The 70,015-nt window shown below is 52.1% G+C and overlaps 1 protein-coding gene and 1 long non-coding RNA gene across 3 annotated transcripts; one reads left to right on the top strand and one right to left on the bottom strand.

The window, feature by feature from the left end:
* Positions 1-26,244: 26,244 nt before the first annotated feature.
* On the bottom strand, positions 26,245-46,556 carry MEOX1 (mesenchyme homeobox 1). 2 transcript variants are annotated; one of them, XM_045888827.3, is made up of 3 exons: positions 45,609-46,549; positions 29,391-29,563; positions 26,245-27,896 (listed from the first exon to the last, which is right to left on the bottom strand). In XM_045888827.3, exons 1-3 carry the CDS (start codon positions 46,075-46,077, stop codon positions 27,774-27,776), a joined length of 765 nt encoding a protein of 254 aa, XP_045744783.1. In that variant the 5' UTR covers positions 46,078-46,549; the 3' UTR covers positions 26,245-27,773. The 2 variants fall into 2 exon arrangements, with proteins under 2 accessions (XP_045744783.1, XP_045744784.1); XM_045888828.3 differs by lacking the exon at positions 29,391-29,563 and having other exon boundaries at positions 45,609-46,556.
* A 2,566-nt stretch (positions 46,557-49,122) lies between these two features.
* LOC135362939 (uncharacterized) lies at positions 49,123-57,080 on the top strand. Its single transcript, XR_010408414.1, has 3 exons — positions 49,123-51,418; positions 54,635-55,182; positions 56,680-57,080. It is a non-coding gene; the product is annotated as an uncharacterized LOC135362939 (long non-coding RNA).
* Positions 57,081-70,015: the final 12,935 nt, after the last annotated feature.

The following is a 70,015-nucleotide window of genomic DNA, read 5'->3' on the forward strand; positions in this document are numbered from 1 at the left end:
TAGAGGCCGAAAGCAAAAGGAAGCAAGGGGAGCTCATCTGGTTCTCCTGGTCTGCATTGCCCTGTGCTGAGCTGCCCCTCACGCAGCCGCTGGCATAGACCGAATCCTGCAGTGCTTACCATTACAATAGATTGCCACACCTCTAAACAGCTCAAGTCTCCGTGGGCACTGACCAGGTGTCCCACAGATCTACCTCAGTTCTGACACTGTCCATCTGGAGATAGCATCAGGTCCCAAAGGTTAAGGGCTCTGTCCCGAAAGACTGCGGCTTCTACCCCCACCCCCACTTCAGAACCCAACTGCAAGTCCACCTGCGCTTCTGACTTACCGGCTATAGATCAGAGGTTCCCGTGACCCCCTCCTTGGTTTCAATTAATATGCTAGAGCGGCTCCCGGAACCCAGGGAAACATTTTACTTACTAGATTACTGGTTTATTATAAAAGGATATATAACAGTAGGGACAGCCAGCTGGGAGAGGTGCATAGGTCTCCGTATGGGGGAAGGATTGTGGAGCTTCCCCGCCCTCTGAATGAGCCACTTGCCTGGAATGATTCAATCATTGGCTTTTGGTGACTGAACTCAATCTCCCGCCCCTCTCAGAATCTCCCCAGAGGTCAGGAGAGGAGGGAGTGAAAGGTCCAACCCTCTAATCACGTGATTGGTTCCTCTGGTGACCAGCACCCCCCTTCCTCTGGTGACCCAGGTGCTTCCCCAAAGCACCTCGTTAACATCACAGAAGACATGCTGATCACTCTAAACTTAGGAAATTCTAGAGGTTTTAGGAGCTCTGAGTCAGGAAGGGGACGGAGACCATGTATATTTCTTCTTAGAAATCCCAGTATCATACCATGTTATAGTGTGATCATTTATTTATATATCCGTCCCTCTCCTTCGACTGGAAGTGCCTCAAGTTTCTTGGAGTCCAGCACTTGGACCAGCTCCTGGCACATGACAGGTGGCTTGTAAATGACTATCGATTAAATGAGTTAATCGGAGGAAGTGTGGGTAAGGGGAAGAATGGTGACAGGATCAGGGATTAGAGGGGGCCAGAGTTTCTGTGCTGGTCAGTTTCGCTGCACTAATATCCCATAATAAGCCATCCCCACACAACCAGTGTTCACATATTTCCCGGCTCACAGCTATACTTGGCTCCAGGCTGAGGGTCAGATAGGCCCCACGTGTTTCTTCATCTTCTTGGGCAAGCTGCTATTTGGGACATGCCCTTTTTGGGGTGAACAGCAGGAGCAGAAGGTGTCCCTTTAGGCTGTGACTTGGCCCTGGTACCTTGTCAGTTCCGCTCATGTTCCATTGGCCCAAACTGGTCGCATGTCCAAGCCCAACATTACTGCGGTGGGGAAATATATTCTGCCCGCTCTCCTGCCTAAAGGTCACAAGGTGGGTGAGAGCAAAGAGCTGAGAACAGTCTACTACAACCTCCCTTAAAACAAAGCCCTGAACCTACTTATGCCTTCAGCGAGAATCTAGAAGTGTGCCTGCTGGTCCCAGGGTTCCACTTCAGGCCCGCGTACCATGCCCCCCCCGCCCCCCCAACTTTCCTCTGTGGGTTTATGGCAGAAAGTGACAATTGCCCCCATCATCCATTGTCCCTTTCTTCTTTTTAGTGATAGAATACCCCAGATTTTATGTAGTTGAGCACATGGTGCCACTGGAGGCCACGATTCCCAGCCTTCTTTGCAGCTAGATGTGGCCATGTGACGAAGCTGTGGCCAGTGGGGTGGGCGGAAAAGTTGCAGGCACCTTCTGACGCCAGCTGTGTGAGGAGGCTGCCTGTCGTCCCCTCCTCTCTCCTACATGCCTTGTTGAATCACAGATGGAAAATCAACGTTGGTTGGAGAGTGTTTCAGGCCCTTGCCTGTGGCAGCCAAAATGCCAGTTGGAGCTCTGTCCTACCGTAGGTGACTCACCCCATGGGCCTTGTACCTCTTCACCCTCACCTTTCAGAATGTCCAACTGGTACAGCTCTGTGGCCGCTTTATGGAGTTTCTTGCTCCCCGGCTGTCAACCTGCTTCTATCTAAGCAGTGCCATCTTGCTTCCTTCCCTTCTCTGGCCTGGGCTCCTGGCCACACTCCTCTTTCTTTCTTGGCCGAGACCGGGGAGGTTCCCTCTAGCCCCCTGAACCCCTCTTCTTAATTCTGGCTTCAGTTCACAGTGACGTGTCAGCCCTGGGCCATGTCAAGTCTCTGATGGTGAAGACAGCAGGTAACCTGTGACCCATATTTCCCAGAGTCCTGTGGGAATTTGACATTTGGAAATCCCAAAGTCTCACAATTCCTTCATTACACAATAGCCTTTGCTTCCATAAGACGGAAGGGAGGAAATACTGAATGAGCATCTACTGTGTCCTAGGCGTTTTCCCATTTGCTTTCTCATCTAGCTGCCAGATAATATGGAGACAGCAGAGGCCCAGAGAGTTGAGGGCCCTTGGCCAATACCACCCAGCCAGTAACTGGTAGGGCTGGGATTTGAACTGAGGTCTCTCAGACTCCAAAGCCTGGGCTCTTCCTTTGTGCAATCTCCAAACAAGAATGTGCCCACACCCGCAGGGGTGTTGAGGGGGAGTGTTTGGCCAGAGATGCAAGAATAGAGAAGGATCAAATGGGAGGGGCGTGCAGATAATGGAGGAGCAAGATGATGGAGCAGGAAGGTGACAGAGATGGGGGAGGGAGGTGATGCGAGGGTCAAAGGGTTCTGCTTTGACAAGGGACTTAGGATTCAAAGCATGGGATCTTTTTCCACACTCGCCTTGCTGGAAACTCCTTATATCCCCACATGTGATGAGCTCACCCTTCTGCTGGCACCGACCCGCCTCTCATCTTGGCCCTGGCAGGGACACACCAACATTTCTGCAGGAGGAATAAAGCAATAACAGGAATCTCATTTTTCTCCCTAAAATAATACTTCTCTGTTCTGCCAGCAAGCAGGGAGCTGCTGCTGCCTGCAGTCCTGTGGGAAGCCTGTTCCCAATCCTGCAGGATTAGTCTGCCGCTGGCTTCCCAGGAGCCCCCAGCAAGCAAGGCAGCCCTCGGGCCCCCTGAGCTCCTGGTGACACATCCCTGAAGTCTTTCTCAGTCCTGGAGGGTCACTCACATCTAGGACCCCGGGCCAGGCTTTCCGGAGCAAAGGGACACTGCTCTCACCAGCATGGGCCTCAGGCTCCAGTAGTTGGTGGTTTCTTCGGCATCTCTTTAGGACCTAAGCAATTTCCTACAAGGAAAGGATCATTGGAAAAACCATTTTGTACAGGAAGAATTTAATTTTTCTGCAACAGGCTTTTGTTCCTCTAAAAAAAAAAAAAAAGGAGTCCTCATTTACCTAAGGGTCTGAACGCCTGGAAATTTCTTCCCTATGTGCACATTATCCACTTCCTGGCTTCAGGGATGGAAGGACTTGCAGAATTTGGAGGATATTAAACAGATTCATAATGGACCCAGCAGTATAAACATGTCTCAAGTGCAGACAGGAATGTCACAAGCTCCTATTTGGTTTAACGTAAAACATAGCAGTTGTGTCTGTGTTCCCATTTTACAAATAAACAAGGTGAGGAGATGGACTCGAAATTGTCCCCAGGGAGCCAGGTGCCTCTGTTCCTGGCAATTTCCAGGCTGCTTCTGCCCACAAACTACTCAGAAAAGAACGCTTAATGTAGCCTGGAGCACCATGGCCAAAAGGCAGAGCAAATGGGAGGGGCCCCGTAGGCCCTTAGCCAAATGGTCTACAGCCCTTCCTACCCTTCGCTGGGATGTCCCCGGTAGCTGGGGGGGCTCCGAGCCCCTCGGAGTGTGTCACCAGCGGGATGGGCCGGGCGGCCGGGAAGGTGCAGGTGCATCGGGAGACCTGGGTTCAAATATCACCTCTGCCCCCACCAGCAGCAGGCTGTGAGATCCCAGGTAGCCGACTGCACCCCTCTGCCCCTCTTCGCTGTGAAATGGGGGAACAGTCCCAGACCTATGTATCTCACCTCGCGCTGGTGAGTGCCTCCTGAGACAAGGTGGGTCAGTGTCCTTGGTTAAGAGGTAAATGATTCGAGGGATGGCCATTTGCCCATTTTAATTCAAAAGTGGTATTTCTCACCACTGATTCTTTCAAACCCAGAGGTGGGGGGATGTGTCATTGTCAGAAAGTCTAAACACGTTGAGGCAGGATCATTGACTCTGGGGCCAAAATGACTAATTTGGCTCCATTACTAGTTGGGTGTGGGGAATAGAAGCCAAACCAATGAGCTGGCTGGATTGACAAGAGGGTTCCGTCAGAATGCACTGCTGGGTGGACCTGGCTGGGGACACGGCCTACATCTGGACAGGGAAGGATGGTAGATGAGACATCGGGAGGATGGACCGTGGAGCCAGGCTGCCTGGGTCTTGCTGGGTGACACAGGGCAAAGTCCCTAACCCTCCTATGTCCCGGGTTCCTCATCTGCCAAATGGGGAATAATCGAAGGCCCCTCAAAGGCCCCCAAAGGGGGGATGAAATGACATCATGTGTGTGGAATGCTTCAGAGAGTGCCGGGCCCCCAGCAGGTGCAAATGTTAACTATGACTTGTGTCAGGGGAACTCTGAGCATTAATAGTGAAATATTTCTGGAGAATAAAATAAATTCAGATGAGGAAACTGAGACTCATCAATGAGACATGACCTGCTGCAGTTCATACAAGTTCAACCACCATTTGACGGACATTTCCCAGGCCTTGTGATCATTGTAATAATCATGTGGTTAACCTTTATTGATCCTTTTCTCCATTCCAGGCACAATGCTAAGCACATCTTGTGCTTTACCTAATTAAATCCGCACCACCATTCTGTGAAGAATACGTCATTATCCCCATTTTACAGATGAAGAAATTGAGGCTCAGAGAGGGATAGGACTTTGCTTGAGCTCGAAGAGCCAGTAGCTGGGATTAGGAGAGCTGGTTGTAGGTTAGGGGGGGTCTCAGAGTCCATGTTCTTTTTTTTTTTTTAAGATTTATTTATTTATTTTAGAGAGAGAGCATGCAAGCATGGGGAGCGGCAGAGGGAGAGGGAGAAAGAATCCTTGAGCAGACTCCCCGCTGAGCGCAGAGGCCGAGGTGGGGCTTGATCTCACAACCCTGAAATCATGACCTGAGCTGAAATTGAGCCAGTCGCCTAACCAACTGAGCCACTCAGGCACCCTGAGTCCATGTTCTTCTTCCCCAAAATGCTCACCACCGCTTCAGCCAGGCCCAGACCCGTGGCTCTTGATTCTTGGTCCAGACTCCAGTCCTCTCTGCATTGCCCCCTATGGCCTCTTCCTCTTTACTCCAGGCTCACCAGTGCTTAGGTATGCAGTCTCACCTGATGGAGGGGCGTGGGACAGGAAGGCTTTGCTTCCAGTCTCGGGTCTGGATCTCCTCTCCGGGTGGGCATCACCATGTCCCCAAGTGTCCTTGTCCAGCCCTGCATTTTTCACTGTGCTCGGTGAGTGCTTGGAGTGCCCTCTCCCTCCAGGTTTTGCTCTGTTCTTATCTAAGTCTCTAAGGATACTCTGTTTTCAGACAATACAGTAGAAGCCTCGAAGACTTCCTGAGATGTGGGAAGGGAGATACTTGCCACTCCGAGGCCTGAGGAGGCCTTGGACCTCACCCAAGAGTTCCTGGCCCCCTGGCTCTTACGTCCCCCAAGGCATCTGATCTCCCACTTCTCTGACTGGCTGGTGTGTAAATTATCCCCAAATTTGTCCCAAGGAAAATAGAAGAGAGAGGAGCGGAGAATCAGAGCAAGGAAATGAGGAAGGAAATGCCAAAATCTTGGGGAGAGAAGAATCCCTCTTCCTTACTATCACTTAGGAGCGGTACCTATTGTCTTAATGGGGCAAAGGGGCCCCTGACCTAGTGCTGGTTCCTCTAACCGCGCCCCGTCCATGGGGCGAGCAGTGCGCGGGGCCAAGCGGATGTGCCCACCTCCGGCCGGCAGCCCCCTCCTCCACCACGCAGAGGAGCCCTCTTCCAGGATCTGCACGAGCTTCTTCCCAGAATCCATTGTCTCCAGATACCCTGATGTGTGTACCTCTAGCTCTACAGCTGTTTGCAGTGTGTGTGTGTGTGTGTGCGCGCGCGTGTGCATGGGTTAGACCTTACGGCTGGGCTATGCTCATGAGTCTGCATGAAGCCCTTAGGGTGCAGGATGGAGCTGGCGGTGGGAAGAGAAGGGGGCTCTGGGCTGCGGGCCAAGGGGCCGGAGGCTGCCTTCCCCATGCCACAGTGTTTCCTGTTGAACTCCAAGGAGTCCAGGAGCTCCAAAGTCAGATGGGGCCTTCCAGGTTCTTAGGACAGAATATTTATCAAAGTTGGAGGATACGACATATTTCATGTAAGAGCCCGTTAATATTGAGCTCCCCAGGATTCAGACACACGCAGGGGAGCCTCCATCTGTATTCTCGCCCCAGGCCCTGCACTGTTGGGGTGGCCCTGGTTTCCAGAGCCCCCCTCATGCCCCCTCCCACCGGTTTCATCACCACAGCAAACCCGGCTGAGTCTGATCATCTTCACTTGCAAGTGAAGGTCTGGGACACTTGAGAGCGTCTGCAAAGCTGGGCAGTGGCCCCTCCAACTCCACATCTGGCCCTTCCTGCTCCCTGGGCCCCCTTCCCGCATGGGGAGCTTTCGGAGGTGGTGCTGCGCTCCCCTGTGGGCGCGCAGGCCCAGTGGTTAGCCGGGCAGAAGGGGGACACCTGCAAGCTGGTGATGTAATAGGACAGACTCAGCCGGGCAGAGGAGGCTCTAAACTGGGGTCAACCAAGAGCACCTACTTAGGAGAAGGAAAAATGAGAGCCTTGTCGACCTTCAGATTGGCAGTTCCTGACAGCTCCTATTTCAAAACCATAACCTCATCAAATTCCCCCCACCGGCCCCCCTAAAAGCTCCCCTCTCCCAACTTAGAGTTTTCCATTGTAGAAAAGGGAAGAAATGCGGCTCTAATCCTCTTTGTTCCATGATTTCATCTCCTTCTCTCTCTTCCCAGGGGACTCCCGGCAAACAGTGGGAGGAGGGAAGGTGGGGCAGGGAGGGTAGCCAGCACTCTTCACACAGTCTGGGGGTGTCCTCCCAGACCTGCGGAAGGTGGGGGTTGGGGCAGAAGGGAGGGGAGCAGGAGGGGATAAATCTACCCCTCCCCCAACAGCCAACAGGAGTTGGAAACCTGGGAGGCTTCCTTAGGCCACCCTCCCCTTCCCTCCGCCCCAGCTCACACACGACTGATTTCCCCTCCTTGACTCTGTCCCCAATGATCCATCACGAATCCGCTCGCTGCCTGAGTGCAGGCGTCATCATTTCTCACCGGATTTTGCAACAGCTGCCTAAGTGGTCTCCCAGACTCCTGTGCTGTCTGCCTTGGGCCCATCCTCCACCCAGCTGCCCAAATGAGCCCCCTGGGGCCACCGCTCAGCGCTCAGCAGCTCCGCACCAGCCGCGGGATAAAGCCCAAGCTCCCGCGTGGCGCTCCAGGTCCTCCTGTCCAACCGCAGTTGTCCCAGGGCCCCCTTGGCACCCTGCGGCCCTTACGGTGCTGTCCTCTGAAATGTGGCTCCTGGGACTTTCCCTCCTCCAGGATGCGTGCACACACACGCACGCACACACACACATGCACGCGCACACACACATGCACGCGCACACACACACACTGGCTGCACCGACTCGCTCATAGGGGCTCCTATAACCCCGTGCTTGTCTCTATCATGTAACACTGATCAATTAAAAAAAAAAAAAATCATGCACTTACCTCTCACCCACTAAGAACTTCGAGGGGAGGATCTTCTCTTGGCTTTCCCAGGCCCTAGCAGAGCTCTCGGCCAATCAGCCCTCCCCCCCCACTCATGGGCTTCAGGGAAGCCAGGCAAACAGTCCACTCCCTAACCCTCCGCCTCTCATTTCCCTTCACCTAATCTCTCCTGCTGCCGGACACACACCACCGTAGAGCCCTTCTTTTCTCCCTTTGGTTCAGTCGGTGGAGCATACGACTCTAGATCTGGGGGTTGTAAATTCGAGCCCTATGCTGGGTGTAGAGATTACTTAAAAATAAAAAGAAAAAGAAAAGAAAAAGGGCAGATGAATGTGCACACATCAACTTTTGCTCCCTCCTAAACCAAAATCACACTAAAACAACAACAACAACAAAATGTTTTTGAAGGCATAAACCCACAAGAACAAAGAGACCAGGAGAGGAAGGAAACAACCCACAACAGAAGAAAGCTCAATCTTCTATCAGCCGCAGGGAAAGCTGAGAATCAACCTGATTCTCATTGCCTGGATTTTAGAGGGGGGAACCGTGACACTGGGAACCCCTGGAACCTCTGGGGACTATGAGTGAGTGCTCAACTAAGGGAGATGGGTTGGCTATCTGAGAGTGTCAGATCCCTGCCACACTCCAAACAGCTGGTGGTACAGGACTTCTCAGGGCCTTTAATAAGCTGCCGTGCAGTGTATATTAAGACTGTCCAGAAGGGGGATTCACTAGGCAGCCTGTTATAAACATTTTGATCCTCGAAACATTTTGTTTTCCACCTTTTAATGTCTTGGGGGACACAGCTTGGGCAATGCTGTAAAAACTAGCCTGTGGCTGGGAGCGGGTGGGAGGTTAGTCCAAGTCACTATTTGAGTAACCTCTTCACTCAGGTCAGCTAAATCCAATAATTGGTTCATTCGTTCCTTCATTCCTTCATTCATCAATGTTTATTAAATACCAGGTTGGGCATGCTGTGGAAACAAAGATGAATAAGTCACTCTTCCCACGCTCAGGGGGCTGACCTCCTGGTGGGGAAGTCATTCACTGTCTGCTCCCATAGGGCCTCATTCAGGTAACAGAAGGATCTAGATTTTTCCCTTCCTCTCTCTAGAACCATCTTCTTCTAGAACATTCAGGGCAAGCACGCTGCCTCTGTGGGCTCCGGGGTCATTTAGTCCTCTGTGTGCCTTCCCTCTACAGCTTCTCCCTGGCTCCCCCTCTCTGAACCTGCCCAGTTCTGTCTGGGGCCTCCTCCACCTGCTGGAGTCCTCCTGAACTCCACTAACAGAGCTGGTGTGTCTTACAGGCTTTCACTCGAGGCTTGAGATAATATGGGGTTTTCAGACAGGAAGCCACTTGAAATTGAAAATCATCCATTGCTAGACCAGGGGTCAACACACCAGGGGCCAGATAGTAAACATGTCAGGCTTTGTAGACCAAGAGGCAAAAGCAAGCATATCAAGTATATACTTATATAACAATAGAGAGAGCAAATTTCCACAAATTTAAAATTAATGAAATGCAAAGCATAATAATAATTGAGTAAATTTCTTTGTAATACAGGTCTACTAATGAGAGGAATGGAATTATTTTGGGGGCGGGAATAAAACATTTTGCTTAATCAGTGTTCAGAGTCAGCGTTCCCCATCATCAAACTGATTGCAAATGATCCATCTGTAAAAACCACTTTTGGCTCACAGGCCTTACAAAAACAGGTGGTAGGTGGGTTTGGCCTGTGGACCATGGGACATTCATCAGCCGTTCCCTGCCTCCCCAACTAGCTACCAGGCCGGTCTGTCATCAAATCATCTTCTTCTGGCCTTTCTTCCAGTCTTTTCTCCATCTACCCCTCCCCGACCCTGCACTGTTTCTTTATTATGTAGAGCATTTAAATCTGGTTAGGCAAAATGTTTCCTATCTAGGTCAGGAGTCAGCAAGCTCCTGTCTGTTCGTGTGGTCTGTGAGGAACCTCCAAACAAGCTCTCAAGGACATTTTCCTTTAAAGCAGCTTTACTGAGATGCAATTCACATATCATATAATTAACCCATTTAAAATGTACACTTCAATGGTTGTTAATATCTGCACAGATATGTGCAACCATCACCACAATCAATTTTAGGATATTTTCATCACCCCAAAAAGAAACCCTGTACCCTTTACCAGACACCTCCCTACTTCCCTAGTCCCCCAGTCTTAAGCAGCTATTAGTCTACTTTCTGTCCCTATTAAGAATAGTTTTTATTTTTTTATTATTATTTTTCTAAATAGTGACACCTCCAATCTTTTTTTTTTTTTTTTAAGATTTTATTTATTTATTTGACACAGAGAGAGAGAGCATAAGCAGGGGGAGTGGCAGAGGGAGGGGGAGAAGCAGGCTCCCCGCTAGGATCATGACCTGAGCTGAAGGCAGACACTTAACTGACTGAACCACTCAGGGGCCCCAAGAATAGTTTTTATATTTTTAAGTGATTTTTTATTTATTTTTTATTTTGTTAAAGGTAATACACATTTTATTATTATTTTTTTAAGATTTTATTTATTCATTTGAGAGAGACAGACAGAGAGCACAAGCAGGGGGAGAGACAGAGGGAGAGGGAGAAGCAGGCTCCCTGCTGAGCTGGGAGCCTAATGCAGGGCTGGATCCCAGGACCTGGAGATTATGGCCTGAGCTGAAGGAAGACGCTTAACCATCTGAGCCACCCAGGTGCCCCTTTAAGTGGTTTTTAAAAAAAAAAATCTGGGGCGCCTGGGTGGCTCAGTCGTTAAGCGTCTGCCTTCGGCTCAGGTCAGGTCATGATCCCGGGGTCCTGGGATTGAGCACTGCATCAGGCTCCCTGCTCAGCGGGAAACATGCTTCTCCCTCTCCCACTCCCCTTGCTTGTGTTCCCTCTCTCGCAGTGTCTCTCTCTGTCAAATAAATAAAATCTTTAAAAAAAAAATCAAAAGAAGAATAATATTTTCTGGCATGTGAAAATTATATGAAATTCAAATTTCAACATCCACAAATAAAGTTTTATTGGCACACAGTCACACCCAGTCATGTACATATTGCCCAGTAGTTGCTCCAGAGACTGTGGTTCATAAGCCAAAATTATTGACTCTCTGGCCCTTTACAGAAGTTTTCTGATAGCTAATCCGGACTTATGCCCTGGGTGGGGGGTTAGGGAGGTTGGCGGGGGAAAGCTTTTCTTTCCAAACCTAATGGGCCCGTTAGAAGAGCACTTCTCATCTGTAGAGGAACCAATCTGCTCTCTAGGACCAGTGGCTCTTAGACTTCCTGTGGGGACCTTGGTTCCAGTGCTGACTTCTGGGCCCCATTCCCGGAGGCTTTGCTTTCAATAGGTCCAGGGTGGGGCCCAGGAAGCTGCCTTTCAACCAGCACCTGATGCTTCTGAGGTAGGTGGACCCCAGAGACACTGCCCATGTGCCCAGACACTGAGATTCCAGCTCCTTTCATGGAACAGAGATGTTTTCTTCCTGTTTCAGAAGCAGTGACCTTGAGGCGTGAGAAAAGCCACGGTGACGTGTGTGTGTGGAGTGGAGTGGGGGCCCAGAGGAGGGCTACTGAGTGGGGAGGGAGCACCCCAACCAAGCAGCCGCCCTGAAGTGATCCAACCATCTGGTACCCAGAATGTGCATGTAAGATGTAAGGGACCAGGCAGGCATAGGCCACAGAAGAAGATTCTGGTCAAACGCTGAGCTTTGGGGGGCTGGCCTGGAAAGCACTTGGTCAGTTATTCAGGGCCACGGATGTGAGGGCGAGAGATCACACCTGCTGCCTCCTTGTGATCCCAGGGGAGAGGAAGCTAGTGCTTCTACCAGGCTGGCTCCTCAGAGGGAATTCTCCTCTTCCTCTTCCTCCGTATTATGAAAAATGTCAAATGTACAGAAAAAACAGAAAGACTAGTACAATATGTAGCTCACCACTTGGACCCAACAGCAGTCAACATTTTGCCACATTCACCTCTTTCTCTCTTCTCTCTGAATAGATTTGTTAGAGAGATTTTTTAGATAATACAATAAAGTTGGGGGGGCACCTGGCTGGCTCAGTCAGTGTAGCATGCGACTCTCGATCTTGGGATCATGAGTTCAAGTCCCATGTTGGGCATAGGGCTGACTTTAAAAAAAAAGACTCATATAAGATAACACATTAAAGTTGGTTCTTTGGTGCACAGCTCTATGAATTTTAACACGTGTATTGATTTGTGTAGCCACATCACAATCAGGATAGAGAGCAATTCTGTCACCCCTCCAAACCCCCTGGTGTCTCCCCTTTAGGGGTGACAGGCTCCTTGCACTTAGCATAATACCTCTGAGCTTTATCCAAGTGGTTGAGTCTGTCAGTAGCTTTTTCTTTTTTATTGCTAAATACTATTCCACTGTATGGATGTACCACAGTTTTGCTTATCCATTCACCTCCTGAAGGATAATTGGGTTGTTTCCAGTTTTTGGTAATCATGAATAAAGCTGCCAAAAACATCGGGTAAAGGTTTTCATGTGGGCATAAGATTTCATTTCTTTAAGGTAGAAATCAGAGTGCAAGTGCCAGATCATACGGTGTATGTTTAACTTCATAGGAAACTACCAAGCCATTCCAACCATTTCATAAATCTTTTTTTTATTATATTTATTTATTTGTCAGAGAGAGAGCACACAAGGAGGGGGAGCAGCGGGTAGAGGGAAAAGCAGGCTCCATGCTGAGCAAGGAGCCTGACACGAGACTTGATCCCAGGATCCTGGGATCACGACCTGAGCTGAAGACAGACGCCTAACTGACTGAGCCACCCAGGCATCCCCAGTCCAACTATTTCAAGGACTTAACAAATACCCTGACAATTTACTCCAAAATACTTGAGCATACATTTCCAAACACAAGAATTTTGCCCCCCAAATCACATGCTAGTATAAGCTAACAAGTGTTTCTAATACTTGTTTGTTTTTTATTTAAATTTATTTTATTTTTATCTTCTCAAAGATTTGTTTTCAAGTAATCCCTACACCCAGTGGGTGACTCGAACTCACAAGTCTGAGATTGAGTCACATGCTCTATAGAATGAGCCCCTCCAAAACCTGTTTTTTGTTTTTTTGGGGGAAAGATTTTATTTATTTATTTATTTATTTATTTATTTATTTATTTATTTGAGAGAGAGAGAGAGCAGAGGGAGGAGCAGAGGGAGAGAGACAAGCAAACTCCATGCAGAGCATGGAGCCCAACACAGGGCTCGATCCCACAACCCTGAGATCATGACCTGAGCCGAAATCAAGACTCGGATCCTGACTGTGCCCCTCAGGTACCCCTCCAATACCCGTCTTTTGAACAACTTCTTGAGCCCCCAGGCAGAAGACTGGCTGTTGTAGGTAGACCAGCAAGCCCATGGACACAGAGATGAGAGATTCCAGGGCCCCAGCCTGCCACGGGGACAGCAGGCACTAGGGAATGGGCATCCCAGAAGGTCTCCGGGAAGGCCGGGCACTTGAAGTCCACGTACCCCCCGTTTCTCTGGGTAAGAGACTGGCTTGGTGGCACAAACCCTGGGCCCATGGGGAAGAAAACAGAAACAGTGAGGTTGAAGTTCTTGGCAGCCTGTCAGGATCAAGTCTGAAAAGAGACAATTGAGTTATAGAAAATACAGCTTTCATTATCCCCTTCTGAAGTTTGTGGTCTGACAGTTATACCTCCTGCAAAGGTAGATGGTGGACCTGGGAATGGAAGCCAGGTGTTCTGACTCCCAAACCACAGCTGTTCTCCTGCACCTGCTGTCACCTCTGTTATATATATCTGCCCCGTGTCTCCTTCCTCAGTAGCTGGGAAGCCTCTGAGGGCAGGGTCTGGGCTATGTTCAGCTTCAGAGGCTAAAGTCTGGCACATAGCTGGCGTTTTATATAAGTGTATTGATTTGGTCCAAAAGGGACTGGGCGGGGAGTGGGGTCTTGATGACTTTTGGTCTTCAGGCAGGATGGTGGCCCCTTGGTTACTGATCAGCTAATGTGCAAGAGGGAGATTACAACAGCTGAATTGGGAGCCAGGGAGTGAAGGATGGGTTGGTCTCTGATTGGCCACTGTGCTGTGTGTGGCCCTGCTCATGTTTGGGCCTCAGTTCCCCAGAAGTGATATCTCAGGGCTTTTGCCTCCAACATCCTGAAACTGTGGGTGGGCCATGAGGGTGCACTGTGGGGAATGTGGAGTTGGGGTGAGGGGCTTAGGAACAGACTTCTCACTCCACTTTGCAGTCCCGGATTAAGGGGTGTTACCCCAATGAGGAAGAGGAGGAAGAGTGGGAGGGGAAGGGAATGAGTAAGGACTGTGGGTGGGTCATCTTTGCAGACTCATGGAGCTAGGGGGAGGGGACCTGATTTTATAGCGAAATCAGAGAGAACCGGAAACATTGAGGTTACTGGACCCGAGATCACAGAGCTCAAGTTGGCCAGCCAACTTCAAAGAAGATCTCATGACTCCCAGGTCAGGGATCAATCTGCAACACCTCACAGTTCCACTGAGTTCCGACTCTATTTCTGGAATACGGTGGCAGTAAAGATTAGCCCCAAGATGGCAACGGAAGTGTCCACTGATGGCCACACATCTACCCCAGGAAACCAGCCACCAGCCTCAGCTAAGGGAAGGTGGGTGGAGGGAAGGATGTTGCATTTCTCTGAGCATTTTTGTTGCCTACACACCGTTTTCTATTAACACCCGCCTCTTTTCTTTCAGACCCCACAACTTCGGGTCTGGCCACAGAAAATCACTGGGGTGGTAGAGCACGGATATGATGCTTTCAGAATCCTGGGTTCTTTTTTTTTAAAAAAGATTTTATTTATTTGAGAGAGAGAGAGAGAGCACAAGCAGGGTGAGCAGCAGGCAGAGGGAGAGGAAGAAGCAGGCTCCCCGCTCAGCAGGGAGCCCAACGCGGGGCTTGATCCCAGGACCCTGAGATCATGACCTGAGCCGAAGGCAGACGCCTAACAACTGAGCCACCCAGGTGCCCCTCATAAATAAATAAGTCTTAAAAAAATTTTTTTTGGGGGGGCGCCTGGGTGGCTCAGTTGTTGAGTGTCTGTCTGCCTTTGGCTCAGGTCATGGTCCCAGGGTCCTGGGATCGAACCCCATGTCCGGCTCCCTGCTCCACAGGAAGCCTGCTTCTCCCTCTCCCACTCCCCCTGCTTGTGTTCCCTCTCTCGCTGTCTCTCTCTCTCTGTCAAAATAAATAAATAAAATCTTTTAAAAAAAATATTTTTTTCCTTGTGATGAGAACTTCGAGGACCTACTCTCTTAGCACCTTTCAAATGTACCATACAATAGTGTTAACTACAGTTATCATGTGCATTTTAATATTCTTCTTATTAGATTTATTACTATTTTTAGAGATAGCTCTGAATGGGAGTTCCTGGGGGTACCTCTGTGGCGTGGTCTACACCAGCTCTGACCACCAGAAACAGAGCCACACGTAGTTCTTTTTTTTTTTTTTTAAGATTTTATTTATTTGCGAGAGAGAGAATGAGAGACATAGAGCATGAGAGGGAGGAGGGTCAGAGGGAGAAGCAGACTCCCCGCCGAGCAGGGAGCCCGATGCGGGACTCGATCCCGGGACTCCAGGATCATGACCTGAGCCGAAGGCAGTCGCTTAACCAACTGAGCCACCCAGGCGCCCTGCCACACATAGTTCTAAACTGTCTAGTAGTCATGTTAAAAAAAGGCAAAACTGAACTGGTGAAATTAACTTTCATATTATATTTTACTGAACCCAATATATCTAAAATATTATCATTGCAATGTGTAAACAACAAAACAGACTACTAGTGAGATATTAGGCATTATTTTCATACTTAATCTTTGAATTGGTGTGTATTTCACACAGTGCATGTTGATGCAGACTTAGCCACCGTTCAAATGCCCACGAGTCACCCCGTGGCCAGTGGGACCGCGCAGGACAGCGTGGTCCGTACTCGTTTCCCAGCTCCCTTTGCTCTGATTGCCATGGCAACCGGCCATGACACCCCCTTCACTGAGCCCTTTCCCTTCCCTGCCCCAGTCCTCCCTTCCCTGCTGTCATTTCCTGGCCTCCCCTCCCAAATAAACCATTTACCCTCGAAGCCTTGTTCCAGGGTCTGCTTCTGGGAGAATGTGGCCCCCAAACAAGGGGGGGGGCTCTTTTATCCTCCCACCACTTCAGGGAAGCAGGGAAGAAAAGCCCCTTTTTCTTTAGAAGGAATGCTGGGGTGCAGAGAGGGCCCGAGAATTGCTGATGGTCCCCCAGGAGGCCTGTGGCCCAACCACATGCAGAAGTTAAGTGTTCTCCTTGCCTGCTTCCACCCACCCTGGACAAAATATTTTTTAAACCAGGAGAACAGTGTTCCCCTGGTTGTGGGGAAATGGGTTTGTTTGCTGCCTGTGCCCCACGTTGGTACCTTGCAGCGTAGACAGTCCTGCCTGGCTGGCAGGGAGATCCCGTGGAGGCTGTGGACACAGCCCGAGACACCGTGAGGGCCAGTGGCAGCTGGAGGGGACATGGGCTCCCTCGAAGGGCATGATGGGAAGAATGCCCTTGGGTCCCCCAGCCTCATATATCCAGCAAGGGCAGCAGACAAGATCTCCTGGAAGTGGGGGGGGGGGAGGAAAAAAAACCTCCCATCTGTTGAGTATTAACCTCTGAACCATTTAACCAAACATTGGCTTCTTTTGTCATTTGATAAGGTGTATCCAGCGAAGGGAGATGAGAAAATTGGGAGGTTATTCTTTTAAATGACATCAGCAGGGAGTTCGTTTCTGCTGCAGAGCTTGGAGGGTCTCGTCTGAGCCATCACATTACCATGAGCACACTCAAGGACAGATCTGAGGGCTTTCCTCCGCCTGGGCGTTCAGGCATTCGCAGGGATATTTGAAAAAAAAAAAGAAAGAAAGAAAAGAAAAGAAAAAGCAAGAGGGATTTGAAAATAAAGCCCATGCACGGCGGCCTGTCTGCCCTGGGCCAGTGCTGCAGGGAGGGTGATTATGGAGGAAGGACTGGTTTGTGTCACCGTCACATGGAAATGTCCGATGGCTTTTCTGCAGAGACAACACCTCTCAGTCTTCCAGAGACTCTGTGTGCAGACTTCCGGACCTGTCGGGGACCTCCAAGGCCATCTTGCCCGTCCCGGCCCCCTTGAGTCGAGTTTCTTGGTGGGATGGGCCAACAAGCAGTCTAGACAGATAGGGACCTCCAGGGCTAGCCAGCTGGCTTCTGCTGGCAGATCTGACCTGTCGAGAGGACATCAGGCGCCGGACAGAAGCGGGGGGGAGCCCAGGCTTTGGCTGCTGTCTCTGGTCCAGCTCTGCCTCTCCTGACCTCCAACTGATGGGAGCAGGCTATCTCCTCAGGCCCCACCCAGGCCTCCTGGGAGGTGAAATGAGTCTTGGAGGGAGTCAGGAACCTGTTTTAAGTGCCTTGCATGACCATGAACTAGCTCCTCCTCTGTGGACCTCAGTTTCCCCACGGGTCAAAGGAGCTGGATGAGATGGTCTCCACGATTCTGTCATCCCTGCTGCTTGGCGGTGTTTGTTCATAGCGTTCCTTCAGTGGGGAGGAAGCTGCATCTGCTTTGGCCAATGACCCACAGCCATGCGTCGCAAGTCTTTTCCGCCATCTTTTCTAGACCCGTCTCCCTGAAGCTTCACTCTGTTTCTCGGGCCCTCCCTCCTTGGTTGCCAGAGCTGATGGAGTCTCACCTTTTCACCTGTCTCCTCATCTGGACTCACTAGTCTTGTATATCATATGTCACTTTTCTGGGGAAAGAGAAAAGCAATCTGCTCTCCCTAAGCCCTAAGCCCAGGCTCCGGGCTAGGCTCTTTTGTACATGTTAGCTCATTTAACCTTCGCAGCCCCTCAGAGCCAAGGATGAGTCTCATTTCAGGGGAAACTGAGGCTCAGAAACCCTGGCTTGGCCAAGCTCCCACACTAGGAAGGGGTGAGACAAGATCAGTTTGATTCTAAAGGCCAGATTCTTTCCGCTGCCTCATATAACACCTTCCCTGTGTCACTTAGCCATCTGGATTCTTCCTAGGCGAGATTCCTTCCGGGGTGAGGCTCCAGGCTCCTTGAGGGCAGAATGGTAGAGCATGGAATCTTCCTCCAAAGACCTACCTCCTCAGAGACAGGGGAAGAGGGAGGTAAGTAATGTCTCCGAAACTGGTTGGGACGTGAAAATTATTAACTTGAGCCCAAGATTCCACTGCATGTGACCTCACACCAGTTCCATTTTCTACCTCAGGCCGTGCCCTGTTTCGTTGACCAACCTGGCTCACTAGAGACGACTTCTATCATGAGTCCCACACAGCAGCCCACATGGCATAAGGCAGGGTGCCATCACTTCCAACACAGGGTAGTTGTGTGACCGTGGGTTAAGTCTCTCCAACTCGTAGAACTTGGTTTCCTCATCTGCATAATGAGCCTAATCATCCACCCGCCTTAACAGGCAGCGACCGTGAAGAGGCTTCATTGGCTCTGACATAAAAATGCTCCTTTTCCTGCTCTATCATAGTGCCCGTTCCGAGGGTCACCTGCAGCGCAGGCCTGGCAGACATTTGGTGGATGTATACGAGTCACCAACCTTTGGACAGCCCTTTAAAGTTTACCAAATGGCTCCACACTCTAGAGTCCTTAATTCTCCCGACAGACCTTTCAGAAGGCAAGGCCGCCCTTGCTCTTGGCCTTAGTCTACAGTCAAGGAAACTGAGGCCCATCTTTTATGGCTCCCAGTGGGCCGAGGGGTTGGGGCGCTTCTCACGGACAGCTCTCTGTCTTCTTGTCATTTGGAGAGAGCGGGCCTGGAAGGGCAGCTCGGCAGCCAGCTGCGGCCCAGATGTGGAGGCCTGGCCGGCCACAAAGGAGGTGGGTGGGTGGGAACGTCCTGCCATTTCGTCCCTCGAAGACAAATGGCTCAGGGGCCACTGGAGGCCCTGGAGGCTGTGGCTGGATTAGGAAGCTCCCCAGAGCCTCTGGGAGGCAGGAGCTGTGTCCGTCTTGAAAACGGCTCCTCCGTGTGAGGTGGCCACTTGGAGGATGCAGTCTGAGGGCCTGGGCTCGCTCGGTAAGCCACCTTCCTTCTCCTCAGAGCACGACTCTTTAAGTTAGTTTGTTGAGGCCCTAGGTCCTAAAGGCCCTCGTGCTGGTGTGGGCAAAGGCAGGCCTGCTGAGAGAGGGAGCCATCTTGGATAGCATTCTGTTTGTTTAGTTGGTTTTTGTGGGGGAGCAGCATTTTGAACTCTTTCTTCTGGCTGTGGAGTGAACAGACGGACAGACACACATTCACACACAGAGAACATGTACGCACGACATACCCACTCACACACCCATACACACGTGCACACACACACACATAAGCACACACATGCGCCTTCATCCACACCTCCCAAGAGCAAAAGTGAGCTCCCTTGAGCCCTCAGAGCTCCCTTAAGCCACTCAGGGGAGGAGGGAAGGAAGCTGGGTGTCATATATCATTTCTCTCCAAACAGGCAGTGTCCTCTCTGCCCAAAGTGGGGGGTGGGGATGGTCCGCAACCAGGAACGGGTCTTGGGAAGGAGCCCCTCTGGCCCATATTTCACGGACACCCCAGACAGAGCCTGCTGTCAGGAGCGCTGTCTAATTTCCTCCCCTGACTGCCGGCCCAGATCCCCCCAACAAAGAGGGGCATTGTGTCCTCCTCCCTACCCCTGGCATCTGTTCCACAGAGATCCGTCGGGGGATGCACAGAGGGGATTTGGGGGATGAAGGCGCCGCATCCCCCAAAAGGGCCACAAATTCTTGAGCAGAAAGAGCTTGGTCCGGGCCAAGGGGTCCCCCAGCCTCCCAGCAGTCCTCCATGTTCCCCCCTCCCCCCACCCAAGCTCTGGAATAGCTTCTCCTCAGGCGTTTCAAGGAAGAGGGGGTGAGGAAAACATTTAAGGGGTAGTGGCTGAGGATGAGAGAGCATTTTAAGGGGACTGGGCCTCCCCACCCTCTCCCAGAAGAAACTCCACCTTTAACCCTTGGTCTCCCCTTCTTGGCGGTGGGGGGGGACTTGCAGGCTTGTGGGGCGGCCTTCAGGGCGGGCTGCTGGGAAGAGGCAGTAATGCTTGGTTTTTCCTGCCTGAGATCTTTCACAGGTTGGACATTCTGGGAAGGGCACAGGGGTCCTGGGAGGCAGTGCTGGGGCCGGACAGAATGGAGGGAGAGTGGCTGGTGAGAGGGGCATCTGGGGTCAAGAGCCACTGCAAGACTTCCAAGAATGCAGGCGAGCAATGCCCTGGGTGTCCACTTTCTGATTCCCTCCTGGGGACACCTCCCAAGAGGCGGCTCCTCTCCAGGTGTCAGGCCACCGGGTCAAGTCCCGAGGGGGGCCTCCCGTGGGGAGTGTGTGTGTGTATTGGCTGGGGGGATGCTTTAATAGCTGAATCACTAGCATAGGGTGCACTTGGGGGTGGTGTTTGTGGTCACAGCATGGAAGTGGACAGGGCTTTGCTCTGGGCCGGCACATCAGAGGCAAATATGGAGCCAGCAGCCTCCACGCCCTTGACCTCCACCACTATCCTCTAGGGCTTCTCAGCAGTGCTTCTTCTCTGGACAGCTTGGTGCTTTGAAAACATTTTGCCCAAAGTGTCTGTTTATCTTTTGTACTCAAGGCAGAGCAAGCTCTTAGAATGCTCAGGAAATTGGCTCCGAGAGGGTAAATGGCTTGCTTAAAGTCACACAGCAAACAAGTAGGAGAGCAGATGCTAAGACATAGGACTCCTCTCTACTTTGTGCTTTGTTGTCACTGGGTTGCAGTCTTCCTGTAGAAGGAGAAGAAAACTCTGTCTAGAACGTAGGGTGTGTGTGTGTGTGTGAGAGAGAGAGAGAGAGAGAGAGAGACAAGAAACAGAGAGAGGGAGAGAACTTTACCCTGCTGAGGGCCACTTTGAACCAGGCCCTGTGCTAGGCTCTCTGCAGACTGGGCCCCATTGTCCTGGGGACAGGCTGCCTCTGTGTCCACTCACCATGCCCAGGACTTCACACATAATTGGCACTCAAGAAATATTTTCATGGAATGAATGAATGAATGAAGCCAATCCTCCCATCAACCGGTGAGCAAAACACGATCTCTACTTCATAGAAACATTTTTTCAGCAGATGTTTTCAAGCACAAGTTCAGTAGGCCCCTGGGATGAGAAAACTAGGCTCAGAGAAGTTAAGCGACTTGATGAAAGCCACACAGCCAGGCCATGACAGAGCCCAAGTGGGAGCTTCTGTGTGTCAGTCTCTGAAGCCCGGGGGGGTGGGGGGTGGGGGAGCAGAGCTGGGAAGGTGGTCAGGAGGAAGGGATCCCTCCCCCAGCAATGCAGAGAGCAGTAAAGGAAAGCAATGTGAAGGGAGCAAGGTCCCAGAGGCAGGCGGCCCGCGCAGACCCAGGCTGCTCTCTAGCCAGGTGTGCTGGGTGCTTTAGACAGGATTTGTGTTCCTGGAAAACTGGTTTTAAATCACTTCTAAAAACATAAATAAAACCCATCCTTTACAGGCACTGGGGAAGCCTGCAGCTCGACGGAAGTTTGCAGCACGTTTTCTTCTATGCCACGAGGGATTCTGTAGAGACTTTTGAGTTTGCCCTACTGGATTTTCTCCAAGCGTGCTCAATCTGCGGGATGGTGGAGAAATCCCACAGAGGGGCTCTGGCCCAGCTGAGCACAGCTCTTCACGGGGGCCCGCAGACCCAGCTGAACCTGCTCCCTTCCCAATAACACTGGAGTTAAGCCCAGCCATGGGCCCCAGGTCCAGGGACAGGCTGGAGTTCGGAGCCAGCAACTCCGGTTAGGAAATTCATAAAGAAAGAGAAGCTCTTGCAGCCAGGCCCACGGTGAGAGACGAGTTAGGTCATGTCTCTTTCTGTTCAATCGGATATTAGTCCCGACCCTGATGTCACCTTCAAGCTATTAAACATCACCCTCAGAAATGAGCGTGAATTGCTCACAAGGCTCTTATCAGGCATGCCTCTCAGCTTGCTGTGGTCAGGGGCCAGGCAGTGATACTGCTTCTTTGCCAATTGCAGGTCAAAGGGGAGAAGTTCGTTTAGACTTCAGACAGGACTCTGGGCTGGGAGTGGGGGAGAGAGTGACAGAGAATCTCGGTCCCTTGGCCAGAATCAGAGATCGTTCCCTTGGGCCGCAGAAACAGGGTAGGTGGCCAGTGTCCCTCTTTTGGGGCGTGGCATGCCAGACCTGGTGGGCGCAAAAGACCTGGACTGCATCAAGCCAGCCCGTCTAACCCGCTTCTGGACCACAGCTTCCCCTATGTCATGGGCCGTGTGGCCAGCAATGGGCACTCATGAGCTGACAAGCCAGGCTATGCCTCTAGTTGAAAAATTCCCTCTTCCATCCATCCGTCTATGCATCCATGCGCTCACTTGTCCATCCAAGCAGTGACTGTCTATTGAGCATATATTATGAGCTGGGCATCATGCTAGCAGCTGGAAGTAAAACGGTCGGAGAAACACATCCCCTTTTCCTCCCTCCGGCTTGGAGATCAGACCACAAATGTATATGCACAGAGCAAAGACAAGAATTATAAATTGTGGCAATAGCCATCGAGGAAGAAACACAGGTGAGAAGACAGATTAAAGGATAGTAGTGGTCCGGGGATGACGTGGCAGTAGAGAAAGGTGTCAAGATATTTTTGAAGGTGTCCGGGGTTTACAGCAAAGGGGACAGAGAGGGTGCAACCAGTGAGGGGAGGACCACGGGGACAGCCCAGAGCTGGAGACGAAGCGATTGGCAATTGCTGCGTTGATAATTATAAGGGATTACCTGGCACAGGGGCCTCTGCCTGGCTGGAGAATATATAGCTTTCAAGGGAAGGAAAGGGAGCCGCCCACCATGAGCTCTCCTGGTTACCGGAAGTGTGGTGCTTTCGGGGTACAGATAGGAAAGCGCGAATCCCTGCCTGACACCCGTTCTTTTCTTTGCATAGAGGAGCCATCAGAAATGCTTGCATCCCGGGGTGCCTGGGTGGCTCAGTCGTTAAGCGGTCTGCCTTCGGCTCAGGTCATGATCCCAGGGTCCTGGGATTGAGCCCCGTATCGGGCTCCCTGTTCCGCGGGAAGCCTGCTTCTCCCTCTCCCACTCTCTTGCTTGTGTTTCTGCTCTAGCTATCTCTCTCTGTGAAATAAATAAATAAAATCTTAAAAAAAAAAAAAAAAGAAATGCAGGCATCCCTCCCAAGCCCCCGGCCCAGGCAGGTGCATTTCTGAAGCCCTGAGCCCCACCGAGGCCCTTTCCCGGGGCAGTGGATCACCTACTTGCTTCACTTTCTCTCTGCCTCTCTCTGCGGGGCAGCTAAACACTTGATTGTCCTTGATGCTCTCTCAAGGATGAAGAAACCCATTCCCGAGAAGTTACTGTACGGGAATTCTTGCTGTTTGGATTCCTACCAAGCCATCATCTCTGTCACAGTCACTGGCTCACACTGGGGAGTCGCCAGTGGGTGGCCTTGCTTCTCTTGTCCAGCTTTGTACCCGAGACAAAGCAGAGGATTTTTACTCACTTGAGGAGCGGCCGGTCCCAGCTACTGTTCGCTGGTCAATCAAATGGCAAAGCTGAAGTGTGGGAGGAGCGCAGGGAGTGTTCCAAAGAAACCAGAAAATCCTTGATTGATGTGTGCGTGCACCTCTAATTTCTCCATGAGACTCTCCTCAACAGACTTCTTAACGGTGTTCATTGGGGAGATTTAAATTCTCACATGGAAAGAGACTTTTTTTTTTCTATTGATTTTAGAAATCAATGTTAATGTTGCTCCTGATGTTGAAAATTAGTAGGGCCATGTATATACATTAAAATGTGCTCTGTGTTCCTTTCTGGTAGTCCCTTTAAGTGCTCCTAGATGCCTAAGTCCTTGGGACGGGAATGAACAAGGAATAAAGGAGAGAAATCACACGTGGGGCGAGTGTGTATATACAGAAGGGTGAGTGGTTTGCTGTTGCTGGAGCACAGAGTTTGTGGCAGGGGTGATGGGACGAGGTGGTAGAGGCAGGAAGGGGCCAGGGCATGAGAACCTTGGATGCCTGTGAAGAGTTTTGAACTTTATTTTGTCGCTGATGGGACGCCATTGATAGATTTTAAATCTGGGGTGACAAAGTTGGATTTTGTGTGTGTGTGTGTGTGTGATTATTCTGCAGACGGACTTTGAGGAGTCTCAGATCAGAAGGAGGGAGCACTACTGGAAGCTTTCATTCAAGTGAAAGATGTTGACAGCCTGGACAAAGGCAATGGTGGCGGGCAGACAAAGAACACAGTGGGAATGAGGGATACCTACCCAGGAAGTGAAATGAGCAAGACCCAGTAATTGATCAGCTCTGCGAAGCAAAGCGATATCAACAACGTGTCCTAGGTCTCCAGTATGTGTGAATGGGTAGGTTGTGGTGTCACCAACTAAAATGGAGGCTTCAGAATACAGAATATGGAGTTCAGAATATCGGGGTAATGGAGATTTTCCCTTAAATATTTTGAGTTTGAGATGTCTGTAGTCACCCAGGTGGTATGAGCAGTAGGGAGTGGAATATGGAAACTTAAGCTCTCAGATCCCGGTAGGGGGGTGTTGGCCTGGTGCCAGAATGCCTGGATTCAAATCCTAGCTTTATCACTGGTGGTCAGTGTTCACAAGGTGGTGTGGAAGTAACAAATGATCCCCATATCTAATGGCTTACAACAAACATTTCTGTCCCCACTGACATATATGAAGGTTTGGCTTTGACTTTGTTCCACGTCTTACTCATTCTGGATCCCGGGCTTATGGTGGAATCCCCATTCCAAGCTTGTGCAGAGGGAAAAGAGCAATGGCAGGGACACAAGGACTCTAAAACTTCTGCTAGCCCGGGTGCCTGGCTCTTCTGTTCACATTCTATTGGCCAAAGCCAACCACACGGACAAGCCTGGGGTCAACGAAGTGGGGAAGTACACTCCTCCCATGGGAGGTACAGCATATGGCAATGATCAGGGAGCCATATTACCTTAGTGGAGAAGGGAGGAAATAATTGGGCCCAATCATATGCTCTACCAAAACCACTAACCAGCTATAAAGCCTTGGTGGTTTACTCAACTTCTCCCTGCTTTGCTCACGTCACCAGTAAAACAGGAATACTGGTACTACCTCTTGGGATGGCTACATAAAGCACTTAGAATGTGCCCAACACAGTACAGAGTAAACGCTATATAAATGTAGGTGGATGGAAGGGAGGAGGGAAGGGGGAGCTCTTTCTCCATGGGCATAGAGTTTCAGTTTGGGAAGATGAAAAAGTTTGGGAGACGGATAGTGACAATGGTTGTACGACAGTGGGATAGTACTTAACGACACAGAACTGTATGTTTAAAAATGGTTAAAATTTTATGTTATGCATATTTTGCCTCGATAAAAAACTTGTAGGTAGATGGGACCATCTGGGCAGAGTGTGAAGAGTGGGGAAGGCAGTAGGTAGAAGGCAGAAAGCTCGGGAACCAGCAGTGGGGGCAAAAGCAATGGAGACAGAGAAGGAACATTCTAGAAAGACAAGGAAAAGCAGGAGAGGTCAGTATCTTCTGAAGCCAGGGGAGTAGAGTTAGGAGGGAGTGTTGGAATGCTTGAGGGTGTCTGTTTTGCTTGTCTTTGAACCTGAACCTTCTCTTTGGCACCTTGATTTTGTGGGTCTGCTTTCCTGTGCTAGCTCCTGATGATGTCATTTCTGGTCAGTGCCCACGCTGGGCCCAGACTGCCTCAAGGCCGAAACCTGGCCTGGTCTCCTCTCTTGGCTCCCTCCGTCCCCTCTCTGTAGCCAGTTCTATTTTGTCCATGGCTAACATGTTGGTGAGACAAATCTTTTTTAATTAAAAAGACATAGGATTGAGGACATTTCTTCTTGTGGCATTTTTTATTACTATTGATGTATATTGTTTTATCCTGAGACACAAAACCTACAAATTCTGAACTTAAAAATTGGGGGGGGGGCACCTGGGTGCCTCAGTCACCTGGGGTACCTGAGCGTCTGATTTTTGATTTCGGCTCAGGTCATGATCTCAGGGTCGTGAGATGGAGCCCCGTGTCAGGCTCTGCCCTCAGCGGGGGGTCTGCTTGAGATTCTCTCTCTTCCTCTCCCTCTGCTCCTCCCGCCCCCTCCAAGTTAGGGGTGGTTAGTTTATGGCCAAGATTCCTTTATTAACAAAAGAATTCATCTTTTGTTTACAGAACTTCAATGATTTGATAAGCCGTAGGTTAGGGAAACTGACAGCTAACATTTTATAAGGGGAAATGAGGACAATGCAGTTGCAAAGGGAGAGCAGCATAGTTTTTCCAATGATGACGTTTGCACCCCCACATTTTGAAGAACCTAAAAGGGGATACCTTGATCTAAGTGATTTTTTCCCTTTTTTTTCTTTGTTTTTAGACATTGTCCGGCTGATCATCACACGAGCATCAGAGGGTTGCCCACAGAGAGAACACGGTTCTTAGCTCTGCAAAGAAAAAGGCCTGAGAACTATGCTCTTTTATTGATTTTATTTCTCCAAGAGTTTTCTTACTAAGTGAATTAACCTTGCACCGTTAACTTGACGTAATCTTAAGAAAATATATGAAATATGCTTTAGAAAAAAATGACACGTGCTCTAACCAGCCATCTCATTTGGCAATCATTTTCCAGAGCGGTTGTCCTTTCGGGGTGGGGAGGTGGGGTTTTTTTTACATGTGAGTGATTAAATCTACACACAAGAGCTCCAAACTCTTGCTGACCTCCCTCTGCAACACCAGCTGGTGTTGGGAGACAGAGTAGTGAGGCCAGCAGGGGTCTCTCTCCAAGGCTTGGGTCACCCCAGGCTGTTTGGCCATCAGTCCTGGAGTGTCACCCCAGAAGATCTGGGCAGTTCCCGTACATAAACTTAGCAACTCCTCCCGTCATAACAGCAATCGTGGAACACATTGGAAGGGCTCAGATGCATCCCATGGAGAAAGAGGGATTGGTTTTTTGTCGCCATTTGCAGACCGGGTCCCTTGAAAGCACAGGATACTTCTACTGCAGGGTTCCACATTTCTAGGCTGTCACTCACTGGGCCTAGTATGATCTCTTCATCCTCGGGACATGGAAACACTTCCCAGCCCCCAACTCAATAATGTGAGTGTCTGGATAGGTGTTCAATCCCCAAACTGTGGATTTAAAAGGAATAGCTGCTCTCTGGCTCTGGGGCCAGCTCAGCAGTCCCAGCTTTATCCCCGAATCGACTCCAAAGAGGCAGGTGCTGTCCTGGGTCCGTTCTCAGCCACGCAGTCAAGCCAGTTCAAACGGGCCCGTATGGGGAACACCTACACCAGGCTGTTTCTCCGACCGTCTTCCTCCAGCCCGTGTTATAAAATTGCCCATTCAGCCAACAACTTTGGGAGACAAGGACTGGGTTTCTGATTGGCAGCAGCTGAGTTTCTGTCCTCAACGCTCCTCATACTGATTCTCCCTGGGGTTTCGGGACAACTGAAGGCTCCCCAAAGCCTCAGATACGGAACCCAGAAAGGAAGGGTAGTCTAGGGTGTGTGTATGTGTTCTAGTCATTTCCTTCCTTTGGAGCATTTGCTTTCACACGTCACTAGCTGGTCCCAAGGCTCCTCACGCAGCAGACCAGGTGGTGTCCGGGCCTGGAGGAGGGCTTGCTGGTGTCGGAGGGAGGGGGTGGCAGGAGGGGCGGGCAGCAGCTGAGAGACCCCGAGCAGCAGTGTGTCTGGGGCTGTTCCCAGATTCGCTTGGGTCCAGTCGGGCTTCTGTATGATTCCATGAGAACTGTGGGAAGTAACGGCCTTGGGGAAGGGGCTGCTAAGACAGAGCAAAACTGGAGAGAACTTTCTGGGAAACTTCAAGGCTCCCAGGGATGCTGAACAGCTTCGTGTTTAAGAGTCATTGCAAGATGTGGAGAGGTTGCCCTGGGTAGGGGGGCAGCGGGAGAAGGTGAAGGTGGGGTTGGGTGAGGACTGGGGTGAGGGTAGCTGGGTAGGGGGCTCAGTCCTCAGTCTTTCTTTCTCCGTGGAGAATCTCACTCTGAACTTGGAGAGGCAGCAGAGTCCCCATCCTCAGGGTCCTGCCCATTGGGGGAGATTGGCTGACCCCCTTTCACACGCTTCCACTTCATCCTTCGGTTCTGGAACCACACTTTGACCTGACGGAGGAAGCAAAGGAACCTGGTCATCAAGGGAGGTGCAACTACCTCCCCATATAGATGCTCAAGACAGCAGGTTGCAGTTCCAGGGACCCCAGCTGGAACCTCCGCTTGTCCTGCCCAGCTCCTCCAAAGGCACCAGGAATCGAGACAAAAGGGAGGACACATCAATCTGCCCAGAGACCTCTCTTGTGCCTCCCTGTCTTTGTGTCAGAAAGCCTGCCGGTCTGGGGACAGGGTCTAAAAGTCACTTGGCATTTGGCCCCACCCACTTTCACATGCCCCGCCCCTCCCGTGTCAACACCTCCTCCTTCTGGCTTCTGTTACCCAAGGGTCTGGGAGCAGAGGATCACCAGTCTCATCCTTAGGCACGTTCATAAAACACTTGTCAGTTTAGATAGCTCTGGTCTGCGTATTTTCTCATCTCAGCTGCAGCATTACCCGCAGGGTGGGGTCATGACCCTGGAGACCCAGAGAGGTCAGGAGACGAGGCCCAGAGGTCACAGGGCTAGGAAGTGGTAGAGGCAGGATCTGCATCTTAGTTTTCTAAACCGAGCCCTCTGGCAGAGCCCCTCATCAACTGCAAGCTGCTTTCAAATACTATTATTATTATAATACTTTACTCCACGTTAGAACGTGGGTGTGGGTGGAATGCTCGGAGGGAAAACCCCAAACAAAAGGGCTAGGAAGTTTTTTTTAGAGGTGTCCAGGAACCACCTGGGGAGCTTACTAGAAAGGCAGACTCCCAGTCCCACTTATTGTTACTGCAAAGTCACTCTCCAGAGTTATGGAAACTGCATTTTTTTTTTTTTGAGTTTTAAATTTTAGTTTTGAAGTAATCTCTACACCCAACATGGGGCTTGAACTCATGACCCCAAGATCAAGAGTCGTCTGCTCCACTGACTGAGCCAGCCAGGCGCCCCTTCGAATCTGCATTTTATTTTTTTATTTTATTTTTATTTTTTAAGATTTTATTTATTTATTCATGAGAGACAGAGAGAGAGAGAGAGAGAGAGAGGCAGAGGGAGAAGCAGGCTCCCAAGGAGCAGAGAGCCTGATGCGGGACTCGATCCCAGGACCCTGGGATCATGACCTGAGCCGAAGGCAGACGCTTAACCATCTGAGCCACCCAGGCGCCCTCGAATCTGCATTTTAAACAAGGGCTGAGGTGATTCCAGTGCACACTCAAGTTTGGGAATAACCAGATCAGAGGTTCCAACCCTGGCTGCACGTGAAAACCACCTAGGGGACCTTTGAAAAGATGCTGATGTCTGGACTCTATCCCAGACCAATGAAAACAGTCTCTAAAGCCAGACATCGGTGTTTTTAAACTCTCTGCCGGTGATTCAGGTAGAGCCACAGTTGAGAACCACTGGACTGGGCAGAGGGAGAAGAGAAAGGAGAAGGTTCAGGGAGGAGTGGTGGGAAGGTTGGGGGATGAGAGAGCAGAGGAAAGGAGGGATGGCCAGAGGAGGAGGGCCCTCTGGACCGCACCTGCCGCTCGGAGAGGTCCAGGTTCACGGCAATCTCGTATCTCCGAAGCCGGGTCAGGTAGTTATGGTGCGCAAACTCGGCCTCGAGCTCCCGCAGCTGCTCCTTGGTGAAGGCTGTCCTCTCCTTGCGAGCCTTGCTGCCGCCCTCGGGCTTCCCTCGGCTCTCCTGGTTGTCTGGGGAGAAAGCATCCCAAACGGGAACATGTGAGCCGCAGAGACTCCCTTTCTTTTGTCCTTAAGAGTCAGGGCAGCCTTTCCTTGTCTCTCTTGTTTTTATTTTTTATTTTATTTTATATTAAAGATTCTATTTATTTATCTGAGAGAGAGAGAGAGAGCTCGTGCATGAGCATGAGCAGAGGGGAGGGGCAGAGGGAGAAGCAGACTCCCCACCAAGCAGGGAGCCCAATGCGGAACTCGATCCCAGGACGCTGGGATCATGACATGAGCCGAAGGCAGATGCTCAACCAACTGAACCACCCAGGCACCCCTGTTTCTCTTGTTTTTTTAGAGGATATTGAGAAAGAACCCACATTGTCCCTTTATCATTCCTTCTAGTGCTTTAACCCCCTGAGAACTGGGAAGTCTTCTGGCTCCCAACCTCAGGTGCATCCACCACACCCCTACCCCAAACTTTTTTTTTTTTAAGATTTTATTTATTTATTTGAGAGAGAGAGAGAGAGCATGAGAGGGGTGAGGGGAAGAGGGAGAAGCAGACTCCCTGCTGAGCAGGGAGCCTGATGCGGGGCTCAATCCCGGAACTCGATCCCGGAACTCCTGGATCGTGACTCCAGCCCAAGGCAGGCGCTTAAGGGCTGAGCCACCCAGGCGCCCCTACCCCAAACTTTTTTTATCCTCAAAGCATGAGAAGCTGCTCTTGGCTGTTTAATGATTTCTACTATCCAAACTCCACCCCCCCACCCCCCGTTTGACATTAGTAATGGCTATAAGTTTGTGGGGCAAAGGTTCTAAAACTGAGGCTCTCTGTCCTCAGAGACATCACCATCACCTGAGAACTGTCAGAAGTGCATATCCTGGGGCCTCATCCCAAACCTACTGAATCAGACACTCTGGGGGTGGGGCCCAGCAATAAGTCTTCAAGGTGATTGTGACACACGGTCAAGTTTACAAACCCCCGCTCTAAGACCTCACTTCTCAGAGGGTACCACGGCCACAGCAGCAGGGCCCGGAAGTTGGTCAGACTTGCAGGATCTCGGGCCCTACCCATGACCTGCTGAATCAGAATCACATTTTAGCCAGATCCCCAGGGGAGTTGTGTGCACATGTAAACTGAGAAGTGCTGCCTTAAGCTTCTTTCCCACTTTGATACCGGGAGGGGCCAAGTCTGGAAAGTTCTGGGCTCTGCGTTAGAGACAGCAGGAGCTCCATCATAACGGCTAACAGGGGTGCGGGGAGCAAACACCTTACACGTATCAGCCACTTAATCCTCCCAGTAACTCAGCCAGGTGAGTTCTTGTATTAGCCCCACACTGTATAGACCAGAAAACTAAACCCAGAGACGTTTAAGCAAGTTGTTCAAGTTCATCTAGTTGGTCCAGCCAGTGACTGGCTGAGGCAGAAATCAAACCCAGGCAGTTTGACTCACATGCTGTTCAAGTAAAATCCACATAGGAAGGGGTTACAAACTGTAGAGTGCTGTACAAAGGACAGGGACTATATGTTATCCCCCCGAGCAAGCTGAGGGGCGGCTCTACCTTCACTTCAGTGGTGGAGCTGGGTGGGGAGGCGGCCCGAAGGAGACCAAGACACCCACACAATTAACAATGCGAGCCACGTGTTCGGTGAATAGCTACAGGAACCATTTTTCTTGCAGGGCTCTAAAATTTGGAAGTCTTTCATTTCACTGTCCTTTTACAGACCTGGAGGCCCCGTGACTCAGAGTTAGGTGCTTTATTGAAAGCGGTGTGCCCACCCTGTGCCCCCTTAGGGACCTCATCTGTGCCAGGGTGTGTGTTGGGGGGGAGTCCTTGTTTTGGGGGAGTCCCTGTTGTCGGGGGCTGGCCCGGGGTGGGGGCTTTTTGATGGGTTGGTAGAGGGCAGGGAAGACCCCCCCACAAAGCAGCCAGCCACACTGCAGAGCGGGTGGGGAGGTGGAGACCCCTCGTCAGCCCCGGTCCAGTCGGGAACCTCAGCCCCCTGGTTCCCTTCTCCACAGTTCCTTCTCCTGCTTTCCATTCAGTCCCTTGTGTTTCAGTTTCCAGGCCCTCCATCCCAGCCACCCAGCAGCCCGGCGCGGAGCCGGGGTGGCGGCTTGGTGGAGGGCGCATAGTAAAGCGATCGGGGTGTCCCTGTGGGAACCGAGAAGGCAGAGGGGCGCTGTCCCCTCCGGGGGCTCCCCAGTGCCCGGCTGCTGGGGTTGGGGTTGGCCGCCCGCAGGGCGCGCCTGGGGGCAGGAAGGGGGCGCGTCCCACGGGCTTGGGGGAAGGCTGGCCTAGACCCCTCCAGCGGGAGCGGGAGCGTGGGCTGGAGGGAAGGACGCACAGCCCCAGGCCGGGGATCCCCACGCACAGCCGCCGGCCGGGGAAGGAAGGTCAGCCTTCCCAGAGCACATCTCGGCTGGCAGAGACCCGGCTCATTTCCCACCCACTCCTGTCCCAGGGCTCAGGGTGGTTCCCAGCCCTTCCCTTTCACGACTGAGGGGGTGTAAAACCAAGATGACTCGTGTCAGGGTTTGAGGCCTCCATCTCCTCGCTGGGGGCCTTTGAGGAAGTCACTTAACCTCTCTGGGCTTCAGTCACCTCATCAAGAAATTGGGGACAATAAAGCACCTACCTCCCAGGGTTACTGGGAAGCCTGGACCAGCTCTTGTGTGGGGAATATGCTTTTAAAACTTTAAAGTGCTTAAACAAAAACATATTCTTCCAATTCTTCCACTCTGAGAGATGCCATCTGAGGGGCTGGGAGAGTACCAGCTGTGGTTTCTTGAAGGCTTCTATGTTCTCAGATCCATTTTATCCTTTCCACCAAACACCCCTAGGGGAAGGTACTATTATTGTCCCCTTTAGCATCGTCCTGTGGAGTTGTGTGATGATTTAATAGCGCTCTCTTTCTCCCCCCAGGGATGAAACTGCTTTTTCTCACTTGTTACTGTACCTGGTACAGTACTTGCTAAACATTTGCTAGATCCTACTCAGTATACAGAGGAGGAACCAGCCTCAGAAAGGCCCAGGAACTTGCCTGGTGTGTCCAGCAGTTTGGGGGGGGGGCGGGGTGCAGAACTGAGATTGGGACCCAGATTCATCTGACTAGAGGTGCAGTGGTCAATGCTGGCCTCAGTTTCTCATCTGCATCTGCAGGCTCAGGGCTGGACCTGGAGTCTCCACACCCAGTGCTCCTGGAGGCCCTGTCCTGGGTTGGTGCCCTCACCCACACTCCCCTTCTCCCAGGCCTGCTTAGGTGCACACGGGTGCAACGGAAAACAGCCCACTCTCTCCAGTCCTGCACGTTAGCCTCCCAAGAGAGATGAGGGGAGGTAGGGAGAGGACCCCTTTGAGCTGATCTTGGACTGGTTACTGGGCCCCTCCCTGCCCACCTCCCCACTCCTCTTACTGTCCCGAGGTGGGCGCTGGGCCTCAGGGTGGGAAAGAAGAGGAAATGGGACAGAGGAGCTGGGGCTGGGAAGTCAGTGAACCTGGGGCAACAGCCGCGAAGGGGGGCGGGTGGGAGAGGGGCACCCAGAGAACAGCTGCTCCTCATCAGCCTCTCAGGGAAGAGGCCTCTCATCACCGTTAGAAATGACAAGAGGGCCTGAAGTATGGGAGGCTAGCTATGACAATCGAAGTGGAAGTTCTGGTTCTCTTTGTTCTGCAACATTGTCATCAACATAGAAAAAGAAGGATGGAGATAAACCAGGAGCCATTTCAGGCTGGGAGCGGGGTGGGGGTTAGTCTGCCCACTCACATGCACACTACCCTCAGGATAGTTTGATCCCAGGAGAGTACACCTTCGTTGAGGTGCCTGCCTCCTACTCTGGGCCTCAGTTTCCTCATGGGGAGGGGCACGGGATTGGACTGGTGTCAGAGTCCTTTCCCAGTATGCAGCCCTGACATCCTCTTCTCCTCTCCCTACTCTCTCTTCTGTTAAGAACCCCTGGCCTTGAATTTGAGGTCCCTCCGGTTGCCAATATTCTTGTCTGGGCTCCTAGTTCCTCCCTTCCGTCAGATCTGGAGTCTTGCTGGGTGCTCTGTCCCCAGGCCCTCCCCGGCCTTCCCAAGGTCCTCGGCTCACAGGTCAGGGCTCTGCCAGGGAGTTTCTGTCTCCTGCTGATGTGCAAAGCTCCCCGCCCCGAGCTGAATGGAGGAGATGTGTCTGAGGAGCCCTTGGAGAATCCGGGCCCGAGCAGGCTCCAAGAAAGAGCTCTCTGACCTTGGGCAAGTGTCTCAAGTTCTCTGAACTTCAGTTTCTTCCTTTGCAAAACAAGAACAGCTCCATGCACCATGCTCGGAAGGCTGCCGAGAAGGTAAAATGCTGCGGGTCACGCGTGTTAACCCCGAGCACCGCGGCGCTACTTCTCTGCGTCTCTGCTTGGGTCTGTGTCTGGTCACTGTTATGTCAGCCTTCCAGCGGAGGCGTGGTTCCAGTCCCTAGCACGGACCAGAGTCCCATCTCAGGCATCCTGGCCCTGCTTCTCTCTCAGGGGCAGGGGTGCAGAGGGAGGAGGCTGGTGCTCAGCAGGCTGCCTTCCGGGGCTCAGGAGGAGCAGCTCCGTCCTGCCCCAGCCCCTGCGCGGGACCCTCCGAGCCAGAGCCGGCCAGCCGGGCCATGATGGGGCCGTCGTGCCCAGAGCAACGCAAATAGGATGTATGTGTGATTGCGGTCCGCACCGTGAGCTTTTACACCATCCAAGGTAAATTATTTCACAAAAAGCTGTCAGTTTTGGCAGGCCTTCCTAAAGTTAGCAGACAGCTTTATCGGACTGCAAGGAAGTTCAGACAGACTCTGGGGAGCACGCCTTTTTGGAGGCCTGTATCCCTACTCCCCAGTGGTCACAGCGTTTTACATAAATTCCTATCCAAGACCAGATAGAAAGTCACATGCGGTACATTCAAATAACACTTCTGCAGTTGACAATGGATCTCTTTTCCCCAGAGGTAAACGTCTTTGGGGCTTGCACATGTACTACGGAATCATAGAACAGTAGTGCCGGAAGAGGCTTAGAGCTGATCTCTGGGCACCTTTCCATTTTACAGGGGAGCCTAGAGTAGGCGAGAGAGGGCCTCCAGGCAGGGCTGGACCGCAAACCCAGATTTCCATGACCGGAAGCTATTTTCACACATTAGGCTGTTTCCTGTTGCGTCCCCTTATGTATACTGTAGGGTAGATAAGGTACACATCAGCCCATGGAACCGAGGAGGAAATGAAGACCCAGGGACTAAAAGGCTTGCTGGAATTCCCCGGGACCACTCCGGGGCTGCCCTGGGAGGGGCGTGGCCAGCATGGAGGCTGTGCTCGCCCCAGGGACGTGTCCGTGTGCAGGTCAGGGGCGGGGGGGGGGGGGGGGGATCCCTGGGGCACAATGTCAGCAGGGGAGACCTTGGCAAACCCTCTGAAAACGGTGTCTGGGGCTTCCAGGGCTGTCACAGTGCTGGCCTTTGACATCCTTGTTAGTTCTGATACTTTCAACTTCAGGAGGAGTCAAAGCCCATCAAAATAGATAGGACCCAGATGGAACCAGCCCGAGACCAGTTGGGTATTTGCATCCAGGACCTCCCTGGCTTCCTTTCTCATTGGGTCCCAGTGAGGCCCACCCACCTCAATGTCTGGGCCCTTTGTGTCTCCGGTAGGTGACCGAAGAAACATGGGGAGGGCTCCCAGCCTCTTTGAGGAGCCCAGCAGCGGGGCTGGGGAATTCGAAGTATGTTTTCTAGGAGAGAAGCAGATTCTTCTGAAATGGAAACGCCTGGTGCTACAGCAGTCTTTGCCGAGGGACCCCTGTGGGGTGGGGGCAGTGAGGTTATGAGGTACAAGGGAGAGTGGAATGGATGGGCGATGAGATGGGGTGTGGGGGACCGTGGAAGAGGGGAGCAGAGAGGTGAAGGCGAAGGGAGGCAGTGGAAATGAGGGTGGGGAGCTGCAGCAAGCCTCTGAGATGGGTTGGGGGGAGGCATGGGCAGCTGTGGACTTTGTTTGTGTTTATATGTTCCAGATGTCGCCCTCAGCTGTCACCAAAGGAAGTGTGGGCTTTAGGACCAGGTCCCACTGCTCACACTGTTCCTCCACCACTGTGTTCAAGGAAAACAGGGAAAACATGAACTAGAAAAGGCTGGGGTGGGGGGCGGGGGAGGAATCCTGGCCAGAGGCCAGGGAAGCCCAGCTCAGTGAGCAGAAAGGGCACTGGGAGGAAGGGGTTGCCTCCCGGGGCCTGAAGGGACCTCGAGTCCTGCCATCAGAAAGAGCTGCTCTGCCTCTGGGCTCATCCCCACCTCCCTGGGCCCAGACGCCCTGACTTGCTCAAGCCAGAGAAAAAGGCGAGTAGGGCAGGACTCCTGAGCCCCTAGCCTGGCCGGCGGTAGGCAGGGCCGAGGCTACCTCTCCACTGACCTTCTTAGAGCCCAACGGCTCTTTGGGCCCTTATGTCTTAGGTGCTGGTCAGAATTTTGTTGCTTTGGTGGATACTGATTTTCTGCAGAACTTCCAGACTGTATCTGGGTGGGGCCTGAGCGGGCTCGGTCACGGGTTTTGTGCTGATGCCTCTGAGTTCAGACAGTGGCTAAGGGTCTTGATGGGGGCCCCAACCTCTGCCTGACAGGGGGCAGGAGCTCTGACCAGGAGGCAGGAGGCAAGAGGAACGTGGAGTTCCTGTCTCTCCTTCCACACTGGCCACTCTGGCTCCTAAGGCTTCTTCCTCGCTGGGGGTTCTGGGGTTGAGTTGGAACGAGAGGGGCTGCTGCCGCTGTGGCCCCTCAGACCACACCCTGCCCAGCACTGCAGTGACCCTGGACCAGTGAGCCCGCAGACACAGGCCGGCCCAGCTGGTAGCAGGCTTCCGAGGCCCCCTCGTCCTCGGGTCACTGCTTTGCCAGGCTTTGAGCACAGGCCACCTGGGATGCAGCCAGGATCAGGGAAGATTTTGAAAAGAGGAGGGCTCCTTTGTGGGTTTGGGAACAATGGATTGAGGGGCTACCAAGTGCTGGCTGTGTCTTTACATCTGTGATCCCATCTTGTCCCATAGCAACCCTATGGGGTAGATACCGCGATCATTTTTCAGAGAGTGGTACTCTGAGGTGTGGGACTCAACCGAGCTCACGCAGAACGGAAGCTGTGGATGGGGACTCAGTCTGGGTCTGCCCTGTCAGTGCACTTGACATTAGCCCCCGAACCCCGCCCCCCTGCCCCGCCCCCTTTTACGAGGCTGCAGCCCAGCAAGGAGGGTGGGCATGGATAGGAGATCACCCAGCATGGTACTCACTGTCCCTCTGCTGACCCAAGTGACACGGACATTGTCCGTGTATTTCATTATCACCTCCTTTCCTTCTTCCTCTGCCAAACAGCCCACTTCTTTAGATACATTCCTAAAAGTGTCTCTCCCTGGGGCGCCTGGGTGGCTCAGTCCATTAAGCGGCTGCTTTCGGCTCAGGTCATGATCCTGGGGTCCACATCCGGCTCCCTGCTCAGCGGAGAGCCTGTTTCTCCCTCTCCATCGGCCTGTCACTCTGCCTACTTGTGCTCTCTCTCTGTCTCTCTCTGTCAAATAAATAAATAAAATCTTTAAAATAAATAAATAAATAAAAAATAAAAGTGTCTCTCCCTATAGATATAAGATAAGCATGCAGGGATCTATTTGTAGCCAGAAACGATGCTTTGAGTGGGAAAGCTGGAGTGGCCAAAGGAACCTGGAGCCAGGAAAACTCTGAGGTCGCGCACCCCTGTGAGATGTTGCTTTTCACTAAAGGTTTTTGACTGGAGCATTGGTGCCACTGCTAAAACCTTGTCCTTGTCCCTGTGCCTCTCGTTTATGGGCTGAATTGCCTCCCCTGTGAATATGTTGAAGTCCTAACCCCCAGGACCTCAGAATGTGACTGTATCTGGAGATAGTATCGCCCAAGGGATGATTAGGTTAAAATGAAGCGCTGGTTAGGGTGGGCCCTGATCCGATCTGACTGGTGTCTTTATAAGGAGAGGAGATTAGGACACGTAGGGAGACACCGGGGATGCCCACACACAGAGGAAAGACCGAGTGAGGACATGGCAAGAAGATGACCGTTTGCCAGCCAAGGAGAGAAGCCTACAGAGAAACTAAAATTGGCTGACATCTTGAGCTTTGACTTCTAGTTTCCAGAATTGTGAGAAAATAAGTGTCTGTTGTTTAAGCCGCCCAGTCTATGGTATTTTGTTTTGGCAACCCGGGTGGACTAAGACACATCCCCTGCCCACCCCCAGATCCTCATAGCCGGTGCTCACCACTAAGGAGAGGGAGCAAGGCCAGGAGGGGTGCTTGGCAAGGCTGATGCTAGACCACAGGAGACCTCTCTGCAAATTAGAAAAAGGTGTCCTTTCCTCTAGACCAGAAACATAGCCACGTGTCCCTAGGACAGCTGCGCCCGCCAGCTGCCCAGCCACAGCCGCCCCCCTTAACTGTCCTGCCATGGGGTCCACCTCATTGCTCAGCCACAGCAGCCATGGTGGCCCTAGTACTTAGGCGCTGACCTGAGTACCCCATGGGGAATCATGCAGAGTCAGCCCAGCCTCCATATGTGGCTGTTTATGTGTCTTTCTGACCCCAGCACTAGCCCTGACCCGGGCTGGTTTTATGATCGAAGTCGGGCTCTCTGCACACTGTTTCATGAGTGAGACTATAAAAGTCCTGATGCATTTTACAGAAGGATATCACACATGCTGGAAACCCTCAGGCCAGCCAGTGGAGGCCCTCTCAGAAAGAAGGGGAGAAAATGAATGAATGAACACCAGGCTGTAATGGAGACTACTGATCACACAGTGAATGAGCTCCTCCTGGGGTAAATGCTCCAGCAGGCGCGAGGGAGATTACATAGGTGAATCAGATACCATCCTGGCCCTCCAGACACTTCAGTTTTAGGGAGAAAGGCAGTCATATGCTATAACTCTGGATGAAAGGTAAACTCATACCCAATGATGAAAGACTGAAAGCTTTTCCTCTAAGATCAGGAACAAGCAAGGATGCTCATTGTTGCTACTTCTAGTCAACATAATACTGTAGGTCCTAGCCAGAGCAGTCAGGTGAAAAAATAAAAAATAAAATAAAGTAAATAAAAGGCATCTAAATTGGAAAGGAAGGAGTAAAATGATCTCTGTTTGCAAATGACATGGTCCTGTATATGGAAACCCCCGAAGATTCCACAAAAATACCTCTCGGAGCTAATGAATGAATTCAGCAAAGTTGCAGTATGGAACATCAACACACAAAGATCAGTGGCGTTTCTATCCATGAACAATGAACAATCTGAAAGGGAAATTACGGAAATAATTTACATTGACAATGGCATCAAAAAGAGAAAAAAAAGCCCACTTAGGAATAAACTTAACGAAGGAGGTAAAAGATGTATACGCTAAAAACTCCAAAACATTTTGAAAGAAATGAAAGACGACACAACACAAGGGGAAGACATCCTATGTTTCTAGATTAGAAGACTTAATATTGTTAAAATGTCCTTATGACTCAAAGTGATCTACAGATTCAGTGCAATTCCTATCAAAATCCCAATGGCATTTTTTGCAAAAATAGAAAAAATCTCAGAGGACCCTGTGCAGCCAAAACAATCCCGAGAAAGAGAAACAAAGGTGGAGGCCTCACACTTTCTGATTTTAAAACATATTACAAAGCTGCAATAATCACAACAGTATGGCATTGGCATAAAGTCAGACATAGAGAACGATGGAACAGAATACTTATGAAGTAAACCCTCACATATATGGTCAAAGGATCTTCAACAAAGGTGCTAAGGCTACACAGGGGGGAAAGGACAACCTTCAATAAATGATGTGGGGAAAACTGGATATCTACATGCAAATGAATAAAGCTGGACCTTCACCTTACAGCATATAAAAAAATTAACTCAAAATAGTTTAAAGGGAACCAGGGTGGCTCAGTCGGTTAAGCATCAGACTTGATTTTGGCTCAGATCATTATCTCAGGGTCGTGAGATCGAGCCCTGTATTGGGCTCCACGCTGGGCATGGAGTCTGCTTAAGATTCTCTCTCTCCCTCTCCCTCTGCCCCTCCCCCCACCACACACATTCTCTCTCTCTCTAAAAAAATAAATAAACAAAATAGTTTAAAGACTTAAGGGCGCCTGGGTGGCTCAGTTGGTTAAGCGACTGCCTTCGGCTCAGGTCATGATCCTGGAGTCCCGGGATCGAGTCCCGCGTCGGGCTCCCTGCTCAGCAGGGAGTCTGCTTCTCCCTCTGACCCTCCTCCCTCTCATGCTCTCTGTCTCACATTCTCTTTCTCTCAAATAAATAAATAAAATCTTAAAAAAAAAAGACTTAAACATAAGATCTAAAACTATAAAACTCCTAGAGGAAAACATGGGGGACAATCTTCATGACATTAGGTTTGGCAATGATTTCATGAATATAACACCAGAAGCACAGGCAACAAAAGCAAAAACAGAGAAATGGGACTACATCAAACTTAAAGACATCTATGCAGCAAAGGGACCAACAGCAGAATGCAACGGCAACCTACAGAGTGGGAGAAAATATTTGCAACCCATATGCTGATAAGGGATTAATATCCAGAATATATAAAGAACTCCTACAAGTCAACAACAAAAGTCAAACAATTCAACTGAAACATGGGCAAAGGACTTGAATAGACATTTCTCCAAAGAATAGCTACAACTGGCCAGCAAGTGTACGCAAAGATGTTCAACATCTCCAAGCCTTAGGGAAATGCAAATCAAAACCATGATGAGATATCATCTCATATGAAAAGAGTAGGGGAGTTTCTCAAACAATTACAAATAGAATTACTGTAGGATCCAGAAATTCCACTTCTGGGTATATATCCAAAAGAATTCAAAAGCAGAGTTGTGAAGAGATATTTGCACACCCATGTTCATTGCAGAATTATTCATAATAGCCCACTTGGAAGCAACCCAAGTGTCTGTCCATCAACAGATGAATGGGTAAATAAAATGTGGTCTATGCCAACCATGGAATAATATTCATCCTTAAAAAAGGAAAATCTGTTCTCTGCTACAGCACAGATGAACCTGGAGGATATTATGCTAAGTAAAATAAATCAATCACAGGAAGACAAATATTGCATGATCCCACTTATCTGAAATATCTAAAGTAGTCTAACTTTTTTTAGATCAGTCTTTAATAATACTTGCTATTAAAAGACAAAGTGAGATGGGTTTATCTTTGGCCTAAAGTTACTCCGTGTTCTGTTTAGATTTACTCCTCATCCAATATAATGGTATAGTCCCACATTAGCACTGCTCTGGCCACCACCCCTGCGAAGCCTGAGGCGGACTGGCAACCTAAAGTAGTCTAATTCTAAGAAACAGAACGTAGATCGCTATTCGTCAGGCCTGGGGGAGCGGGAAAAGGTGAGTTGTCTTCCAATGGATATAGGGTTTCAGTTTTTAAGATGAAAAGGTTCTAGAGATCTGTTGCAGGACAATGCGCATATAGTTAACACTATTGTACTATACGCTTAAAAATGATCACGATTTGGGACACCTGGCTGCCTCAGCCAGAGGAGCACATGACTCTTGACCTCGGGGTCATGAGTTCAAGCCCCATGTGGGGTGTAGAGATTACTTAAATAAATAAAACTTTAAAAAAATTTTTTTAAATGATCATGATGGTAAATTTTGTGTTATGTATTTTATCATAATTTTTATTTACTCGTTTACTTTTTTCAAAGATTTTATTTCTCAATAATGTCTAAACCCAACTTTGGGCTCAAACTCAAGACCCTGAGATCAAGAGTCACACACGACACTGACTGAGCCAGTGAGGTGCCCCTGATCATCATTTTTAAAGAGGAGATTTCAAATACAAGATGTCCCATGGTAAGAGATCTCAGAAGAGGGTGCCTGGGTGGCTCGGTTGGTTGAGCGACTGCCTTCGGCTCAGGTCATGATCCGGGAGTCCCTGGATCGAGTCCTGCATTGGGCTCCCTGCTCGGCAGGGAGTCTGCTTCTCCCTCTGACCCTCTCCCCTCTCATGTGCTCTCTCTCAAATAAATAAATAAAATCTTAAAAAAAAAAAAAGAAATCTCAGAAGAACTCCTTTATGAAGTTACGAGCTATCTATTTAGAAAATCAGCACAGGTTCTAGTGGATACTAAAACTTGCAACTTTTTCAACGGCTTTCACCGAAGTGATGCTACGGACAAGAGGAGCCATACATTTAAAAAAAGAGAGGAAAGATTCTTGGAGAGGGTGGCTTTTGAGCTGGATGTTAAAATAAGGACTTCCATAGGCAGAGGAGTGGGGGAAGGAAAGGAAGGGAAAGTGCCTCGGCGAATGGGGTTGGGGGGAGAAAAAAGCGGGGTGTGTTTGTGGGGCAAGTGAACTGGTGTGGCTTGCGGCAGGGAAGGTAGAGGTGGGAAGGCTGGGTGGGGGGCAGGGGGGCGCTATGGGCAGAGAGCAGGTGGGAGAAAGGGGCCGATCTGGGGAGGGTTTATAAACCTCAGGAGACGGACAGAGCAAGTCTGAGGAAGGCAGAGGGAGCACGTGAGAGCACCAGCGAGCAGGGCTGAGCCCAAGCACGGGGGGCTCTCCCTGGCGGGCGATCGGATTCACCTACAGCCAGGCGGATCACTCGCGACCTTCCCTTGAACCCCGCCAGGAAATCACCGCGAAATCCCTCATTCCCATAAATTAAAGACGACCACGGTAGCCAGACAGATGGACAGATCGGGGGCAAGCAACAGTGGCCTCGCAGCTGTCCCTGCCAGCAGGGCTCTTTGACACCCATGGGCCAGGGGCTGAGAGTGTTTGCGGTGAGATAACATCACACTGGTCTCCTAAATCAGTTCTGTGCTGTGAACCAACAGAAGGTCTCTGAGTGGGAGCCCCTGCTTTCCTCATCATTTACTTGAGCAAATCATCTCCACTTCCAGTGGGAATGACAGGGGAGGAGCTGGGGCTGGCGGAAGGAGAGGGGAGAATAGAGAACATTCCTCTTGAGACGAACTTTCAGTAACTTTCTGTTGCTGGAGCCTCCTCGGCCAGCCAGTAAGGGACCCTTTCGCCAAGCACACCTCACCGCCCAACCTCTCCAGCAGGTCTCTTGGTTCTAAGCTCCTAACTGACAACAACTGGATTTGAGGACCAACAATAATTGCAAGGAGTTCCCAGGTCTTATACCCCAGATTCAGGAATTTCTGAGTCAGCGTATTTGAAATATTCAACTCCATGGACCACCTCCCCCACCATGTTCTGAAGTCTGGTTCTGGAAATACAGGCCTAATAACACTCACAGCTGCCATTTATTGAACCCACGTGCTGATCTCACGGATCACTGCCTTTAACCTTCACAGTGACTGTAGGGAAGGTACTTTGGTTCCGATCCCATTTTACAGCTGGGAAAATGGAGGCTCCGAGAAATTAAGACATTTTCCAAAGTCCCACAGCCCAAGGTTGTGGTGCCGACACGCCAACCTGCCCGCCTGCCCATGAAGAACTATGGAAAACACATTTCTGATGGATGGCTGGTTAAGCTTCAGAGACAGCTTAGCACGGGCCGGGGTGAGGCATGTGAGGCACCCACGTTGGGCGCAAGATGCAAGTGGCGTCGAACCCCTCAGTCATCAAGAGGAATAATATTTTTAATGCAATGTTTTAAGAAATCACAGTTGATGCAAAAAGTCCAAGATGAACAAAACATCAAAAGTTTAAATAGAAACTCCACGCGGTGGCTCGGAATTGGTGGAGTGGGATGGGGGTTCTTTGTGGGTTTGTCTCTTGGATTCCAGATTCCTAGAGTTGGTTGGGGGCCTTGCTCCTCTGCTTTTCCCTTCCTTCAGGCTCTTACGAAGCTAATCTTTCCTGCCTCCTCCCCCTCCGGTTCAATTCCAAAGGAAGGCTCAGGCAACTAGCTGGGACAGAAAGATTCTCATGCTGAACAGAGAGCGGGTCTGGAACCCCAGAGAATGAATGAAACTCAGCCTGCTATGCCCTGCCTGACTGCTGCCATTGCCGCTGTTCCTGGGGGGACACAGAGGGGGAGCCCAGGGCTGCTCCTGGATAAGAACTACCCGCCCCTCCCCCGCCCCGAAGAGTTGCAGGACATTCAGTGGAGGGAGTCCACGTGCTCTTGGGATGGCCAGCTGCTTGGCACGTGGGCTCGCTCCCTAACGCAGTGCCACAGGCCACCGACCCAAAGGAAAGAAGGCACATGTGGGGCTTGCTGGACCGCAGAATGCTTGCGCCTAAGCCCAGCCCTTTGCCTGTGCCTTCCAGTGCCTCAGCTCCCAGGTCCCCGGAAAGTGGCTGGATGCGGCCGAGGGAGGTGTGGGCAGAGATGGAGGAGCTACGGGGGCAGGCGGCCCCGGCAGGGAGAGCTCTTCAGCCAGGCGCAGAGCCAAGTCGCTGAGAGCCCCTTGGCGAGGAGAAGCAGAAAGTGTCCCATCTCAGCACATCTCCAGCTGGGGCTAGGAAGAGTTGAGGACTTAACCAGCCAGGGACTTAAAGGGCCCTCCTATTAGGCTGTGGCCATCCATTGTGAGCACGGGGAGGGGCTTCTTTAAGCGTGGAGACCAAATATTTCAAAATGAGGATTATGCTTGAAATCTGCTGAAGGGTGTGGGATTTGGGGTCTGAGGTCCAGGGTTTGAGCTTGATCAAGTGTCCTGATTGGCCCTGGGGCCGAGGGGTTTCCTGGGACACTGGACTTTCAACGCTAAACCCAGAAAAGTCCTGGGCCAATCCAGATGAGGGGGGCGCTCTCTGTACCCCATTCTGTCAGGGTCCTCCTCAAACTCTCTGTCTCTCCTTTTCCACACGTACAGCACAGAGATACTGGTAAGACCCGCTGTGCTTACTTCACACACTGGTGGGACCCCAAAGAGCTAACGTGTGTTTCCTGCAGCACCTTGAACCCCTCTCTGGTCATAGCACATCCACTGCCAGACAGGCGTCTGCAGGCCTCTCCTCCCTCTCAGTCTGAGCCCTCTGGGGGTGAGACCTCCATATTCATCTCTGAACCCCCCCAGGCCTTGGCCAGTGCTCCGCAAAGAGAAGATGCTCGGGAAAGCTGTGCTACATGGAAAGTGCTCTGCAAAATCAAAGCACAGAGTGTTCTCGTTGGTTGGTTGACACTCTCGTTTTCTGCCCGCCCCTGGTTAGCCCTGGGAGAAAAGTCCTCTATGGGTTCAGGAGGACACGGGCGGCAAGGTGGGGACAGGGAACCAGACAGAAGGTGAATGGGCAGCACGAGAAGCCAGGAGGGCCCCATGGAGAGATGAGGAAACCAGTCCCCACCACAGGGAGGAGAAGGACAGGAGCTGGGATCTTAATAAGCAGGCCACTCCATCTTCTGGCCTCTGGGTCTCCTTGGCTGCCTGCCCCCCTGACTTTCCCAAGGCTGGTGATCCCTCAGGAGGACCCCTGGGTGGGGGGGAGGGAATGCCTTCCCTGGGGTCGCCCAGATCTTAGTACCCTGAGCTGCCCTCTTGGCTCAGACACGGGCAGAATGATAGACACCTTGGGGGCCAAATCTCTGCAATCCATCTCCTCCTCGCCCCTTGCCCCTCCACACCCCAGCCGTCTGCTTCTCTGCCTCTAGGATCCTAGAGACAGAGGGTCCTGGCTCTGCTTGATGCCCCGGGGTCCCAGCCTCCGTCCTAGCCCTCCAAGCTCCCATCTCAGCTGACTCCCCCGGTGAGCAAACCCTGTGGCTCCGGGACCATTTGGATCCTGCTGGGGCTCGGTGGGGAGAAGCATGACCCGGAGGCAGCCCCGATTCAGGAAAGCCCCTCTCCAGCCCTTGCCAGCCCGTACTGAGCCTCCATCCCATGTATCCTCCCAATCTCTGTGGATCTTATTTCATTCACTTGCGGGCATAACCTTCCTGGGGTCCAGGAGTGCTGGGGGCACAGATACAGCCCCCATGACCAGAGAATCCTAGAACTCTGAGTAGAAGACACTCCAAAGGCAAACCCCAAAGGTAGATTAGATAATATTGTTTGCAATTCATGGTCAGCTCGACTCAGAGAGGGCAAGTGACCTAGTAAAGGAACGCTCAGCTGCTCCTCAGTCACATACCTGGACTCTCCTTTTTCCGTCTGGTTGACTTCTTCTCTGTCTCATGAGCAGTGCTCCCGAGGACCTCATAATCCTCACCTGGGCCTCCCGTGGTGTCCACCAGGCCCGGGCTGCTGGCCCCCATCTCCCCAGAGCCCCGAGCTGGGCCCAGGTTGAGCCTGCGCTGGGCCTCGGAGACGGGGAAGTTCCAGTCGGGGGGCTGTGGGAAAGCGGGGTGCTGCTCAGTGAAGAGGCGCTCCTCCCGGGGAAGGCTGTGTGGGGTGGCTGCCAGGCAGGAGGCCGAGAAGTCGGGGTACGCTGCCGCCGCTGTCGCCGGGAAGTCTGGTTTCTGGTGGAAGGAGAACGGTGTTGGCGGGTAGTGGGGCAGCCCTGAACCCCCAGTGCCTTCAGCGTGGGGATTTCGAAGGCAGCCCCAGCCCGGGGCCGGGGGGTGAGGGCTCCTCATGCAGCTGCTGGCCACCGGATCCATCTGCCGTCTCCTGCTGCGCGCGCCTCAGTCTTTTCAAAGTTTGGATTCTGACACTTTGTTTATATTCAGATTTTTTTTAAATGCAAAAAAAAAAAAAAAAGGTAAATAAATAAATAAATAAGAGGGGGAAATGTTCAGCAGAAAATTCACCCCAGGAACCAAAACAAAAACCAAAACTAAAGTCTCCTTCAAGTACGCACACGTGTGGCCAGCTGCACGGATATACGTACACACACCTATGTCAGACTTCACTCCTGGCTTCCTGCCTGTCCCCCGCCCCCGACACACCAGCCTGCCTATTGGGGTCCCCTGGACGTGTATTTGTCGCCGATGACACTAGACATTTTCACTGTCGCCGCCCAGACGCGCCAGCGGACGAGAGCTTGTGTTGGACCCGGCGGCGAATGCCTGCAGAGGGCTGGCCCGGGGCTGTGAGACACACTTTTAAATCCTGCGGTGGGGAGAGAGTGACAAATTTCTGAAGTGAAACGTGAGAGAGGAGAGGGAGGGGTTAACCAGCACACACACGGTCCCCTCCAACCAAAACCCGAGCAGGCAACTATTAATCATCAGAAACCTTATATGCACATCTAATGGGATTTGCAGATGGAGACTTTTAAAGAAACATGGTCTGTATTTCTTTTTTTTTAATTTTAAGGAGAGAGAGCAGTGCACACACACCGCTTCTTTAATGTGCCTCCTGTACGCTATGAAGTTATTTTATTGCACTGTTAACAAAATTCCCCAAGTCTTGGATTTGGAAAAAGCCTTAAGTCAGATCCAGGATCCGTCAAGTGCCAAATTCCAGGGAGTGAAGCGGGGAATAAGTGCAAGAGACAAGTTTGCTGATTGCATTTGATTTAAAGGCCCTTCTACTGCTGCCTGCAAAGAGGAAGGTGGATTAAAAGAAATCTTTTTTTTTTTTTTTTTTTTGCAAGTCTCAGCGGCCCACTAGGGTCTGTAGCATAAAGAAAGACACACTCCAGAAAAAAATTATTTCTCTCCACCCAAAGCGACATTCTCACTTTCTCAGTAACTTAAAAAAACAATCAGATTCTTCCTTCCGTTCTTTAACCCCGACTTACATGCCAATTAGCCACACTCTTCTCTAGGGGGATTTCAAGTCGTTTTTCTCCCCGGCAAAGGGAAGCCTCTTAGATAAGGTTCTTGAAGTTTCTCCAGGCCCCCTCACCTCCACCCACCTGCTTCCCCTACCCCAGCCCCCGAGGCCGCGGCTTCTGTGAAATCTGGGGCGTGGAAATAGGGATCAGGGGGATTCTCGTGCCCAAAGGAGTTCTCTTTGGCAAACGATCACATGGTCTTCCAGGCCAGTGCCTGTCACAGAAGGGCCAACTGCCATTTCAATCGGTCCATCAGTCTACTCGATCCCCACGCCCTGCTGGTCTCTCATGAGGGTTAATATAATTTCTGGGAGGATGACATTCCAAGCACACGGGCCAGAGCTCCCCTCCCACTGAATCTTTCCACGGCCCAGAGCCACGGGATCAGGGCCGAAATGGGCACGGACATAACTGTGTGCTGGCTAGTTCCAAAGACGCCAGGAGGGCCCACGGGCCTCAGGCCTGCAGCCTGGAGGCCGCACACGCACTCTCCATGAAACTGGCATCGGGCTTCTGGAACGGGCAGGGTGTTGGAGGCCAGGAGAGGAGACGGCATCACTGCCTAGAACCAGACTCATCTCTCTGCTTTGCTTGGGACTTAGCTGTCACACACATTTCTCCTCTGGATCTCATGACTCTCTTATTATGGGTAAATTAAGAATTATGTTCTATATTTTACAAATGAAAATGAGGCTTAGCTCAGAAGGACGCAGCTAAGAGAAGGCAGAACGAGGAGTCGCCCTCAGGCATCCCCTCTGGGGCAGCTTGACACAGAGGAAGGAGCGTGGACTGTGGGTTCGACAGGTGCGGGTTCGAATCCTGCCTCTGCCACTTCCCAGCTCCGTGCCCTGAGACACGTCACCCCATCTCTCTGAGCTTCTGTTTCCTCCTCTGGGATGATAGTCCTCGCTGACATTCGCCCAGTGACCTCAGCACCTCACACACATTCCCCCAAGGGATCCCCACAAAAGCACTGTGAGGCAGGCGCTTTTCTCATCAGCCCCGTGTTTCCGAAGAGGACTCGGAAGCACAGACAGGCTGGGTAACCTGCCCAGGGACACACAGCCACGAGGTGGAGGACCCAGGATTCTAAACCCCGAACAGCCTGGCCCCGCTGCATCGGAGTGCCCACCCCACAAACATCTGAGCATCTAAAGGAGTCATTTCTGGGACGTGGAGTTCCGAGTGGGTGACAGATAAACACGGTCCCTTCCTCGCCTATCTCGTTCTCCTTAACTCAAGGATTCCCAAAAGAGACTGCGAGGGAGGAGCGCTGAGGAAATTCTACTGCACAGCCTCGTGCTGTCCCTCGAGGGGCTCCAGGCTGTGGGAGCTCTAGAAGAATCCACAGGAGGCTGGGAGGAAGCCCTGGCTTGTCAGCTTCCCCAGGAAAACCTTCCCAGGGGGCCTGGCCCTGCGGCTGTAACCGGACTCCTGCTCTGGCCTCCTCTGCAGCTGGCCTGGGGGAGCCCGGCCGCGGGGAGGCCCGGCTTGGGGAGGCCCAGCCGCGGCCCCTGGAAGGGGTGGGCCGAGGGGTCAGGGGGGCAGTGAGAGGGGCGCGGCAGGGGTGCGGTGCGCTCCTCTGGGCCCGGCACCCCCCTGCACCCCCCTGCACCCCCCCGCGCCTGCGCAGCTGCCCGCGTCTGTCAGCCGCCCCGCGGGGCGCGGCCGGGGGCCCGCTGGCCTCTACATCTTCCTGACAGGCCCCTCTTCGGAGGCCAGGAAAAAACAACAGTCCCTCCCCTCACGGCAGCCCATTTGTTAGCTGAAGGCCGGGCACCAGCACCTTTAACCTCCTCAAAGTCAGCATTTCCCCCTCCAGGCCCCGCAGGCCCCCAGACAGAGATGGATGGAAGTGGCTATTTGTGGAAAAAAAGCCCTGAGGCTGCACGGCCAAGGGGAGCGGGGTTTTCAGGAAGGGAGGGAACCCCGCTTCTGGTTGTTGTTGGGGTGGCAGGAGGAGGAAGAGGAAAAGCGTGCGTCAGGAGGATGGTCGGCCGGGCCACACCTGAGCCACCCCAAGGAACTTTTGGAATTTCCCCCATTGTGTGCGACAAGCAGGCTTGTCCTTGGCGCCATGGACCTGCTTCCGGTGCGTGCTAGGCCACCCCACCCAGGTGTCCGAGGGGAGCCTGGGGCCTGGGGGCACGAGGAGGGGCCTGTGGTCTCAGGCAAGTCACATCCCTCTTGTGAGCCTCAGTTTCCTCACTGGCAAGAGGGAGAGGACAGTTCCAGCCTTGTGTGGCTGTTGTGGGGATAAATGAACGGATGCTGTGACCAGAGCTGGCTGACAGAAACGGTGGCGCACGTGAGGATCATTATGCCTTCTCTTTCCTTACTCTGCTGGAACACTGAGCAGGTCACGTCTCCTTGGAGGATGAAGACGGCCCAGCCTAGCCCCTCAATACCACCTTCTTCTTCTCCTCCTCCTTTTCCTCCTCCTCCTTCTTATTTTTAGATTTATTTTATTTATTTTGAGAGATAGAAAGAGAGCAGGGGGAGGGGCAGAGGAAGAGGGAGAAAAGTCCCCAAGCAGACTCCCCACTGAGCCTGGAGCCCAACGCAGGGCACCTGAGATCATGACCAGAGGCTCAACTGACTGGGCCACTCAGGCACCCCTCAATACCTTTTTCTATGGCAACACAACGGAGGGTCATGATCTTGGCCTTGGGAACCAGGAGAGTCTGGGTTCAAATCCCAGCTCAGCCGTAAATAAGCAGAATGGCTTTGAGCAACTCACTTTATCACTTGAGCCTCAGTCTCTTCATCTGTAAAGTGGGAATCAACTTTTCCTTCCTTCTCCGTTAAGTTGATGAGAGAAGTGTTTGAGGTGACCTAGGAAAGCTCTTGCCATTGTCTGGCTTACAGTTTTTAGTGGTAGTATCTGGATCATAATGATGTTGACAATGATGACCCTGTGGTTATTGTCTTAAAGACAACTCCAGAAGACCCTGGGAAATATTTGTACGCCACCCCAGGGGACAAGATGAAGCCATTAGCCTTCACTCACATAGTAGAACATGTATATTGGACAAGGCAGCTGTTCCTGAGCAAGACCTCGAGGGATGGGACAGGAGACAGACAAGTTCTGAATATGGCAGCAATCATTCTGAATAAGGATGTTTACTCCCAGGCCTGGGATTTATCTGGAATGTAGATGCCCTTTGCTTCTCAGAAGGCTTTTTTAAAAAGATTTTATTTATTTTATTTGAGAGAGAGTGCATGCGAGTGGGGTGGAAGAGCAGAGGGAGGGGAAGAGAGAGAATCTGAAGCAGACTCCCCGCTGAGCGCAGAGCCAACCCCGAGATCATGACCTGAGCTCAAGAGGCAGACGCTTAACCGACTGGGCCAGCCAGGCGCCCCGCTTCTCAGAAGGTTTGAGACAGCACGGTTACCACTGCCCTATGGGACCTTTGTGAGACTCGGATAATAGGATGGTCGGGAGAGAAGTGAATAAAGCACAGAGTACAGTTCTCACGACTGTCACAGATGCCCCCGTGAAGCCTGCCAGGTGGGACCAAGGCATCCCCCCCTGGGGAACCAACGATGGGGCCTTTCCCTACGTCCCCGATAACACTGAGTTTAATAGAGCCAGCTACTTCAGATGAGAGTTTTCTCTTGTGTGCATATCCTTTCAACCTGTGGTGCTGCCCGTCACTTGTCTGCTACCAGGAATGTGGGTGGAGGACTGGAAAACACAATAGTACCCACAGCGGCCTGTATCGGAGCCCTGGCTCTTGGTGACCTCAGTTTCCCCAACTGAAAAGTGGCAGCTCAGCGAATAGAGGATGTACAGGAGGACATTCAGGAGGTGCTCAGGAAACAGACCCCTTTCTGAAGGAGTCTGGGGGCCTGTTGACTTGTACAGGTGTAGGACGGGGCTCCCGGCAGGGAGTAGAGTCAGCTTTATCAGAATAACAGGAGGGGAAACGCACGGAGACTGAGGTGGCAGTCCAGCCAGGCATGGCCACTCCTCCAAGTCATCAGGGGCCCATGCGCCGTCACTCTTTCTGCCTCCTGCCCCCACTGGCCCCCTCATCCAGCTGGAGGTTCACGCTCAGCTGTCACGTTGGCATTTCAAGCGGCAGGAAGGAGGGAGGACCAACGAGAGTGCCTCGTCTCTCTGCCCCATTCAAGGGGGCTTTCTGGAAGTCCTGGTCAACAACTGCTCTTCAGCCCCATTGGCCAGCACCCGTCACTTGGCCACCTGTAGCCTCAAGGTAGGCTGGCCCCCCAACCCTGGCCTCTTCTTCCCCGGCAGAGCCCCTCCTTCCTCGGAGAAAGGAGCTAAGGTAGAGCAGCTAGAGAAAATACAGGGCGCCCAGTGGGTATATCCCATGCAACATTTGGGATACACTTAGGTTAAACATTGTTTATTGCTTACCTGAAATTCGAATTTAACTGGGCATCCTTCCCGCTCCCCCTCCCTGCCCCGCCCAAATCTGGCAACCCTCATCTAAGGTCAAACTCATCTTTGGGCTGGTGAGGGCTCTGGCCTTACCTTCAGAGCCAAGATACATGCACTTTAACCGAAGGCTCTGGAAGGAGCGTTACAGGGAGCCTGCCAGGGGGAGGGGCAGCGGGCCTTCAGGTAGGTCTGCCTTTGGCAGTGGCTATCTAGCTGTTGGAGGAGCCCAGGGTCCCCCAGGAAGGTTTCCCTTGGAGGAGTGAGACAAAGCAGCAGGGAGGAGGAAGGGCGTGCAGGTGGAGGGCGTGAGGACAAAGGTGAGTGCCCCTGAGCAGGAAGCGCTGAAAGAGAGAAGGAGGGCCGCCGTGGGGCTGGGCAGGGTGCCAGCCTGCGAGACTCCAGAGCCGCCCACTTCCCGGGGTGCACTTTTCCAGCCCTCGCTTGTGAGGCAGCGGTGCCATTATTGGGAGGGGGGAAGCAGCTAACCAGATAGGACAGCAAACTGGGGATTTATGTGGTGTGGGAACAGCTCGGGTTTCCCTCACTGTTTATCCAGCAGTATTTTTTAAAACAGAAATCAGCACGCGGGTAACCCCAGCTGTGAGTTGTTGGCTCTGGCTGTGAGGGCTGCGTGGGTGGGGGGGTCCCCTCCACAGTGCTCTGCTCTGCATGGGCCTGGAGGTTGCTGAAGGAATGTGCCTCTCCCCAGCCAGGGTCCAGGTGGGAAGGTGGCTCTGGCCAGGTCCCTGACGGCTCTCCGTTCCCTGGGATGAAGGCCGGCATCCCTGGGGCAGCTGAGACGGGTCAAGGGCCTTACGGATCACGTGGTCTAAGGGTCACGAACCCACGTGGGGCCAGGCAAGTAAACACAGGCTAGGGAAGCCAGCCAAGGGGGGAGGGAGAGGGGTGCAATGAGAGATGGAGGGGCCACCGCAGCTCACTGGCACTGCCAATTTTGCCCGGCAAGAACGTAGTCCTATTTTTGCCATTAAAAAAAAAAAGAGCCATGATTCTCGATTTTTACAGGTAATCTCTCAATTTTTAAATGTTGCTATTGACTTTCAAACCCTACTGGTCAATTAAGAAAGGCCTTTGGGCACGATTTAGCTCTCGAACTGCCAGGCTCTGGTCTTCTCAAAGTTGGCCTGCTCCCCATTTTACAGATGATAAAGCTGAGGTCCAGGGCTGAACCAGTTGCCGTTGGGAAAACTGTGGGTCCAGGAAACCTGTCCAGTGCTCTTTGCTGGCCGAGCCCGCAGTCTTCCCAAGCAGTTCTCAAGTGCTTCCTGAACACCCCTCATCTGTATAGACATGCCATTTACAAACACACCCATAACCTACTTGATTCTGGCAATGACGATGAGGGAGCAGGTCTGGCATTAATTCCATTTTTTACGGATGAGGAAACCGAGGCTAGAGAACCTAGGGGGCTGGCAGAGTCATCCTGTCAGGAAGGAACCAGAGTTTCCAATTCCAGATCTACAATTTTTCAGCCCCAAACCCTGTCATCCTTGGGGGATACGGCCTGAGCTGGATAATAAACTCCTCCTACAAGGAACAGAAAATGGATGGGGTACTTGGGTAAACGGAATATTCTTCGTAACTTGAAGTTAATTGAAAATCCATAGGTTATCAATTTTCCAAGCAAGAGAATAGAAGGTATTTCAAAGAGCAATTATACGAGGCATGGTTTAATCTTTCTTTGATGATTCTGACGGAATGTAATGCCTCAGGGCATCGTTATGAACACCAATAATTACTGTGTAGGGCTGGGAGACAAGCTCTCATCCACCCCCCCTGGCTGTTTGGGGCGGAGAGCACGGAGAGCACATGTCTGTTTTACGCGGCTGGCTCCGTCTTTGTTTGTTTCAGGGCAAGCGCCGAGTCCCAGCCCGGATCTTGCCAACCTTCCTCTTCTTCTCCTGTACAACGGGGCTAATGCTGACTTCCTCCTGTACTCACCGTACAAGCTTCTACCTAACAAAGGGGCTCTGATCTCTCGCAGCAGAGTGGGAAGGAGCTTCCCATCATAGTGTGTACTAGCTTTATTTTACTGTGGAGGAGGCTGAGGCCCAGAGAAGTGAGGGTCTTGTCCAAGGTCACTGCTAGAATGTCGGTTTTCGACTTCCTAGACTTTCCCGAATAGCACGCCGAGGCCGAAGAGACCTATGGGAACGGAAAGATTAACATGGTGACAGATGCAAACAGAGATGCCTGGGAGCTCTCTGGCCACAGAGAGGCGAAGGTCAGAGCGCCCCAGACCTCAGGAGAGGGGCTGCTCTAGTCCAGAGAGGAGGCGAACCCACCATGAGGTTTATGGTTTCATGAATGTCAGAGCATTTTAAAATGTGGTAATTTCGACTGTGCAGCCTCCCAGGGCCTCTCTTCTTTTAATTGAAGAAATAAACAATGCCCCCTAAGGCACACTCGGCCGCGGAGAAAGGCAGGTGCAATGTCGCCAAGGAGGGCAGCAGCCTGGCAGGACTCTAGTCACGGAGGAGGAAATAGAGAGCAAGCTGGCTTTGCCTGAGCCCCAGGACAGGCAGGTCACAAGGGGTACGCCACACACCTAAGCACGTGTACACACGCAAACACCTCCTGCCTGGGTCCTGAGAGTCCCTATATAGAGCCCAGATAATCGGGCCACATGTCACACAAAATCCGAATACAGAAAGGCTCAGGGCACCAGCGCCCGCATGTGTATCCGTGAGTCCAGGACAGATGCTCTGGGAGATGGTACTAAGTGTACTTGCTCACCCTGATGGCAGCGCCCCTGTCATCTGGGCAGAAAGACCCCTGCAGGGGCTGGGACACACACACACACACACACACACAGACGTGCATACACCGATGCACGTCCTCAGCCTTGGCTTAGTCTGAGTGCCCACATGAGGTTACGTTTTCCAGCAGCAACAGTATTTGTTCGCTTAACTCACATCACAGCTCCCACATTTGGTGCCCAGTCAATGTCCCACTTCTTGGACCTTTGAAGCTTCTCACACCCTGATCCAAGGGTCTTGCCTTACAGCCTCTGGAAGAGCCTTCACCTACGCTGCGAGGAAGAGGAAGAAAAACTGGTTCCAGGGTTTAAGGCTGAAACATTGTAGCGCTAGGAGCAAAACGATGAGCCCTGGGGCGCCACCTGGTGGGCTGAAGCAGAATGGCAGCACACTCTGCAATGGGCCCAGGCCTAAGCTTCTGCCTCTTCCAGAGCGTGAGGACCTGCTCCTGACCCTAGATGGTGCGGAAAGGACGGGGTGTCAAGCTTCTATGGCCCTTGTGGCCTCAGCTGCATGAAGACCTGGAGGGCGGGGAGAGAGTTACCTGCAGGTTCCCGAACCCCTCCCCTCCAACACAGCCTCAGACTTCTGTCTGCCCCCATTTCTCTTTTCTGGATTTTAAATGGAAGACATGTGAAAGTCCGTGGGCTGGACTGGCTGTCCTCACTACAGGCCTTTGATCTTCCCCTGCCAGTGAGACCCAGTGGCACAGCTGGAAGGCAGATGCTAGCAGAACCTGCCTTTGCCCTGTTCATGCCCATGCAGGCCCAGGAAATCACCTGCAACAGCACCTACGGTAAGCAGGCATCTCTAGTGTGGAAAAAGGAATTCCTGTCCCACTAAATTCAAGGACCAGGTTTGAGAATTAAACATGATGATGTATTTTTCTGTTTTAAAATGCTGCGATGTGACCAAAGGAGCTTGGGGGTAATCTCTGCTTTCTTAGGTAGACCATCAAAGGGTGGCCACATCTTCCCCCTGAATCTTGTGGTGTGACTCTTGGGCTGGAGGAAGTCTTCCCTGGGTACAGGGTTGGCTTGGCCAAGGAGCCCCTGATCCATGCGAACTGTTTGAGATTCTCTGACTCCTCCTTCCTTGGTTCCACAGCCCCTCACTGAGAGCCTTCCTCCCTGAAGGCAGGGGATGAATGAGCAGTCGTGTGGCCTGCATGGGGTGTGGGGTCAGGGCCCTCCTGGAGGGCTGTCGGGATGGGTGTAGCATGATCCGATCTCCATGTTGGAAAAATCTGGTAGAAACAAGAATGTTTCCATGCATCAGGGTGTAGAAGTTTCAGGGCTACTAAACTCAGAGTCTGAAAGGCTCCAGTGACTACTTTCCCTGGGCAGCGCTGGCCTCGGAAGGTCCAGGGAGGGTGGGGCTGGAGCAGGGCCAGGAAGGAGGGGTAGGACCCGGGAGGCCCAGAGGAGGGAGGAAAGTGTGTGAGCTCTAGGCGGTAGGGGTGTGTCAGGAGGGATGGGAAAGAACAAAGCAAGAATGCGCACGGGGCAGCCTAAAGTCAGGCAGTGCGGAACAGGAACAAAACCGGAAGGGAAGTTCAGGGTCCCTGAGAGCCAGAGTGCAGGATGGAGAATTTGGAGAAGGAGTCTGGAGGGCAATGGAAGGGGCTGAGGGGGTGGGGAGGGTGGGGGGTGAGTGTTTGCACCGGGCACTGGGCTGCCCCAGAGTGGGCTAGGGGAGGCAGGACCTGCAGGGGGCAGGGGAAGAGGAGCCTCGCAGGCGAGGAGGCCGTTGGGGAATCAGGGCGAGAAATGGCCTGAGGTGGGCTGCTGTAGGTGGGGAGAAGAAGGCAGCGGGGGACTCGAGGGGCTCAGAGGACTCAGAGGAAGCTTGGAGCTCTCTGTCTTTTCATGCTCCCCGGAGAAATGGCTATGGGTTCAACAGGTCTCTAGGATTTGGCACTGGAATGTCCCTGGGCTGGCAGCAAGCTCCTTAAATTACCGCCAGACCTGGATTCTCTAGGTCTCGGGGTTTCATATAAATTCAGGGTGGGGGGGCACCTGTGTTTGGACCAGAGCAGTCCGGCCTGCCCTGAACGGAGTCACTGAAGAGCACATCGAACTTGCAGAGCAATCAAATCCAGGCAGAAGGAGGGGCCGGAGGGCAGAGTCACACACACACACACACACACACACACACACACACACACACCCGGCGCCCAGCGTGAGATGAAAGACTCACAAAGGCGCAGCTCGCAGTCCTCTGGCCACTAACACGTTTTGCTTTTCTTTTTTCACTATCTCCCTCCCTCCTTCTTTCTTGACTTGGGAATCAGCAAAGCAAGTTCAAAGCCTGGCTTTGCCCATCACCGGCTGTGTGACCAGGGTCAGGCCCTGCGACGGCATGGAGCCTCCTGACTTCCCGAGCCCCACTGGCTGGGGCTGGAGGACATGCCGAAGCCCACCTCGCTGCAGAATCCAAGAGAGCTGTGACCACGCTCCAGAGCTCTTTAGCTCCTTGCTTAGAAACCTTTCCTCGGGGCGCCTGGGAGGCTCAGTCGGTTACGCGTCTGTCTTCGGCTCAGGTCATGATCCCGGGGTCCTGGGACTGAGCCTGGGATGGAGCCTGGGATGGAGCCCCTTGTCCGCTCCTTGCTCAGCGGGGAGCCTGTTTCTCCCTCTCCCTCTGCTGCTCCCCCTGCTTGTGCTCTCTCTGTCAAATAAATAAAATCTTAAAAACAACAACAACAAAGCTTTTCTCCTCTGATAGAGACCTTGTCCCTTGTGCTTCTGTGCTCTTATCTCAGAGGGGTCAGTGAAAGGTCAAGGTGAAAGGTTATAATAGCCATGCTGCTCCTGGTACCCTGGGGTGAGCCAGAGTCCCAGGCAGCTCCCGCGGGAGGCTCAGAGGCCCTTTTGGTCCCTCAGTTACTCCCCGCAGACTTCTAGAGGGTAGATGTGTCCCTTCCCTTGGGTTTTCTGAAATGGCAGAGGACACCCCTTCCTCTCCTCCACACATACCGCCTGCAGGGACTCAGGGATCTGGGGCGCCCTAACCCTGCGATTTCAGCAGACGCCCCGAGAAATCCTCAGCCTTTCCATCACCGACCAGAATGGGAGCCAAGCCCGCGGAAAGGCACCTCCCTGTTGCTGCGGCTGGCGTGATATGCCCAGGGGCTGCAGGCGGTGCTGTCCAGGGCACGTCCAGTTTCTGGATGCAAGAGAAACGCCCTGGCAGGGTTTGGCCCCCACCTGCCCACAGACTGGCTCCAGGGTGGCCTCCGAGAGAGGAGCCCCGGGTCCCAGGGGTCCCGGCTCCAGGCAAAGCCGCCTTCAGGGCGAGTGGGCCGACTCCGGGCCCCACGGCCGCCCATAGCCCCTGATCGCCCTCTGTCGGCCGAGCCTAGACCTGCAGCCCCGCCGGGCCTTCGTCTGTGGGCAAACCTGGCAGGAACCAGGGAGCAGCACCTACACCACGGGAGTGAGGACCCACCTGGACCATGGTCCCCTTTTAGCTGCATGACCTGGGGCAAGCTAATTGGCCTCTCAGAGTCCTACCTGTGAAGTGGGAATAATAGTTGCACCTTTTCAGGGTCAGCCTGCAGATTACGTAGAACATATGGAAAGCACCTAGCACACAGTAGGTGATTTTTAATGGCAGTTATTATGAATAATGTCCATCTCACGTGTTGGCTGTGAAAGAGATGAGGTCCCGGAAGGCTCCTTATAAGGGTCAAATAATAAGCAAATGTTGATGTGAGGCAGCTGGTGTGTTACTAATACTTCCTGAGGCGGTAGGCCTTCTGGGGGCGGTCAGGAGTCATCCTCTGTTTTATTATGGACACTGGTCTGTTCTTGTGTTCTTTCTTTTATTTGCTGCTTATTCTGGGGGTGGTGGGGATTGGGAGGGCATGACTCCAACCGGATAGGGTACAAATCTCACCTCCCAGGGACGGTTTGAAGACCAGCCCCCCACCCCGGCCCCACTCCCCAGCTTTTAGGGAAGGGCAGTTATCTGCTGCTAATGATTTGCATTTGGCTTTTAATGGGTCATCAAGATATACTGAGAAAGACACAGAAATGTGGCTGGCCAGGAGGGTGTGGGGTGGGACCTCAGGGGAGAATAAGGGGAAGATGAGTAAGCAAGGGGGTGCTGGAACTGGGGACAGATGAGGTGAGATGGTTCACAAGGCCTCTTCCTGAGTCAGGAAGGGCTGGTGAGTGGACAGTGAGAAGGACCAGTGAGGACCCTTGGCCAGAGTCATCACCAGCCAGTGGTCACGGCCCTGCCATTGGATTATTGTCCAGTCCATGCCCAGGATAGGAAGTTGGCTCTCTCTCCACCCATTACCTGGACCCTTAGAGCCCTAAAGCAAGCTGCAGGTGTGGAGAGGAGGCCCCACACCTGTGCTTGGGATGAGGGCTCCGGGGACCAGGGGGGAACCCTCTTACGGGTCTTCTGGAGGGTCTTCCTCAAGGGCTGAGCCCCCTGGGGAGGAAAGCTCATGCCTTCATTGGCAATGCTCCAAAAGCAGTCCCACCCCAGGGAAGGGCTAGAGGGTGATGGGGGGCAGCTGGGTGAGGCTGATAGCATGAGGAGGGAAGAGAGGGGAGAAGAGAGGAGGAGGGTGGAGGGAGAAGGAGGGAGGGTGTTTATGTTCATCCTCAGAGAGTGTGGGGAGAGGCCAGGCCTATCTGCTGCACCTCCACCATTCGCTAGCTCTGTTGGGGTGGGCAGATGGCCCGGGCTTGGGCCACACCAGAGCAGCCTTCCCGCCCCTTCTCTGTGTTCCTCGGAGAATTGGCCCAGAGAGACTTTCCTTCAGAGAAGAAAATGGCTGGCTGGTGGGGAAAGACACTGCAGAGGGAAGGGAGCACAAGTCTGCTGCCCTGAGTATTAATATGATTTAGGAGAGACACAGGTCACCATCTCATGACTGAAAGCCATCCTGAAATGAAGGTTTGCAGCTATTTCTAGGCAGAACTGTATGATGAGATAAAATAGCTCAACTCCTGACCATTAAGTCATGAAGGCCATGGCCATCGTAAATCTCGGTCTCTGCAGCCCTCTCTGTCCTGCCTGGAAGCACAGCCCAGCCAGTGTCCGCTGCTTTGGAGGGACCCTTATCCATCCCAGCAGTGCCTCTGCGGACCGGGCAGACTTCAGTGGCGAGGATTCTAAGGGCCCCTGAAAGCCATCCTGCATACTCACTATTCTTTCCTGGATGATCTAGAAGTCTTCCAGTTTTGTACCAGCTCAAATCCTTCACAACTCACATCAGACAAGCTGGCCCTGCCACTTACATGTCCCATCACTTTGGGTAAGTAAGCTTCCTGAATCTTAGTTTCTTCGTATTAGAGCATGAGCAACAATAGCTCCCGGACAAGGTTGTTTGTGAGGGTGGAATGAAATAATCATAGAGCGCATCTTGCTACAAAACATGCCTTGTGTCCTTTTCTTACAAAGCCTGGCTCAAGTTCTGTCCCCTTTTCCTGTGCGTCCTTCCCCTATTGTCTCCCTGGCCAAGTCCTACCCATCCGAAAGGGCCTCCTCCCTCGGGGGGAGGGAGTTTTCCTGACTCACCCAAATACCACTGAGCTCCTGCTTCTTTCCATGATGGCATTTAAGACCCTTTGGTATGGTGGCCTTAAGACTTAGAGGCAAGGTGACTCGGAAGAATGAAATGACTGGGTTTGCTTTGTGTTTGAGGAGCTGGGAAAGGGAGATGGAGTTAGAGAAGGTAGTGGTTAGGGGCCATTTCAGACTGAGAAATTTGGGATTAGGGGAAATGCGATTATTGGAGCTGGGGATATAGCTCCTCTTCCTGGCTAGCCGACGGAGGAAGCTCCTGCCTGACAGACACCTCTAGACGCTGGGTCTGCAATTTCATTGATGGCCACCAGGTGTCAGTGGTGTCCCCAAGGCAGCTGCCTTGAGAGAGGGAGCCCAGGAAACAAGAAATCATTGCTTTCGGGGGGAAAAAAATCAGTGCTGGTCCAATCCCATATTAATATGGTTAGACCTGCAGTTCTCGCTTCTACGCCCTGACATACCTGTGATGATATTCACTGGCACCCTGCTGGGAGTAATAATAGTCCTATCTCATGGGGTCGTTGGAGGATTAAATGACGTAATACAAGGTCAAATGCTGAATCAGTGCCCGGCACGTGGCGAAGGCTACCTGTGCATTCATTAGCTCTTACTGTTATTAGAAAAGGCCCCAAACTACCCACTTATTGTTCACTTGCAACAGATGCTAGGTTCAGGGGACTGTTCTTTTTAAGATCAGACAGAAAGAGATGGGTCGGAAGGAGCTAGTCAAAACAGACCTCTCATCTAAGCAAACAGGGCTGGTGCCATGGGTGGGGACCTAGGCGGGCATACAGGCCCCGCCTTAGAAGGGTCTCACACTTAGTTTAATGCTCTGCTGTTGCCATCTTGATATTCTTTTTTTTTTTTTTTTTTTAAGATTTATTTGAGAGAGAGACAGTGCGTGTGTGCAGGGGGGGGGGACTGGAAGGGGGAGAGGGGAAGGAGACTCCCCACTGAACTCAGAGCCCAACACAGGGCGGGGCTCCATCTCACTACCCCAAAATCATGACCTGAGCAAAAACCAAGAGTCTGTTGCTGAACCGACTGAGCCATACAGGCGCCCTTTGATATTCAATCATGAAGAAGGGACCCTGCACTTTCATTTTGGACTTGGACCCGCAAATAATGTAGCAGCTCCTGTAAGCAGATTCCTCTGGATGCTGGAGGTCCCTTGCCTTCCTCCTCCTCTGCTCATGCCAGTTCCCTTCTGTCATCACAGGCAGGCCCCCCACGTGGGGGATTTGCCCCAGCCTTTTCTCCCCCCACCAGCATTTTAATTAAAAAGTTCAAGCATATAGCAATGTTGAAAGAATTTTAGAGTCAACACCATACACCTGCCACCTACCGTGAACCTACCATGAACATTTCCTGTACTTGCTTCATTGCATATCTATGGTCAGGCTTTGGCCACCTTATCGACGCTCACTGCAGACTGTTCTCAGGTTCTGGACTCTCATCTCTTGCTGATAGCTCTCCAGCTTCCAGCCTTGCTGTCTGGCCCAGGAAAGACCTCCTGGGCTCCAGGGTCAGATGGTGGCCTGCAGGAAGGGGCGCTGTGGATGAGGAAGGAAGGCGGCTGGAGGTTCTGGAGAAACTGCTGGGGAAAGGCGGGGGCCAAAAGTCCACCAACCCTGTGGAATGGAAGTGCAGAACAGATTAAGATAGTTCTAGAATAACAAGGAAGATGTCATTCTGGAGTTTGTGGACTGAGATTCCTGCTTGTGACCATAGTTCCTGTTAGTTCCTTATGTAGTTTCTGATGCCTCACATGGGGTTCCAAGCATTTCTCACAAATGTGGTCTGCTGGGCAGATCCCCATAGCCCTGTGAGGGGGGCAAGGAAGAGATTCTTCTCCCCACTTTGCAGTGAGGGAAGCTGAACCTCAGAGTTTCCTTCAGTGACCTGCCCAAAGTCCCAGGGCTCAAAGAGACAGACCTAGGAACCCGTGTAGGTCCTTGGACCCCCAAAACCCGCCTCTCTTTTGATCCCATGGGGGCAGGGCAACAGTGTCACATTCCCCTGGGTAATTTGAGAAAAACCAAACCACACCAAACCAAAAAAAAAAAAAAAAAACACAACCCTTTCCTTTTAGGAAAAAAGAGGGTATCTGCCCTGTGATTTACCTCTGAGAGTGTGGTTGATCACATTTCAAAGGGTTAGAACTCATTTCTTTACTTTTCCAGCTTGGGCCCAGAGCTCAGAACCTTGGGCTTCTCCCTGCCCCTCCCACATCCCTGCCCCCTCCCAAGTGCCACAAGCAGGTGACACCTGTATTATTGCTAAGGGTTAAAAAGCCCCCGAATCAATAAAACCCATTAATGAGTGTTGGTACCTCGAAGGCTACAGATAAACCCCTTCTACTCAGTGAGTTCAATCCCATAAAACAGCTCTCCCCTTTCGATCCTGGCATTCATTTGATAGAAAATGTGGAGAAATTTTTAAAAGGTGACTTACTAATTGCCTGTAAAATAAAAGGCAGATGGAAGCTTTATTACAGTTGAAGGAAGTCGGGAATATTAAGGTAAAATGTCAAATAACAATTGATTTTCCTCAGACATAAAGGGGCGATTTATGGCTTCCTAGTTACTACAAATGAGAAATTATTTGAAGTTCTAAAAAGTATGAGAAGAAATAAAGATTAAATAGAAGATGAAATCATAGGGATTTCTCTGGGAGGTGACCTCAGTGCCTCCTGGGGGCTTGAACTCATGTGGCTGAGGGCCCAGGCTGCTGGGGCTTGGCGTGGCACCTTCAAGATTTAGAGGCGAGGTGTCTCTCAGGGGTGTTCGCTTTGTTGGAGGAATGAGGAAGGGGAGATGGGGTGGGAGATGGTGGCGGTTGGGGTGACTGCATTCAGGATGAGGGCGGATGGGATTATTGGAGCTGGAATAGAGCTCTGCCCCCCTAGCTAGCAGGTATTGGGCATCTGGGAGAGGAAAGGGCCAGCTGGCTTCCCTGGGACCATGGTGACCATCTTCCAGGCAGGTGGGGCCCAGCCTTGCTGATCCCTGGGCAGCAGGAATGGCCCGCCCCTCTCCATGAGGCTCAGCACTAGCCAAGGCTCTGCGGTGACTCCCTGGTCTGGACTAACCTGGTCTCCACACCAAGAGCCAAAGAGGACTCACTTCCTGGCTGTCAGACCCTGTGTGAAGGCTCATCTGAGCCCGGGGTCCCCCGGAAGCTGACCTGAGGCACGTATTTAAGGGCAAGCTGTTTATCTGAGAGGAGCTCACAGTAAACTCCAGTAGGAGGGCAGGAAGTGAGGTGGGGAATGGAAGGTGTCTTACAAAGGCCTGGTATTAGGCAAGTTGCCCCAGTGGGTGATGAGGTGGGGGTGCTCAGGGAGCCTGTGTGGGAGCCTCACACCCTGAAGGGTGGGGGAGCTGGGGTATTTATACACCAACTCCATTCTGCACTGGGTGAGCCTGCGGGGTGGGATGGGGGCCATCCATCCTTTGGCCCTTGCAGGCCCTCAGGGTGTCAGACGTTTGGTCCTGTGGGCTCCAACACGGGGGGGCCCTGGGGATATGGGCAAGGCACCCACAGCCTCGGCCTCTGTGCAGAATGGATTTGTGTTAATCCTCATAATTCCCGTCACGTGCATATCAGAGCTCCCGCTTTTATGGAAGAGACACTGGGGCTTAAGGAGGTTAAATAACTCCCCGATTAGTTATTAGGAGGGTTTGGCCCAACTAGAATGGCGCTCCATAATTTCTGCCCTTTCTGCTCCATAATTTCTTTGAAGTAAGACACACCCAGGGAGCATGTTAAGCTGCCCGTTCCCGGGCACCCCTTCAGAGACCGCTCTGGCAAGGCATTTATGGGGTAAGAGGGGTATCCAGGAATATGCACTCTAATGAGCTGACAGCCAGGCTAGGCAGGCCACCAGCCAGACTTCGAGAACCAACTATACCAGAGCCACGGCTGGCCTCTTCGTTGCAAGTTTCCACCTTCCATTTGGGTCTTTCTCCAGGCGCTCCCCCTGGGTGCTCTCTGAGCCACATGTCTGCCCCTGAGGGCCCAGGGAGGGAGGGAGGAGTCCAGACCCCCAAAGCTGAACTGAGAACGCGTGGGCCCCACTCTCTGGCTCCCAAGGCCATGAGGGGCGGTGGGGACGGGAAGGGAAGAGAGTGGGGGAAGTGCCCTTGGACAAGGCTGTTGTTTCTGCGGCTTCTCTGCAGTAAGAGAAGTCCTTGGGAAGAAGTGGGAGGGGTGAGGGTGTAGGGATAATTCTTGGCGGGGAGTGGCTTCGTCTCCCAAGACTGTGGTGGGTCAGGCTGCAGAAAAGCTGCAAAGGACCAAGAAAATGGGCGAAAACCCCCCATTGCAGCCCAGCATGGAAGAGAGGAGTCACAAACTAGGGGGCAGCAGGTGGGAGGCAATGGTCTCATGCACAGCCACCCCTCCCCCACGGGAGGTGCGGCCCTCCCAGGGATGATGTGGGGTGAACTCTCTAGTCCCATCCACAGACACTGCCAGGGAAGCTTTGCAGTGACAAAGCTTCTCTCTAACCCTCTAACTTTCCTCTTGCTGCTGTAACAAATTACCGCACGTCTGGTGGCTGAAAACAACACAGATTTAATATTTTGTGGCTCTGGAGGTAAGCAGTCCTCAAATCCAGGTGTCAGCCTGGCTGCGTTCCTTCTTCAGGGGATGCGGATGTGGTCATCTTTGGGGGGTTGTGGGAATAAGGACCGAGGGCTCTTGTCTCATACTGGCTTCCATCCTGGGTGAGCACGAGGGGACATCCGTCTCTGGGCCTTGGTTCTCCCACCTGTGCAATGATCGGGGGGGGCCCTTTAGCTCCTACACCCTGAATTTTTCATGCGGGAGCCTTTGGGGGAGGGTTCCAGTTTAGGGCCTGGCCAAGTCTCACAGCGGTGTGTGTGGTGGGGGTGGGGGGTGCGTGTGTATGTGTAATTCTCTACATTTGGATATGGTCCTAATCCAATAAATGCTTAGGAGATTTCTCTAGAATAGATTAATTTTTACTAGAAAAAAATATAATTGGTTGATGTTAAGGCTACTGCCCTGACAAATCTGCCTTGGCCATATATCTGAGAAAGTAAAAGACCCCATAGACTCGCACATAAATATGCCATCCTCCCCACAGGCCCTGGCGAAGCACTCCGGGGAGGTTTCCCTCTGTGATTTATTCTTCATTAATAAGCTCTATGCTATATTAGGACCAGATTTATGACTCTGCCTTTCCAATATTTCTGACATTTCATCTGCAAAGAATTACAAACGATATCTTGAAACTTTGCGGCTTCTCCCGGCTGGTGCCTGGGCACCGTAGGGCCAAGGGGAGCCGGTGGGATGGACAGGCCCTGAGGAGCAGGGCACGGAGGCGTGTTTCCAGGGGGAAGGAACGTTCAGCTTGATTTCGGGTAGCCTGAGGTTTTTGGACAGCTTGGGAGATGAGCAGTTCAGGCTCGACGGCGACGGACCCCGGTGGCAGCAGTGATGACAGGGACATTTCTCAGAGGCCTGCTGGGGTGCCGGGCACGGTGATTCTCTCACTCACTCATTCACTGGTTCAACACAAATGTATCGAGTACTTACTATGTGCCAAGCGCTGTGCGTGTTGCTTGCTGGTTGGGATACAGCACAAAAACCAAAACGGAGCAAAGGCCAAGATCCCGGCCCTCACGCGGATGATGTTCTAGCAGAGGCAGGAAAGCATGAGCACCACAAATGAGGAAAGTAGGGAGTCTGTGCAGGCAAGAAGGGCTTTGGCAAAAAGGGCAGGGTGAGGGGGGCAGAGGTGCCGCGTGGAGTGGGCTGTGATGTTCATCAGGGGAGCGCTTCGACTCATCAACTCAGGGTACTGTGACTCTCTCCACGTCACCGATGAAGAAAGAGCCTCGGGGCAGGTAAGAAGCTACCCGGTGACACGTGACCCGTAGGGATGGTTTGCAAAATGCTCTCTCAGCCCTCAGTGTCCTCTCTTCCCTGTGGCTGCACACCAGAAGCTCCTGGGGACCTTAAAAATACTGTCGCCTGGGTCCCCATCTCTCCCCTCCACCTGCCTGGGACGTGGGGTGTTTAAAGCTCTCCACCCCCACTCCATAATTCTGTTGTGCCAAGAACCCCTGGCCTCTGGGCCCAGCTCAGGCAGTAACGACAGGGAGAACTGCCTGTGAGTCCCAGCACCACGTCTGGGCCCCCCGTTTTCTCACCTGTAGGATGTGGGTAAGAGTACCTGCCCCTGGGCTGTGAAGCGGGGTGTGAGCGCGGGGTGTGAATGTGGCGCGGGGCCATGTCCCAGGCTCCTGAGTGCCCCACGGGGCTGGGGCAGAATCCGAAGGGGCCGGCTTGGGGATTCACAGTTTGCCCGGGGAGACCGCTGGCTACAAGGAAGACCCAGAAAGCAGACCCTCGCATCACTCTGTGGTGCTGACAGGTGCCCCCCTGGAGGTCGCAGTAGCCAGCAGTGACGGGTGGCAGGAGGGTAGTGCTCTGTCCTTCACCCCCATTCTGTTCATGGGCTCCCAGTAGGTTCCAGCATGGAGGGACGGGGCACTCACTCTCCACCCACTGCCTTATTTGACAGATTGAAATAACTCAGAAAACATTAGGGCACTGGGCAGAAAGGGCAAATGGCAGGTGTATGTGTGAGGTGTCTGTGTGGGGCAGATAGGAGGCCCAGAGAGGCTGGGACTGCCCTGCTGAGCAGTGGATATTCAACCAAGGCAGGGAGGCTTCCTGGAGGAGGAGGGGCTAGTAGAGGCTGAAGGAGGGAGGCCTGACATGCTGGGTCAGAGGGGATCCACCACCAGTCCTCTCCCTCCATTCCTCCCCGCATTATGTTTTCTCTCCAGTTTCTGTCCAGGGGGTGCTCTGCAGGGGAACAGCTTGAATACAAGCAGGGAGGATGAGCTGGAGGGAGAGGAGCCCCACAGGGTGAAGGGAAAGGCCAGGAAACACAGGTGAAGGGAGAAGGTGCTTTCAGGCTGTGTGGGCCTTGAAATCAGGCCTGTGCACTTGGACTTGATCATGGGGGAGCCAGATTAGCAGAAGGGCGGGATGAGAACCCAGCTAGGGTTGAAGGAGGAAGCAAGACGCTGCAGGTCACAAGAGAAAACAGCCACAGATGCTCCTGTTAACTTGCTTTGTGGCTTGCAACCCTCAAAACCACCCCAAGCCTCAGACTCTTCAGAGGGGATCATGATGCTGATGCTTCAGGACAATTGGGCAGAATCAGGCGAAGTAGGTGTAAAGTGATTCAAAACCTATAAACCTCAGTGCGGGTTCTGTTGTTGCTACCGCCCGAAGGACTCACTGAGGCGTGGGGAGGCCCCTGAGGAGGCTGGCGGGTGACAAATACACCCACCTCAGACCAGTGGGGGCTGAGAGAAAGGATGAATCCAAGGGAGACGCTGAGACCAGGATATCTATCTTGTAGAGAAGATAAAGGTGGAAATCAGCAATTATCGGAACTAGAGAAGGGGAGAAGTACAGCTGCCATCTACTGAGTCCTTCCAGATGCTACAGTAGTGCTGGGGAAACTGAGGCACAGAGAGGTTAAGTAATGGGCCTAAGATCACCCAACCAGTAAGTAGCAGAGCCTGGATGTGAAGGCAGGCAGACTCATTCCAAAGTCCTTCTAAAGCCAGATTGCCCAAATTTGCCCAGCTGCTAGAATCTCCCAGGAGCTCCTTACAAATGTATATTCCCAGGTCCCTCCTGCAGAAGTTCTGAATCAGTGGGCCCAGGAGCCTTCTGCTTCTATCTGCTGCATTTGCTAGTAATGCTTCACTATTACTCAGGTTCAAATACCACGTGGGTGATAGCTTGTCTCTGGCAGCCGCCACGCACAGCCAGGTCCAGACATGAATAATAGTAACACCACCTAACCTTTCATGATCACTTACAGGGTCAGGCTCTAGGCTAAGCATTTTACGCACATGATGCCATTTAACTCCCAGGACAACCTGTGAGGAGGTATGTTCGCCTCATGCTACAGCAGACTAAGGCCCAGAGAAGTTGTGTGACTTGCCTAAGGTCACACAGCTCGGAGAACCTGAGATTAAACCTGTTTTATCCTGGGTCAGAACCTTCCTTATCACTCCATTCTACCCTATCTCCCAGGTAGTATTTGGTCTAGTTGGGCACTGTCCCCGCCCCCTAGAATGAGATTTTTCAGCTTTAGGAAGTCTGTGTCCTGTAGAAATGCACCCAGAATTCTCTGCAAATTAAGGAGGTTTTCCAGCGTGTCCACATCAAATACTTTTCCTAAAGTAATCTCACCTCCAGTGTGTACTGACAGCCTGCCCCTTGCCAGGTCCCGGTGGGGAGGATGAAGGAGTCAAGAGTCCCTACCCTCAGGGGCCTGAAGCCAGGAGCCTTTTGTGCTCACTAAAGCAGAACTCTGAGCCTTGGCAGTACTGACATTTTGGACCAGATCATTCTTTGTCGTGGGGGGCTATCCTGTGTGTGGTAGGATGTTCAACAGCATCCCTGGCCTCTGCTCACTAGATGCCAGGAATGCCACCAAAAAATGTCTTTAGATATTGTCAGGTGTCCCCCAAGGGCAAAATCACACCCAGTTAAGACTTCTGTATCCTCCGCTCATCGTGGACTAAGTTTCATTGACATCGGTCTAAAATGACCAATTCCATTTTCATCTTAACATTTTTTTTTTTTTTGCCTGCTGCCTTTCATTTCCTAATAAAGCACCAATCAAACTGAAGGTACAGCTAGATTTTATAAATAATGCCTAAAGGACTTAGTTTTGTGGGCTGCCTAGAAAGTTCTGGTAGCTCAGACGGAAGTGAAACACCAATCAGTGTTGCCACAACTGAGTTCTGACCAGCACTCTGGCACCCCCTTAAAAGCCATCTATATTTGGGATTCTTAGCTAGGCCCCCTGGGCCTGAAAAACAGATTCCCCCTTCCTGTCCTTGAGATTCTGGTTCTCTAGGTCTGGGGTGAGGCCCTGGTGCCTGTGTGTTTTTGAAACTCTACAAATAATTTAGAGGACCATCCAAGTCCATAGTATTTGTAATATATTTCCCCCCATTTCATTGTCCTCCGGAGCCAGGCTAGAAATTAAGCCCGGAGTCCTGCTGGAATGCAGTTCTGCAATTGGCCACGAGATGTCAGTTTTCAGCCATATTCCCCACCAGGTGGCGGGCGGACCCGCAGGGAGGCAGGTGCTCTGGCCTTCCCTGATAGGCCTTGACTGATGAGTCAAATCCATGGCATCCCAGCTCCTTCTAGATGTACAGCCTCTCCACAGTTGTGAACTGTCCCCGCTCCCTGTTTGCCCCTGCCTCAAACCAAGCCCCTCTGCAGACATGAGCTGAAAGGTACCAACCGGGCTACGACTGGTTCCTACTGTGTTTGGAACCACCAAAGGCAGAATTATTAGGGCTGAAGGGGACCTCAGAACATCCGGTACAATGGGCTGCAAACTTCTAAAAACATGATGTGCTCTTGGACAAGTTATCTATTCTCTGCCTCAATTTCTTCATCTGTAAAATGGGCTAAGAATATATCTTGTGTGGACAGTTGTTAGGCAGGCAAAGAAGACAAATGCAGGTAAAATGCATGGTTATGTCCTCCATACATGGCAGCTTTTGTTGTTTTTATTGTTCCACATATGGGTAAACTGAGGCTCTGTGAAGGGAAGTGATTTGCCCAAGGTCGCTTAGTGAGATCATGCTGAATCCTGGGATCCATCTCAGAATTCCTCATTCCTCATCTACTCCTATTTTCAATGTTCTGATTCTTCCTTTAGGGAAAAAACAAAACCTCAGAAGATGGTGCAAAGAATAGTAAAAGATGGCTTTTGAGGCAGTGAGTTCCACTTGAAGTCGGGCAAAGCCCTGATCCTGGCTTGGGGACAGAGTGGCGAGTTCCATTTTCTCTGGCCTGTGGGTGAGGATGAGTCTGTATCCCGGGGGGCCACGAGGAGAACAATGGCTGAGCCTCCAGGAGCGCAGTGAGGCTCCGACCAGAACATCAGAAAGGCATAGCGATTTGACAGGTGTCAATGCTCAGCGTGATTGGAAAGCTACAGAAGCCTTCCCCAGCTCCTAAGAGGGGTGATCCTTCTTGGGGTGGGGGGCGGG

Source organism: Mirounga angustirostris, unplaced genomic scaffold, assembly GCF_029215605.1.
Source record: "Mirounga angustirostris isolate CCGP_5_RB_7025 unplaced genomic scaffold, mMirAng1.0.hap1 SCAF_17, whole genome shotgun sequence".
NCBI lineage: Eukaryota > Metazoa > Chordata > Mammalia > Carnivora > Phocidae > Mirounga > Mirounga angustirostris.

What these genes read in the sequence shown, in the direction of transcription:
- MEOX1 (XM_045888827.3), bottom strand. Translation starts at nt 46,077, where the DNA reads ATGGATCCGGTGGCCAGCAGCTGCATGAGGAGCCCTCACCCCCCGGCC. An exon ending in ACGGAAAAAGGAGAGTCCAG is followed by an intron (nt 29,564 to 45,608) that starts GTATGTGACTGA and finishes CTTTCTCCCCAG; the next exon opens with ACAACCAGGAGAGCCGAGGG. An exon ending in TGGACCTCTCCGAGCGGCAG is followed by an intron (nt 27,897 to 29,390) that starts GTGCGGTCCAGA and finishes TTCCTCCGTCAG; the next exon opens with GTCAAAGTGTGGTTCCAGAA.